Source organism: Panicum virgatum, chromosome 6K (assembly GCF_016808335.1).
Source record: "Panicum virgatum strain AP13 chromosome 6K, P.virgatum_v5, whole genome shotgun sequence".
In the NCBI taxonomy this organism is placed as follows: domain Eukaryota; kingdom Viridiplantae; phylum Streptophyta; class Magnoliopsida; order Poales; family Poaceae; genus Panicum; species Panicum virgatum.
Genome location: NC_053141.1, coordinates 7,532,227 through 7,601,948, shown reverse-complemented (window position 1 = coordinate 7,601,948; position 69,722 = coordinate 7,532,227). Strand labels below are relative to the sequence as shown.

General features: G+C 47.6%; 6 protein-coding genes and 1 long non-coding RNA gene across 7 annotated transcripts; 3 read left to right on the top strand and 4 right to left on the bottom strand.

Annotated features, from left to right (window-relative positions):
- Positions 1-18,193: 18,193 nt before the first annotated feature.
- Positions 18,194-20,411, bottom strand: LOC120711535 (CRS2-associated factor 1, mitochondrial-like). Its single transcript, XM_039997091.1, has 5 exons — positions 19,796-20,411; positions 19,553-19,680; positions 19,173-19,398; positions 18,968-19,095; positions 18,194-18,872 (listed from the first exon to the last, which is right to left on the bottom strand). Exons 1-5 carry the CDS (start codon positions 20,343-20,345, stop codon positions 18,603-18,605), a joined length of 1,302 nt encoding a protein of 433 aa, XP_039853025.1. The 5' UTR covers positions 20,346-20,411; the 3' UTR covers positions 18,194-18,602.
- A 3,645-nt stretch (positions 20,412-24,056) lies between these two features.
- Positions 24,057-26,146, bottom strand: LOC120713889. Its single transcript, XR_005691314.1, has 3 exons — positions 26,046-26,146; positions 25,384-25,592; positions 24,057-24,338 (listed from the first exon to the last, which is right to left on the bottom strand). It is a non-coding gene; the product is annotated as an uncharacterized LOC120713889 (long non-coding RNA).
- A 1,986-nt stretch (positions 26,147-28,132) lies between these two features.
- On the top strand, positions 28,133-28,519 carry LOC120713192 (forkhead box protein E3-like). The gene has a single exon (XM_039999197.1). It carries the CDS (start codon positions 28,133-28,135, stop codon positions 28,517-28,519), a length of 387 nt encoding a protein of 128 aa, XP_039855131.1.
- A 247-nt stretch (positions 28,520-28,766) lies between these two features.
- LOC120711534 lies at positions 28,767-34,152 on the top strand. The gene is made up of 7 exons (XM_039997090.1): positions 28,767-29,262; positions 29,585-29,637; positions 31,073-31,110; positions 31,753-32,071; positions 32,246-32,556; positions 32,806-33,633; positions 33,739-34,152. Exons 1-6 carry the CDS (start codon positions 28,935-28,937, stop codon positions 33,467-33,469), a joined length of 1,713 nt encoding a protein of 570 aa, XP_039853024.1. The 5' UTR covers positions 28,767-28,934; the 3' UTR covers positions 33,470-33,633; positions 33,739-34,152.
- A 9,263-nt stretch (positions 34,153-43,415) lies between these two features.
- Positions 43,416-49,771, bottom strand: LOC120711530 (LRR receptor kinase BAK1). The gene is made up of 11 exons (XM_039997087.1): positions 49,454-49,771; positions 47,927-48,059; positions 47,770-47,841; positions 47,182-47,325; positions 46,413-46,484; positions 46,246-46,317; positions 46,057-46,166; positions 45,555-45,689; positions 45,135-45,476; positions 44,624-45,018; positions 43,416-44,166 (listed from the first exon to the last, which is right to left on the bottom strand). Exons 1-11 carry the CDS (start codon positions 49,545-49,547, stop codon positions 43,852-43,854), a joined length of 1,884 nt encoding a protein of 627 aa, XP_039853021.1. The 5' UTR covers positions 49,548-49,771; the 3' UTR covers positions 43,416-43,851.
- An 8,995-nt stretch (positions 49,772-58,766) lies between these two features.
- On the top strand, positions 58,767-60,638 carry LOC120711531 (nuclear transcription factor Y subunit B-11-like). Its single transcript, XM_039997088.1, has one exon. The coding sequence runs from the start codon at positions 59,506-59,508 to the stop codon at positions 60,262-60,264; it is 759 nt and encodes a 252-aa protein (XP_039853022.1). The 5' UTR covers positions 58,767-59,505; the 3' UTR covers positions 60,265-60,638.
- A 188-nt stretch (positions 60,639-60,826) lies between these two features.
- Positions 60,827-66,038, bottom strand: LOC120711533 (RNA-binding protein 42-like). Its single transcript, XM_039997089.1, has 6 exons — positions 65,441-66,038; positions 65,249-65,346; positions 62,091-62,187; positions 61,905-61,990; positions 61,737-61,828; positions 60,827-61,153 (listed from the first exon to the last, which is right to left on the bottom strand). The coding sequence occupies exons 1-5, from the start codon at positions 65,817-65,819 to the stop codon at positions 61,775-61,777; spliced, it is 714 nt and encodes a 237-aa protein (XP_039853023.1). The 5' UTR covers positions 65,820-66,038; the 3' UTR covers positions 60,827-61,153; positions 61,737-61,774.
- Between the last annotated feature and the right edge of the window lie 3,684 nt (positions 66,039-69,722).

The following is a 69,722-nucleotide window of genomic DNA, read 5'->3' as shown; positions in this document are numbered from 1 at the left end:
GATTCAATTGTCTCGGCCGAAGCCCAGGATTGGAGGGTTCCTTTTATATCGTATTTGAGATATCCTGGTCGTGGTGCAGAGAGAAATATTCGGCGTTTGGCTTTCAAGTACGTTTTAATTGACGATGAACTTTATCGTCGAACTGCCGAAGATTTGCTTCTCAAGTGTTTAGACTCGGATCAGGCCCGGGTTGCTATGGGTGAGGTTCATGAAGGTATTTGTGGTACTCATCAATCAGCTCCCAAGATGAAGTGGTTACTTAGAAGGGCCGGTTTCTATTGGCCCACCATGCTATCCGATTGTTTCAAGTACTATAAAGGATGTGAAGAATGTCAGCGGTTTGGTGATTTGCAATTGGTACCTGCTGCGTTGATGCATCCTATTATTAAACCATGGCCGTTACGAGGTTGGGGGTTGGATTTCATTGGACAAATTAATCCTCCATCTTCAAAGGGGCATCGTTTTGTGATGGTTGCTACGGATTATTTCACTAAATGGACCGAAGCGGTTCCTTTGAAAAATATGACACATAAGGAGATAATTGAGTTTATTACTGAGCATATTATTCATAAATTCGACATTCCATAAACTTTGACAACGGATCAAGGTTCTTCATTTATATCAAAAGAGGTGCCTGCCTTTGCCCCGAATCTTACAAGATTAAGTTGCTCAATTCATCTCCATACTATGCTCAGGCCAATGGGCAGGCTGAGTCTAGTAATAAGATTTTGATCAAACTTGTCAAGAAGAAGATAGAAGAAAATCCTAAGAGGTGGCATGAAGTGTTATCCGAAACATTGTGGGCTCATCGTATATCTAGACATGGTGCTACTAAGGTTACTCCTTTTGAGCTTGTGTCTGGTCAAGAGGCCGTTTTACCCGTTGAGGTAAATCTGGATGCATATAGATTGGCAAAGCAAAATAACCTTTCCGCTGTTGATTACCATGATTTGATGATGGATAATATTGATGAGGTGACCGACAAGCGTTTGAAGGCTTTGAAGGAGATTGAGAAAGACAAGCTTCGGGTGGCCAGAGCTTAGAACAAAAAGGTAAAACTTAAATCTTTTCAAGTTGGGGATCTGGTTTGGAAGACAATTTTGCCTCTTGGGATGAAAAGCAACAAGTTTTGCAAATGATCACCAAGTTGGGAGGGTCCATACAAGATTATTAAAGTTATCTCCGGTAATTCGTATATGGTGGAGACGGTGCAAGGTGAGCATCTACCAAGGGCTATCAATGGGAGGTACTTGAAGAAGTTCTATCCTAGCGTATGGCAAAGTGCATGAGGACGAAAATGGCCGGTATTGGAAATCGCCCTTAGTTTTATTTTTAGACTTGTATGCTCTGTGTAAAACATGTACATCAGGATAGTTCTTGCTTTTTGGCTTGTGAAACTCACCAAAAAGCAGGGGGGCATATGTTGACAGCCAATTCTGGCAGTTCAGAGGCCGAACGGTCAGACCGGTCTGTCCAGTTGTAATCCGAGTAGGCTTCATTTTATTTTGGAAATTCTTGTATAAACCGACTTGGAGAGGGGTACGACTTCCCCGGCCTATAAATATAAAGGCTAAGGCCGATTGAGGTAATCCCAATCGATTCACACATTTATCCTTTACTTTTTACCTCTAAACCCTAACTTTTCCAACCCCATATGTTGTTCTTCGCTCGTCTCCACGGCGTTCGATGGCGTTCTGAGTGGCCTGCCGACCTCAGAGCAACCCTAGATCCACGAGCTCTGACGGGTCCCTCCCGAGGTCGAGATTTTAGGTCTTCGCGGCGTTCTCTGTAGAACCGGTCTGACCGGTCGTCATAACCGGTCTGACCGCCCTGTGCGCAGGGAGCCCGTTGATGAAGATCGTGTCGACGATCAACGCGCGTTCTAGCGCATTCGAGTGTGTTGCCGCAAATTAGTGTCAACAGATCCTTTATGTGCATAATCTATATACATATGTATAAATTTTTCCTTTACATTTTGCAATACCTAGTATTCTTTTTCTTTTTTCAGTCTTTTTCGTTTACCTTATGTTTCCGAGATGTTCTTTTGAAAAATATTTTGTTCCAAGTATTCTAAATAGTTATACCGAGAAGTTGCATTTGTTACACACATGCCGATGCCGAACTTAGGCATCAAAGCTGTGTAAGAAAATTTCCTGATAACATTTACATTGAAGTTATATTCAAATTATTCTTTAGTAAGAAGGCTGAAAGAGTTATGTTGTACGTGTCGAGAAAGTTATGTTAAAAAGTAATTCTATAAAAAATTGATTGGAAAAAGTTATGGATAAAAGTATCGTAGAAGATGTGCTGAGAAATTTTCATCTAAAAAGTTATGCTAAAAAAATGTCACCCGATGGTTATCTGAAATAAGTTATGCACGTACAATTTTTTTATAAAAAATTGATTGGAAAAGGTTATGTGTACAAGTTATGCACGGGCTCGTAACTTTTCAGGTGAGCGCGCCCTGATTAGCCAAGCCGGGGTGGTTAACGGAAGCTCTCCAAATATTTGTGGCGGTCAGGTTTGATATGCTCGAAATCACGATGGCGCAGGTGCACTTTCCTATTACCGAAAGAATCATTCTTACTTGTTTTCTTTCCCTTCACTAGCGAGAATGAAAAAAGGGAAAGCTAATACCGGAAAAGGGAGTACGCTTTGATTACCGGAAAGGGAAAGAAAGGGCTGTCGGAAAATTGCTCGCTACCATCAGTGCTGGCGCGCGCTCGCCAATTAGCTGGCCCCGTATATATAAGCCGGTCGCCCACAGGCTTTGGTTGCTCGTGCCATCTGAGCTTGTTTGAGAGTCAGACCTCGAGGCGTCACATTCTAACTAACCACATCATCAAACGATGGCTCGAGAACAAACCCCTCTGATTATTCAGGGAGCAGCAACGACAAAAGCGCGTCGGCACAGCCAATGTCTGGCAGAATGCGAGTTCTTCTAACTACGTTCAGCTACCTCGATGGACTGAGTTTTGTTACCTCAAGTTTTGTTTCCACCCGGTTTGATTTGTGATATTGTTGGTTCTGACAGGATAAGCATCGACACTGGTATCAATTCACAAGCTATATGCAGCATGCCGTACAAGAAGGCGATGGCCGATGGGGTGATCTGAAACCTGCCTTTGGTGCAGTAGCAAACAATATTAATATGACCGTGATATGATACTCCATCCGGATTCGTAAAGGAAGTCGTTTTAGAGTTGAGACATCAACACGGTCTTTAAAAATAACTTTGACCGCTATCTTTTTACTATAAAAAATTATAAATATAGTCAATATATATTTTTACGAAACTACATTTCAAGACGAATCTACTTACATCGCTTTCATATTTTCAAACTCAACATAAAAAAATTATTCATAATCAAAGTTTAAAATATTTGACTTAACACAAACTGAAAACTATCTAAACTGATTAATTGGGTTGGTGGCCTACCTGCTCGATCTACGGCGCTGGACGACATGGCATCATCGCTGTGAAAGGCTTCATGGACCCTTTGAAAGGATAGTCGTAGGTCTACTATTCAGCCTGTGAAGGGCAGCACGTCAAGGTGGGCATGCCCGTTTTCTGTTACACGCCGGTTGGCGTTACGTTCATCAACGATGCTAGGTTTGTAACGTCGATTTGTAGTTCCACGTGTCATAACAAGTGTTCCATTGATCAAACACGAGGAACCTTTTACCTCGACCTAGCTAGTTTAGAGACTGAAGACTACTGAAGATTTTGTTACATCGCTCTCGATCACTGCACGCTAGCTGCCGACTGCAGACTGTGAACGCATGTTGGTGTTCTTGTGGGCAAGCGGGTCCGACAGCTTGTGCCTGCACAGCGGGCACATCTCGCTCCTCGCCAGCGTCTTCTCCGCGCACGCGCCATGGAACACGTGCCCGCACCCCGGCCACGTCGCCAGGCCGCTCGCCAGCACCTCGAAGCAGACGCAGCACTCCTCCGCTTCCTCCTCCTCGTCCTCGCCGACCCTCCTGCTGCTCGCCGGCACCGGCACCGGCTCCGGCAGGTGCAGGTCCATGCCGACGTGGTAGTACGCGGGCCACGCGTCCAGCGCACGGGCCGCCAGCGAACCGCCTGTTCCAACCCTCGCCGGAGTTGGGCCGGTCGCCGGAGCCGAGGAAGACGAAGTCGCCGAACGGGCAAAACACGCAGAAGCACACACACGCGAGACTGGATTTTGGTGCGGCCTCAGAACCACCGCGTTTTCTGTTTTTCTTGCTATATATAGAATCAAAGCATGCAGGCCATGCCGGCCACGACGCGCGCGCCGCACGCCACGCTCCATCACGAGCTGCGCCATCCCCCAGCTCAGAACGTGCCGCGCGACTCGCTCAATCCAACGGACTCCGTGCGAACGTGCACACGTCAAGCCCCTTTACAGGACGCGCCCAATCGACTCGGGCTCAATCAAACCGAAAGAAACGGAAGGAAAAAACAAACTCTATCCTAACTAGAACGTGCCAGACTTATTCAACAATCTCCCCCTAAGGTCTGGCGCCGTTCACTTCAGCTTGATGACGCCGATCAACTCGCGAAGCTCCTGGAACTTGGACTTCCCGAGCGCCTTCGTCATGATGTCCGCGAGCTGCCCTTGGGTGCTCACAAACGCCAGGCGCACCGCCCCGCCATCCACGCATTCACGAATGTAGTGGAATTTTGTATCAATGTGCTTAGAACGATCGTGAAGTACCGGATTCTTGCTGAGGGCGATCGCGGACTGGTTGTCCATCTTGAGTTGAGGTGGAGGCACGCCGGCGCCCACCATGTCCTGCAGCAGCCGCCGGAGCCAGACACCCTGACAAGCTGCCGCTGCCCCGGCGATATACTCTGCTTCGCACGAAGACAGTGCCACCACGCGCTGCTTCTGCGATTGCCACGCTACCGGGTTGCCGTCGAGGAAGTAGAGGATGCCGCTTGTACTCTTCCGGTCGTCGACATCACCGGCCATGTCACTGTCGCTGTAGCCGACGAGGTTGAGCTCGGCGTTGCTGGTGTACGCCAAACCGTAGTCGATCGTGCCAGCCACGTACCGGAGCAAGTGCTTCATCGCCGCCATGTGCTCCTGCCTTGGGTCCTCCATGAACCTGCTCAGGTAGCCCACGGCGAACGCCATGTCCGGCCTTGTGTTCATCAGGTACCGCAGACTTCCGATCAAGCTGCGGTACTCAGTTGCATCGACCGCCGGTGAAGTGCTTTGCTTTGACAGCTTCAACCTGGGCTCCATCGGCGTCGCGCACGGGTTGCAGGCTCCCATGCCCGCTTTGTCCAGAATCTTCTTGGCGTAGGCAGCTTGCAGGAGCTCGATGCCGCGCCGCCCCTGCCTGACCTCGATCCCCAGGTAGTAGGAGAGCACCCCGAGGTCGCTCATACGGAACAACGACTTCATCTCCTCCTTGAACTCGCTGATCACCTCGGTGGAGCCGCCCGTGATGATGAGGTCGTCGACGTAGATCCCCACCACCAGCCGCTTCTCGCCGTCGCCGCGTGTGTACAGTCCGTGCTCGCACTCGCTCCGAGCAAAACCGAGCGCGAGCAGGCTGCCATCGAGCTTCGAATTCCATGCGCGTGGCGCTTGCTTGAGGCCGTAGAGGGCTTTGTGCAGCTTCAGCACCTTGCGCTCATGCCCGGCGGCGACGAAACCGGGCGGCTGCTGCACATAAACCTTCTCTGCCAGATCGCCGTTGAGGAACGCCGATTTCACATCCATGTGGTGTACTGACCATGACTTGTGAGCAGCCACGGCCAGAAGCACACGCACAGATTCCATCCTGGCCACCGGCGCGAACACTTCCTCGTAGTCGATCCCTTGGCGCTGGACGTAGCCCTTCGCGACGAGCCGGGCTTTGTGCTTGGTGATGTTCCCGTGCTCGTCCTTCTTGATCTTGAAGACCCATTTTAGGCCGATGGCGCGCTGTCCCGCCGGCAGGTCCACCAGAGACCAGGTCTGGTTGTGCTCAATGGACGCCATCTCCTCAATCATCGCGTCACGCCACTCCGCGATGTGCTTGGCTTCCTCAGCCGTTGCTGGCTCGTCGCCGATCGCCACCATGAGCTCCTCTGCCACCTCCCGCTCTGCAGGTCCTGGAGGCGAGAATGCCCCAAGAATGTTGTCCAGAGTGCGGAAGCGGAGAGGAGCGTCGTCGTCGTGGTCGCCGTCCAGATCGAGCTCCCCGGTTGGAGGAGAGGCGAACTCGATCGCTGGTGCAGGCGCAGGGACCGGTGTAGGCGGCGTCGTGGGCGCGGGCGGTGTCGCAGGGCTTGTGGTCGAGGTTGGGGACGTCGTGGCAGGGCCTCCCTGCCCCACCGGCACCATGGTGGTGTACTCCACCTGAAATGGCTCGACGTCGTCGTCGGGTCCATCTCCCTTCTCGGTGCCCCACTCCCAGCTCCGTTCCTCCTCGAACACGGCATCACGCGACACGTGAACGCGCCGCGACGCCGGGTTGTAGAAGCGGTACGCCTTGGTTCCTGCTTCGTATCCGACGAACACCATGGGCGTGCTTCTGTCGTCGAGCTTGGCAAGACGCTGGCTGCCATTCTTCACATGTGCAACACAGCCAAACGTGCGGAGGAAGTGGACTGGGGGCTTGACGCCGTGCCATACCTCAAACGGAGTCTTGCCGGCGATGCTCTGTGTTGGAGCTCTGTTCAGGAGGAACACGGCAGTGTTCACTGCCTCCCCCCAAAACCAGCCCGGCAACGACTTGGCCTTCATCATGCTTCTGGCCATCCCCATCACCGTTTGGTTTCTCCTCTCGACCACGCCGTTTTGTTGCGGCGTGTATGGCGCGGTGAGATGCCTCTGGATCCCCTGCTCGGCGCAGTGCTCCGCGAACGTGTGCGCCGTGAATTCGCCGCCGCGGTCAGTGCGCAGTGTGCGCATCCTCCGCCCAGCTTCCGCCTCCGCACACGCCGTGAAGCGCTTGATGGCTCCCGCCGCTTGATCCTTGCTGCTCAGGAGCATGAGCCACATGTAGCGGCTCAGGTCGTCGACGAGGAGGAGGAACAGCTTGTTCCCGCTTGGCGTCGCCGGCGTGACCGGCCCGCAGATGTCCCCGTGCACCAGCTCGAGCTTGTTCTCGGCGCGATACTTGGCCTCGGACGGGAACGGCAGACGCCGCTGCTTCCCGGCCAAGCAGCTGTCGCACACTTGGTCGACGTGGTTCATCAGGGGCAGTCCGCGCACCATGCCGTCGTGAGCGAGCTTCTCGAGCGCGCGGAAGTTGAGGTGGCCGAACCTCGCGTGCCAGAGCCAGGCCGCGTCGCCTCCCTGCGCCGCGAGGCAGACTGGTCTTGCGATGTCGAGCTTGAGGATGTAGAGGCGGTTTGCAGAGCGCACCACCTTGGCGAGCAGGCGACGTTGCGTGTTCCAGACCCTGAGGACTCCATCTTCACAGCTCCACTTGTACTTCTCCTCGTCCAGCTGCCCCAAGCTGACGATGTTGGCGGTGAGGCGCGGGATGTGGTACACTCCCTCTAGCGCCTGATGTTCCCCGCCCTTGCACTTGAACAGGACGGTGCCGTGCCCCTCGATGCCGACGACGGAGCCGTCGCCGAACTTGACCGTGCCGCGGATGCCGGTGTCGAGCTCGGAGAAGGCAGATCGCGCGCCCGTCATGTGGTTGGTGGCGCCCGTGTCGAGGATCCATCTGGTCGACTCTCCCTGGTGCTCATCGCCCAGCTGGACGAAGAGCCTGCTCTCATCGAGGTGGATCGGAGCAGGCGCCGCCGGCGGTGCTGTGGAGATCGGCGTGGAGGGGGAAGATGTGGCGTTGACTTCTGCTGTGGCCACCATCAACATGGACTCCTCTTCTTCGCCTTGAGCCAGATGGGCCTCATCACGTAGCCGGGATCGGCACTCCTTGGCCCAGTGGCCCTTCTTCCCGCAGTACCGGCACTTGTCGCCCTTCTTGGGCTGGCCGCCTAGGCCATCGCCCGGCCCGACAGCCTGACGAGTGCCGCCATTGCCGCGCCCGCGCCCGCGTGACGCGCTAGCCCTTCTGTTCCTGGCGCCGCCGCCGGAGCCGCCAGAGCCTCCGGAGCCGCTCGAGCTCCCCTTCTCCCCGATCTTCAGCTTCGCCGTCCACTCCTCCTGGGTCAGCAGGAGCCGGCCCTGACTGTCCACGACAGGGGCCGCCTTGCGACGACGCTGCTCGACGGCACGCAGCCTCCCGGTGACCTCCTCGACCGAGACGTCGTTCAGATCGAGGAGGGTCTCGATCGCGACGGCGATCTGCTCCAGATGCTCGGGCGCGGTGTCAAGCATCTTGCGTACGATGTCGATGTCGGAGATGTTGTCGCCGAGTACGCGAAGGTTGTTGGCGAGGCCGGTGATGCGCACGGAGAAATCCTCAGCGGACTCCCCCTCCTTCCAGCTCAGCGCAGCGAACTCGCGCCGGAGTTGCTGGGCCTTGCTCTCGCGCACACGCTCGACGCCGACCCGGATCGTCCTCACGGCCTCCCACGCGGCTCGCGCCGTGCGCTTGCCACGGAGCGTGGGGAGCATCTCCGTTGGGACGGAGCGGAGAATGGCCGCCAGGGCGAGACGGTCGTCGCGGTACTCCACCTCCTCACCGTCGTACGGCTCGATCGCGTACCAGATCCCGGCCGCCTCCATGTTCACCTGCATGAGCATCTCCCACTCCTCATAGTTGGTGCGGGTTAGCATCGAGTACTGGACGGTGGCGTTGGCCTCCTTGACCGTGCGCCTGACGACGATCTGCGGCCCGGTTCGGCCTCGACGCGGCGTGGGGGAGAGTGACAGGCGGCGGCGGCGTGGCGGCGTGTTCGAGCGCCCGCCGTGCGGCACAGACCCCCCCACCATCGCGCCTTCCTCTCAACCCGGCTCTGATGCCAATTGTTCCAACCCTCGCCGGAGTTGGGCCGGTCGCCGGAGCCGAGGAAGACGAAGTCGCCGAACGGGCAAAACACGCAGAAGCACACACACACGCGAGACTGGATTTTGGTGCGGCCTCAGAACCACCGCGTTTTCTGTTTTTCTTGCTATATATAGAATCAAAGCATGCAGGCCATGCCGGCCACGACGCGCGCGCCGCACGCCACGCTCCATCACGAGCTGCGCCATCCCCCAGCTCAGAACGTGCCGCGCGACTCGCTCAATCTAACGGACTCCGTGCGAACGTGCACACGTCAAGCCCCTTTACAGGACGCGCCCAATCGACTCGGGCTCAATCAAACCGAAAGAAACGGAAGGAAAAAACAAACTCTATCCTAACTAGAACGTGCCAGACTTATTCAACACCGCCCATGTGCGCCATGCGCTCCGGCGTGCAGTCCTCGCGCCGGAGGATGCCCGCGTCCACGATCACCTGGAGCCGCGCGGCCCGCGGCGGGATGGCGCTGATCGCCGCCGGCGTCGCCAGGCGCGTCCACAGGTCCTGGAGCTGCCGGCGGAAGAGGCCCGGGTAGATCAGCGGACCCAGAGACGACGCGGCCAATCCCAGCGAGCTCGCCAGGTCGCCGGCGGGCGGGACGGCGAACCGGAGGCGGTGGAGCTTCGTCCGCCTGCACGCCTGCACGCCGCGCAGCCCGCCGCGCGGCCTCGAGAAGCGGGTGTAGCGGTACAGCACGACGATCTCCTTGCCTCCATCGTCCCCGGCGGCCTCCGCCGCCGCGAGCCGCATGAACGCGGCGGTGTTCTCGACGGCGGCGAACCGCGCCGGCCCAAGAAGCTCCCCGTCCGGCACGGCGCTCCCCGGCGGCGCGGCGAAGAGCGGGACGCCGCTGTCCCTCCTGCTCCTCCCGCCCTCGTTGTCGCTGTCGTAGCGCTCCGCCATGTCCTCCTCGCTAAGAAGCTCGTACTCCATCCCCACACCCACCGCGTCGTCGTCGGCCGACGACTCTTGCTCGTCGTTCTCGCCAAGAACAATAACCGCCTCCGCTAGTGCCTCGCCATCATCAGACGCCGACGGGCCAAGGACGCGGACGTGCAGCAGGACAGCGGCCGCCACGGCGAGGTCGTGGCGCAGGATGAACTCGCCGCCGAGCACCACCGGCGGCACGGCCACTTCGGGCTCCATGGACGACAAGTTCCCGATCGCGCGCTTCTCCTGCCCGACCTCGGCCCAGACGTTGACGCGCTGGCCGCGGGCCTTCTCCGGATCGACCAGGGACAGCCCGGTGATGCAGAGGCGGCGGCCGTCCTCCGATGACATGTGCATCACTCCGCCCGTGCACGGCGGCGCCTCCATCGCCTCTGCCTCCATCGCCTCTGCTCGGTTGATTGCCTGATGGATGGGGGAAGTGAAGATCGACTTGCGGCCTCGGGGATATATATTCAGGGAGATCCGAGCATCCATGCTTCGCGCGTACGCAGTCTCGATCGATTCGGAATTCGAACGAGTTAGCTGTTAGCGTCGTCGTAGTCGGATTCGGATTCGGAATTCGACCGATTCAGGGCAGAGCAAGGCGCGCGCACACACAAAAAAAAACACTATGGGTCAACAGTAAACTGCATGGACACGATGATGGCATTTAGTTTAGTTTTTTGTTATTTAGATAGATCAAACACATACTATATTTGTCTCTACAAACTTTAAATCCTACATGGATCTTCGAGCCAGAGTTGTAGGAGTACCAAACAGGGTTTCACTTCCCGTCCGGTAACCGCCGGTTTTCGGGATTTTTTCCCGTTTCCGGTCCGGTCCGAGATGAAAAACCGGATCCGGTTTTTTATATTTTAGGCTTCTAAATCTAAAAATACAAAAGTAATTTTTTTGTGTTACTGTTCCGGTTTTGAACAGTACCACCGGTTTTTTAAACCCTAGTACCAAATAGCATGTAACTTAATTGGTCTGCTAGAAGCCAATGCGTAAATAAAACGATATAAAACGTTACTAGAATAAAAAAAACTACTACGATTTTTATGACTTAGGTTGTGTTCACTTCCAAAATTTCTCTTTCCAAACTTCACTATTCACCTATCACATCAAATCTTTTACCTGCATGGAGCATTAAATGTAGATAAATAAAAAAATTAATTGCATAGTTTTGATGTACACGACGAGACGAATTTTTTGAGTCTAGTTAGGTCATGGTAGGACAACAATTACCACAAACAAATTAAAAGTGCTACAGTGTACCACAGTGTCCGATGTGACTCTTTTTACCACTATTTTACGGATCTAAACACAGCCTTAGAGATATTCAAGCGGTAAAACAACTGCACTGTTTGTATGAGTTTCTAGACATGTGTGTCAGTGTAGCACGGTTGCAATTTGACTGTGGCACGTATTCTCGTATGTATGTATGTATGGCATCCATCATGTCAATATAACTTGATATATGTATTCCAGGAGACAGTCTTTCCATAAAATGCAAAATATAGGAACGCATAATACATGCTCTCTCCGTCCCTGTTCAATTTTAATAAATAATTTATAACGATCTATAAGATAAAATAAAAAATAATATTACTAGATTCATTATGAAAATAAATATTATGATATATAAGTATTTATATTTAAAATAATTCATTCATAAGAATATTTATGGTCAAATGAAAAAAATTTAACTTTAATCAAACCTATAAATGGTGCTTATATTTTGGTACAGAGGGAGTACATACACTAGTAAAATTGCAGTCCAAAGAAATAAAATATCATCAAATCTTAACAAAGCTTTTGTTACAACGCTCGATCTCATTCTCATCTACTGATAGTGCCGCCTGCTTGTGTCTCTCCAGCATCAGCAGCTCTGGATGGCCTCGCCGGCGAGCGCGTCCGACAGCTTGCGCCGGCAGAGCGGGCACGCCTCGCTCCTCGCTAGCGTCTTCTCCACGCACTCGCCGTGGAACTCGTGCCGGCACCCCGGCCACGCCGCCAGGCCGCTGTCCAGCGGGTCCAGGCACAGAGCGCACTCCTCCTCCGCATCCTCGGCGGCGGCGGCGGCCCTCCTCCGCTTCGCCGGCCGCGCGTCGTCGTCTCCGTCTCCGCCGCCGCCGTCCTCGCGCTGTACCGGCTCCGGCAGCTGTAGCTCCACGCCGACGTGGTAGTACTCGGGCCACGCCTCGCCCATGGTGGTCTCCAGAGCGCCGCGCATGTGCTCCATGCGCTCCGCCGTGTGGTCCTCGCGCCGGAGGATGCCGACGTCCACGACCACCTGGAGCCGCGCGGCGTGAGCCGGGATAGTGGTGGTCGCCGCCGCCGCCAGGCCCGACCAGAGGTCCCGGAGCTCGCGGCGGAAGAGTCCGGGGTAGATCAGCGGGGACAGCGAGGAGCCCGCCCACGCCAGCGAGAGTGCCATGTCGCCGGCGGGCGGGACGGCGAACCGGAGCCAGTGCAGCTTCGTCCTCCTGCACGCCTCGACGCCGCGCCGCCCGCTCCACGTCCTCGAGAAGCGGGTGTACCGGTACAGCACGACGATCTCCCTGCCTTCTTGGCTCCCGGCCGCAGCCTCCGCGGCGGCGGCGATCCGCATGAAGCCCGCGGTGTTCTTCACGGCGGCGAACCAAGGGGACCCGAGAAACTCCCCGCCCGGCGCGGCGATCCCGGCCGGCGCGGCGACAAGCGCGATGCTGTTCCACCTGATCTTGCTGCTCTCCCCGGCCGCCGCCTCGGCGTCGCGGGCCTTCCCCGGCAGCGGCTGATCTTCGTCTTCCTCCTCCTCCCCCTCGTCGTCCTCGCCGTTATCGCTGTCGTATCGCTCCGCGAGGTCCTCCTCAGTGAGGGGCTCGTACTCCTGCCCCACCTCCTCCTCCTCCTCCTCCTCCTCCTCGTCGAGCAACTCCTCCGCGTCGATGTCAACCAAGAACTGCCTCCTCGTCGCCGCTCCCTCTCCGTCGGGATCCGGCGGGTCAAGGTAGTACCCGTACAGCCGGACACTGGACCGCGCCGAGTCGTGGCGGAGGACGAACTCGCCGTCGTCGAGCTCCAGCGGCGGCACGGGCGCGGCGGGCTGCTCCGACCACACCATCCCGACCGCGCGCTCCTCGTGCCCCACCTCGGCCCAGACGGTCACCAGGGGCTGGGCGCGGGCGGCGTCGGCGTCGGCCAGGGACAGCGCGGTGACGCAGAACCGTTGGCCCTCCGACAAGGTCACGCGCCTCGCGCCGCCCCTCCGCGGCTGCGGCGGCTCCTCCGCCTCCATTGCCGCCGATCGACCGAGCCGCCGGTGGATCGAAGGGCTGGGGTGAAGAAATCGATCTGCTACGAGGTGGGGTGGGGGAGAAGAATTCGAACGCCAGGCGGATCGGTGCTGTCGTGACCTCGCACCTTGATATATATGGAGAACGCGGGCATCCGATTGCTTTCCAATGTAGTCGGATTCCCGCGCAAAAGGAGCCGACTCGGACTTTGAACCGAAAGCGGGTAGGAGGAGATTAATCGGGTCGGATTAGCTACCGCCTAAACTGACTAGCTCTCTTGGACTACGTTTCGAAGCTGTGAAAGCGTATTAGAGAGACATTACGCTTTTCTAACAGCTGAGGCGCACCCAAAGCTAGAAAGGTAATGTGTCAGCTAACATGGCATCCCTCATCTCCTTCCCTAATACATCTAGGATAAAATTCTTCTCCAGCAATTGCAAATATCTTAGGCTGTGTTTAGTTTGCGAAAAAGTTTGGGTTTTGTTACTGTAGCACATTTCGTTGTTATTTGACAATTAATATCCAATCATGGACTAATTAGGCTTAAAGGATTTATCTCGTATGAAGTCATATTGTGTAATTAATTATTTTTTCAACTGCATTTAATGCTTCATGCATGTGTCCAAAGATTTGATGTGATGGGTACTGTAGAAAATTTTTGGGGAACTAAACAGGGCCTTAATCGGAATTTGCCACTATCACTAACTGAGAAGGGCCCCACCGAACAGTGACTGAGGCAGGACCCACCATGGCCAATTTTAGATTGTAGATTATTGCAATGGCAAATTTCTAGTTATTCCTATAACCCAGTGTATTTTTACTGAACACATCGTGACATTCATAATATTCCGTTCTATTTTACTCAATACATTTTCATAATAAGGTCCCCAAAATGGTACTCTTCAATGAGTTCTCAAATTCAGATCATAGTGAACTGAACTGGTGCCTGATTAGCTGCATGTGACAAGAACACAAGTACACAGTACAACTGCCTGCCGCTTTTTAACAGACCAAGGACAAGGCATAACCGGTATGATGGTAGCCTGGTAGGTGTAACAGATGCTGCTATTTCCTCAAGGAGGTTATAAATTGGGTCGAGCTGCAGAGCAATCATAGCCAATGCAGGGTAGCGAATCAACAGCAAGTCTTTGCTCTTCCCCGATCTGCTACTATGATAATCTAGCAAATGTCAGGCACTGAATGTGAGAGTTGGAGGAAATCAAACCGATCGATCCATCCTGTAATGGGTCGATGATAAAACATGATCGCCGATCGGTTTGTTTTCCTCCAATATCTCACCTTCAGTTGGTAGCTTGGTGGTTACAGACAACATGAAGAGATACGCTACCAACATTCATATGTGCCATTTGAAGTGAGGATTATAGGGAACTGAACCAAACCATCCATTGAAAGAAAAGGAGCAAGGTTCAGTTTCCTCTAATATCTCATCTCGAATGGCCCATTTCTGGAGATGGTTTATGGCATAATGCAGTACCTGAGGAAATCGAACTCTGAATCACTCTATTTTCTTCCCATATCTTACCTAGGCTGAATTGCTTCATAATGAGTTGTTGACAAGCTGTTAATAGTACTTAGTACTAGCCAAACCCAAATAAGGGCTTCAGGGTAAACTGCTGTGTTAGGTGCCAGGCACCATCCATTACCAGGTTGCTGGGACTGGGATTGGCTGTAATGAATCATGTGGGACTCTCGTGCCCCCTTTAAACCATAAATAAAAAGAAAAAGAAGAAGGCTTCAAGCTTCAATGTCAATGGCATGAATTCACACTTCTCGTCCTCTGAATGCCGGCGGATAGTTTTGCTAGAACCGTATATTTCAGTACCATCATGGTGTGTCGTGCCTTGCTCAAACCTTCCCTCCCCTTCTGATAAAATAACTTTTTTGGCCTGACCTAACATTTCTGTAACACATAGTTTCACTGGAGTTTAAAGAAACAAGTTTTGACGATCAAGTTCCATTGCCAACTGTTTTGCTACTTGCAAAGTGATTGTCAGGTGCTGAAAGTGAAGGTGGGAGGAAAACAAAACTAACTGATCATCAGAGTCCGCAAATGTAATCACCGATTTGCCAATTTTGACTTGGTTTTCTCCAATATCTCACATTTAGTTGATAGACTGGTGGCATTAGACAACATGATGGTATGTGCCGTTTGATTTGAGGATTAGAGGGAACTGAACCATCTACACGAGAAAAGAAAAGAGTGTTCAGTTTCTTCTAATCTTTCACCTTGAATATTCCATTTCCAGATATAGTTTTCAGTATGTGGCTGAGATGCGGTCATTCTAAGTTAGAAACTTAGAATTGGAGGAAATCAAACTGGATCACAATGCCAGATTGTTAGATAGGTAAACTGACCTTGTGTTCAGCTTGTTTTTCTTCCAATATCTTCCATTTAAATGAATTGCCTGATACTGAGTTGTTGAGTTGCCGTTAGTGCTAACCAAGGCAAAGAGAAAACTATCGTTCGAGATAATTCTGCCCAAATCATTGTGAATGCTTAATCTCAATGTATGCAAAATAACTGACCGTAGTAGTCACGTTTTAATATGTTGGTTCCAACTTGTGTACACTGCCTGCAGTAGTTTATCCAATGGAAACCACTAATTGATATGGATAACCATTGTTGACCGCTCATGTGATCTAGGTGCCACCTTACTTGGTTAGATAGCTCCGGTAGAACTCAGGTCCTAGGTTCGACTCCCTGTGAGAGTGATTTTTTTTTCTCAAATATGCAGGAGAGCTGCGCATCTTTCTATTAAGAGAGGTGTGGGAGCAAATTTCAGACTGAGGTTAGAAAAAATCCCCCACGCTGGCCAAAAAGCCAGGGTTTAGGGGCTTTTCTCGGCCGGGAAACAGGAGTCACTTCCTCTGAATGAAATACGGCAAGGGCCGTCATACCCACTTCAGTCGAGTTTTTTTACTAAAGGCTCCAAAATTATTACTACTTTGTTATGGTACCAACTGCAATTGAGTGCTTGCAGGGCTTCAGCATTCAGGTTGATTGCAAGAATTCACACTCCCCTACCCCCAGTCCCCCACCCCCGTCCTCTAAGGGTTAAAAAAAAATGGGTTGTAAAAACCCCAACCCCCGTCCTCTGGTATACGATAAATGCAGATGCAGTAACCATTATTCTTCAATGTACAGATACAGCTGCTCAGGTCAATACATTTCCATAATACGGTCCCCAAAATGATATTCTTCTTTCTTCAATGAGTTCTCAAATTCAGATCATGGTAAACTGAACAGAACTGAAGCCTGAGCAGCTGCATGTAACAAGAACAAAAGTACAGATTACAACGCTTGCAGCTTTTTAAAAGACCAAGACAAGGCATAACAAGTATGATGGTAGGTGTAACAGAAATTCAGAAATAGATGCTGCTGCCTGGCTGAACTCTCAAGGGCGTCTTCTCCTCAAGGAGGCTATAAAATTGGGTGGAGCTGCAGAGCCACACTCACACACAGTGATACAACCACTGCAGGGTAGCCTCTCAACAGCTAGTCTTCGCTCTTGCCACTCCATACTGTTATGACCAGCTAATTTCAACACTGAAAGTGAGAGTTGGATGAAAACAAACCAATTGATCATCAGGTTCTTTGCTGGATCGATGAGCAGACATGACTGCTGATGATTGGCTTGTTTTCCTCCAATATCTCACCTTCAGGCTGATTTCCTGGTGAATACGCACCACGAAAACAGATAGACTAGGGAGTTGCCTATGTGCCATTTCAAGTGAGGATTAGAGGGAACTGAACCGTCCATTGCATTGCAAGAAACGAAGCAAGGGTTCAGTTTCCTCTAATTTCTCATCTCAAATGGTCCATTTCAGTATGTGGCAGAGATGCAGTCACACAATGTGGGAGTTGGAGGGAATTAATCTCAGAGCCACTCGGACAGATGGGACAGATAGGCATAACCTGTCTTTGCTGTCAGTTTGTTTTCGTCCAATATCCTACCTAGAGTCCTAGACTGAATTGCTTGACACTGAGTTGTTGATTAGCTGTTAGTACTAGGCAAGCCCAAAGTACCGGTCATGCTGAGAGACACACACGGCCACCCACCCAAAAACCAGCAAATTAAGTTTTGTGAACCATTTATTCAGTACCAGTCACGCGCTTATGCTCCTTGCTCAAAACTTGCCCGGCAATTACTGAGAAAAAGAATTGATTTGGCATGACCTACTGTGTTCGAGGCACTGAAGTCTGAAAGTGAGGTGGGAAGGGGAAAAAAACTGAATGTGTTCCATTTGAATTTTGAAATGCAGACTAGAAACGGTGGTGGCAAACCGTGATCTCATCAACCCATGTCTCGCTCTGGGCAAGATCCCAGTGCCTGATTCACCCACTCTCCAGGGTGCCGAGGTTTGCAGATTAAACGCGACGATGATGCAGTTTAAGCTCTGCTGTCAGACTTGGCTGGCCGCTCGGCCAAACTGTTGCCAATGACAAAACAGTATGAACTCTATGAAGCGCGCGAGCATAGCGGAATACCCAACACCACGTCCTCACCATCCCCGGAAGAACGAGGCCGCGTGAGCAAAGCGCGCGGGTGCCTGGCCCGACAGGGGGTAGGAAGAAAGCGAGCGGTGGGGCAGGAGGTAGCAGGAAAGGAGAGATGCAGCGGGGAAGGGTCTCAACGCGAGGGCTGGAAGAAATTGAACTCAGGCACACAGCCAGATGGGCAGATAGACAAACTGTCCTGTTGTCTAGCTAGCTTGCTTTCCTCCAATACCATTTGGATAAACTGCCCCGTCTATGCTCAAAACCATTTCAGTCCACCGTGTGTTCAGAACATGGCTTCCACTGGGATCCTACAAGAAAGAAACAGAATATGTGTGAACTCCCAGATGAACTATAACCTCCACTTGATTATAACCACAACAATGAATCCAATAAGTCAAACAGTGTGATATGGAGGCAAAGCTTCTCCCAGTTTGCTAACTATGACCTGACAAGATTACTACAAAAAAAATATTATGTCCCCGCAATATCATAACAGAAAAGGTCCAAGCAATCCCCAGTTGGCAGTTGAACAAAAATATGATCAAAGAGAATATTCAGGGCTGGAACTAGAAGTGACTGGATAGCATGGTTAAATCACTGTTGTTAAGCTTTACATGATTCGCTGTTGTTAAGCTTTACATGATGTGCTTTTGTAACATCAAATGAGGTTTCTAAAATATGTCTTGAGCCTAAAGTTACAATTATGTCAGGTCAGGCTTCCGCTCCATCTATCCAACACGACTTTTGTCAATCTATGGACAGGAAAAGAAATACATTGCCCAAAATAGTGGCAGATGAATACAAAAGGCTTAGAAATCGCCATGGATGTGGGCGAAAGAATACAACCATCATGGATGGAGAATACACGAACTTTTATATTTAGATGACATGCAACTCTCCATTGGAAATGTCTAGTCACAGTTTGCAACTGTATGAAATATGTATTCTGATCTCTGGATATGTCAAATCACCCTAGAAGGGTCTGGGTTAGAAATGACCGGTTTGTCATCTGGGATTTCATCAGAGCTACTGACCCCAGAAGACTCATCAGAAGACCAATCACTTGGTGTTTGTTCCTGGTCACGAGTCTCATTCTTCACTGATGCATCATCTGAGTCAATAACTGAAGGACATGACTTCTGTGTTTGATCTTGTAGGCTTCCATCTTCCTTTCCCCTCCAAACAATTATTTGCTCCTTGTCAAAAGAGACAAGAATGCAGGGAACAAGATCCTGCATCAAAACAAGGGGGTGGCAAGTATACTATATTATATATCATCTTCAAGCACATAGAGAATTTTAATTAAAAAAACATGTAATAAACTCACCCTAAGCTTGACTCCAATCTTCTTATAATCACTTTTTGGCAATCCTTTACAATCTATTCGGACCAGTTCATCGGTCAAAAAGGCATCCCGGACCATTGGCACAAGAGTAGCATAATATCCATTCTTGGCTGTGAAACAAGAGCTGTTTAGTCATCCAATTATTTACGATCTGTACATCTAAGCGGAGAAGGGGAGCAAAAATTACCAAGCTTCGTCAAAACAGGAACATGTAGGCCTTTCTTCCTCATTTGCTTTGTTTCCTCAACTGTTAGCCCGTCTATTGTTGTTTTGATTAGCCTTGGGTAGATAGGTTCAGCAGGTTTCCATAGCATCAATGGAATAACGGGTCTTTTCTTTGGATTATAGTGCCTACCCCTGTACAGTATCAACTGTCCACCATGCCTGTGGATGATCAGACCACCTGTTTTATCCTGGACAAGAAGTAGCCATAGTCATGGTTCTGCTAGAAAATTCAAATGCTGTGACAAGTGACATCGAACAAGAAACTCCTAAAATGTTGTTAAATACACTGTCATTGCAACTGAAAATTAGAGTGCTATGTTTTTTCGGGAGACTAGAGGCTACCTCAAGCTGATGGGATACATTTTGCATATCAACCGTTGGCACACCAAGGCATTTCACCCTGACCGCCTCGCAGCTCTTCCAGTTGTTGTGAATGTCATTTAGCATGTTGTGAGTAAGCCCATCTCTCCCTACAACAAACCAACCAAATGAACCGACGGCATTCATCAGGACAGTTTGAAACGTACCCCCAAATTGGCGAATTCGCTGCCGCTGATGCTCAGCGCAACAATCACCAAATCCTACCAAGGTTGATCTGGCGCTTGGTGCGGTTCTTCTGGCACTTGTCGACCAAGAACGCGCGCTCCGCGGGGGTGAGCGGCTCTCCCAGCACGCGCTCCCGCTCCCGCCGGCGCGCCTCCTCCAGGCCCCTCTCGGCCTCGGGGAGGGGGTCGTCGGCCGCGACGTCGCGGAGCGTGGCGTCGACGGCGGGCGCGCACAGGCCCGTCCAGGGCCGGTCGAGCCGCCCGGGCCCGAAGGGGGAGTACTTGGGCTCGCGGAGCCCGATGGGCTTGGAGGCCGGGGAGCTCTCGGTGTAGCTGAAGCGGAAGTCGAAGGGGAGGTCCGAGCGCGCGGGCGGGCGGCCGCCGCGGTCCAGCGAGGACGGCGGGCGGTAGGGGGGCTTCTTGGCGCGGCGCTTCTTCGCGGCGGCGGAGTTGGCGGCGGCGCGGGGCGGCTCGCGCGGGGACGGGGTCAGGGAGGCCGGGGGAACGAAGCCGTAGCGGTCGAGGAGGCGGGAGAGGCTCCGGCGGGGCGGGAGGCGGGGAGGTGCGCGCGCGCGGCGGAGGAGGAGCATGAAGCGACGGCGGCGGGAGGGTCGGCTCACGGCCAGCGACCGGCGGCGGTGGGGGTTGCGGCGGACGGGAGATCTGGTCTGTACAATGGAAGACTGCCTAGAGAACGAACGGTCCGATTCGAACGTTCATGCTTGGATCCACTGGGATCTGAAGGCTGCCAGTGAGGGTCGCAATGGTCTTGCAAGATTTCTGGAGGGTTACAGTGCACGAGTTTTATGAAATTTCGTTGAGATAAGAGGAAGAATCAAAGCTGATGTTTAATTAAGAGGAGAAAGTATTGTTTGCCCATGTGTTCATACTTCATAGCCTAATTTCAGAGCATCAAAGAGGTATACAAGAAATCTCAGATGTACAGTTCCATCCGGGCCTCTACAGTTCTACAGTTTACCGAGCGACACTACTGGTGAAGTGCTTGCAATTTGATCACGAAGAACCTGCTTTTCCATCTCGCAATTAGGCACTAGCTACGGACATTATTACTACAACAATCAGTGCTAACATGTCAGGTTAACCTCGCCAGCCAGAATAAGTCCAAGTACAAACATAGGCACGGTTATACAATCCGATCCATGGTTCTTGTGCTCCGCAAGCTCCATCTCATGCTCCATTTAGATCCTGTACTCCTGTGCTACAAAGAAAAAGAAAAATCTTGATTTCATTTCAAATGTGTCTTTGCTTGCTTCAATATGAGAAGGCACAACGCTGAGGAAATTCGTACCCATAATAAGTACGTGGATGAGCGGCTCCTCAAGATTGAGGCTAGACAAAAAGGAAATTATAGCAAAAAGCGAGATTCCACACTCCGCCTCTTAGAGCTTCTATGGACTTTCCTCCTCCGCTGACTTTCTACAACCCTTGGGAAGAAGTGGGAGGCCCTTCCATGATGTTTGGAGCTTCTCAAATTGATGACATAGAAGAAGACTTGGGAGGACATGAGGACTTTGATGAGGAAGAAGATGATGATGTTCCTGCAGCAAACACTCCAACTGATGAAGACACAGCTATTGATGATGTTGCGGACGACCATGGGTAGTGGCTACGAAAGGCCTCTCCTTTTTGGCACTTGATGCCAAATGGGGAGTGAGCTCACCATGGTTATGGACATGACATGCCTTATCTATCTTGTCTCGTCGTGTAGTTTGTGAACTTTTATCTTGTGCTTGTGGACATGTAAGACTTGAGTTTATGTTTGTGATGTGTGTGGTGTGCCAAGTGAGACGCTTTTAATTTTGTAATACTAATTGTGCTAGTTTGATCTAGAACCTAATGCTTGTGTATTGGTGTGATGTTTATTTTCACTTTGTTGTGTGATATATCTTATATATGCATCACGTCATATTCCTAACATTTGCACCCCACAAATGGTTTGATACAGGGGAAGCTCCTTCAATTTGTGCAAATGTCATTTGATGCCATTTTTTTAATTTATCTTAATCAATGCACAAATTGAGGGGGAGCTCAATCATATCACTGGATTCAAAATGATTCTTTCAAAATCTTGTGAGCCTTGTATTGTCATCACAAAAAGAGGGCGATTGAAAGTACATTTGGCCCCTAAGTGGATTTGATTGTTGATGGCATGCATAATTAAGGAGTTAATGCGTTTATTGAGCAATGAGCAGGTTCAAAAATCATCGAAATGAAAAAGGGCAATAAAAGATGCCATAATTGCTAAAGGGACAGTGTTTGAGCTTAATTGAAGATTTTTATGTGATTTCTATTTTGAATTTGAGTACAGAAAACACCATACTATTAAGAGGGATGCGAAAACATTATTTGGAGAAGCCAAAGTGCCAACTTGAGATGCCAACGTCCTTTGAGAGACACAAATCACTCACTTGCACTTTGGTTCATGCTCTTTCTGTAGGGGTCAGAAGTTCTGACCAGGAGTCGGAAGTTCCGACCCCCATCGGAAGTCCCTCGGTCCTTCCGATGAGGGGTCCTCGGCCAGCTGATTTAATAGGGGTCGGAAGTTTCAACCCTGTGTCAGAAGGTCCAACAAGTACTTCTCTGTACAGAAACGGCTACCCCCTCACCCCTCTCTTCAGTTGTTGCTGACTCCTTTCCCAAGAACACATCTTTTAGTTTACAAAACCTCACCCTAATCCCTTTTTGAGCTAAACCTTGAGTGAATTTGAGCTAGGGCTTAAGTGAGAGCTAGATTGGGGTGCGAGACTTGAGCTTTGACTTGTGAGTGCAGTGAACTTCATCTCAAGAGTACTAGAAGCATCGCCTTTGGTCGATTCGCATTTGTTGCTCTTGAAGTTTGCTTCTAGGCGGTTAGGGGTCGCCCGGTGAGGGTTCTCTCGTGTGTGCGCGCTCCAGAAAATTTGTATTACCACGTCCTTTGTGAACTTTCATAGTAAGTGACTCAATCTCTTAGTGGTTGACTTAGGGAGGAAAGGGTTAGTGGACAACTCTACTCTTTGTGAGCTCCTCAACGGAGACATAGCTTCCTTAGTGAGTAAACCTCGGGAACAAATCTCGTGTCACTTGTTCTTATTGTATTTATCTTGTTTTTCTTGATCTAAAGCTTGTTTTGTCCCTATCTACGTTTGTGTGTTGTTCCTTTGTGCAAGATCACATGCAACGTACTCTAGAACATATTGGAGAACTTTTGATTCCAATAGTTTCTATAGATTCAACTCAAATCTTGTACTTCATCTGAATTCTTACTTTCGTCGGAATTTCCTACTCAGTGTCGGAAGTTCCGGTCCATAGTAACTTCCTACACAGGGTCGGAAGTTCCGACATACTGATCCGCTGTGAAGAATTTTTCAGATTTACAGGTTTGCCTATTGACCCCCTCTAGGCATCACCAAGATTCTTTCAGGAGGTTGTCTCCTTATACAGGTGATCAAAGAGGAGAAAGAAATGAACTATTAACTACTCATCAATTCTCTATTTTAATCACCAATTATAACCATTACTCTCCTCCATTACCCGCATGATAATAATCACCTCATAACTTCCCAACATTAACTGGTGGGCTTTTTAATTCTTAATTTATAATTTAAATAAATGCGGGTCTAGCCTAAATATTCAAACAATTTGTAACTATGATTATAAATTATAGTAAATTGCACTCCAGGTCCTCAAATTTGTCTATCAGTTTCACCCAAATCACTAAACTCTCAAATCGTATATTTAGATCCCAAACGGTGTGTCATGCAAGCGTTTGATGCTGAGGGAGAGGGGAGGAGTGGACTGAAAGAAGATGATAGAAATTGGACGAGTTATTTGTATATTTGCACCACGGTGGCATGCCACATCAGCATCAAACGCTTGCATGACACATCTGGAATCTGCTATGTACTTCTTTACACAGTTTGGGGATCCAAATAAAGTTTAGAGACCTAGGTGGAACAACAGGACAAGTTTGCGGACATAAGATGGGGGCTATAGTTTTTTTATGTGGTATCTAGTATATGACAGTGTGGTATATCATCACAGATACTATTACGGACCCAGCTAACGTACCGCCGACCGTAAATTAAGCCAGCCGTACGGCCGCCCTTAATTAGAAAAGCTAACCCACTAGTGATGTACTTGTACTTTCCTATTTTGGCAAATTTGCATTTTCACTTTTTTTTTCTTCCCTGGGCGGCCACATTCCTTTCTCCAATGCCATTAGTGCAGACATAAAATATCATTCAATTTATTGCCCAACAAATTTTTCCCCCAAGCAGTTCCATCCATCAGGTATGTGGTTTAGGCAAATATCAAGCATCTTAGAACAAAAAAAATACCAGGCAACAGAAAAATTGTCAGGCGATTCATAAGGTTCAGCATCAATCCTTCATGGAAATAAAAGAGCGTATAAACATCATGCAACATCAGACCTACAAAGTTACCTATTAATTTGCCTACAATTTTCATTGCCTCACTATGTGAATAAAAATTATAAAATGTACTCAATATGTGCTCCCAACTGCTAAAAATGTACTCAAAATGCCTTTCCGATTTGCATTCATGTTCAATACTCTGGTGACCTGCAAATATAGTGGAACAAAACATAAAAATCAGAGAGGACATGCAACTATGTACGTAATGGAGGTCAAAAATACATTCCCCAATTAGTAGACTGAAGAATTATTGCTTGTATTAGCATTGCTGGTAGTTGTATGTTAACTATGTACTGAAGGCAACTAGAAAAAATAAATGGTAAGATACTCAAACAAAATTGCTTAATGAAGTGTACTGTTATGCCTAGATAGAACAATATCATTGCTTATTGGGAACTAATATTGTCTAACTCCTTCTATATTAGTACCTAATTAGAGCCAAGTTATTGTCTAATGAAAAATGGAAAGAAAAGGTATTCATCACTGTTCAATTACTCTAAACAAAGTCAAGCTGCAGCTGCCAACATCCACAGAAAATACCAGCAAAGCTACTGGACAGGTCTAATTACATGAATTGACCTAAAAATTCAATTTACTGGCCAAGAAAGCAAGCCATGACTCAACAATGAAACATCAGTTGCAATACTACAGTATGAAAAAAGACCTTCCATGTACCTGACATCTGAAACAGTACACTACTAGATTGTAACACGTATTATTGCCTATTTGAAATAATATTATTGCCCAATTCCTATATATATTATTGCCTAATCAAGAATCAATGATGCTTGTATCATAAAAATGTAGGATTTGCCACAACAAGAGGAAAGAAAAAGTCTATAATTGAAGGGTGAAAACATGATGTATTATTCTGGTTAAATATATGTGCTTGTAGATCCGAATCATATAATGGAGCAGATCCAGTTTATCATATCCAGTTCTGCAAATGATTGGGAGTACTTTTGCCTGGCTATAAGCAACATCATTAACTAACAAAAAATAATGTTATTGCCTAATGAAAATCATGTTATTGCCAAATGAAAATAATATTATTACCTGGAGAAAAATATGTTGCCACATTCATTAAGCTTAAAGAACAAGCATCATCTAACATGCAGGTCAACAGGTGGTGATCATAACATTCATAAAGTAGTGAAGCACAAACACTAATTTAGGAAGATCAATCATGTACCTTGAGTTTTCTTTATGCTCTTTCAATAAGTCTATTCATAGCATGTCGCTCCAAACTCCTATCAGATAATCTTAAAATTAGCCAACTGCATGCGCTAATCTTTAAGTTATGATCATGAAATATGATTCACCTGGTACCTTTCCTAAAGATCTTTTATATCTTGGAATGGATTTATATAGCTCGAGTAATCTGCATATCTTTTGATTCACCTGCAAATGCAGTGATTAGTAGAAACAACAAAGAAAAAAATACACATTGTCAAAATACGTGAAAAAGAGCTACAAGGCACCAGAATGCTTAGCTAGTATAATTAATTTGCCTGTTGATCGAGCATAAGTTGAATATATGAAATTTTTAAAAAATGATCAGTAGGAACATGGGGAAAATACTAGAATCAGAATGTAGAAATGCTAAACTAATACAAACGCTTGATGATTTAATAAAACTTGCCTACAAATAAATTCGAGAAGGGTTTGATGCTGATTAACAATCCTGTTGGCTGAGACACATTCCTATTTTTCATGTAAATGATACAAAACTCCCTACAAACAGAGCTGTGAATATTTCAATAGTGCTAAATCAGAATAACGAAAAATGCTAAACTGTGATAGATAAATTACTTATCGATTTAGTATATGTTGGCTACAGGTGAAACAACATACTTAAGCAGAAAGGTTAAACCGGAAGTGGTGTGGACAACTGGACTTCACTTTCCAGTTTCCAGACTTGTCTCTTCCCATAGCATCTTTAACCTAGGAGCAGAAAAACTATAATTTCTTATCTGTAGCTATAAAATTGCTTGGTGGAACTAGAAAAAAAATAGAACACTTGTGCATACATACCTAGGTAAAAATACCAACAGCTGTTATACCAATCCACCAAAAATTTTGAACACAACAGCTAATGCTAAGAACAAAAAATGGCATTATTGCTCAACTGTGGGGCAGCTCTCCCTCCCGTTCAGCTCCGTCATGAAATATAATGGAGTTTCCATCCAATCCATTCATTCATTCTGGTTAGCTGTATAAACATACATACCTTACCTATGTTCTTTCCCTATAACCGTCAGTCGACATAGATGCCAATTACTATCTTGTTGATTTTTTTTCACTAACAGTTGCTACCGTAGCTTGCACATGAACATTACATGGACATACAACTGGTTGCAAAGCATATTTGAATTAATCAATCGATGGATGATAACAGCTCTAGGCAGCTAGAAATGCTACTTTTAGTATGAATGGATGATGCACAACGATGGAATATCTCTTGTATATATAAATGTTATCTCAGATTCGCGTGCATCTGTTCCTCCACCACAAATTGGATCTCAGCTCATCTCTGCTGAAAAGTTCACGGGAAAAATTTCCCAAAAGCCAGTTTACTTAGCAACAAAAAAGGAAGAGCATCGATGAAAATTTATAGAAATAATGGGAAATACGACATCTATGCGCATCCCATCGCCTCTCCACCTCCGATCTATGCTTGTGTTATCGCCATAAATTAACAGAATTAATTTATGGGCCGAAAGTAAGGTGGGCTTAAAGCAGAAGATTAAGAAAACTTGTAAATCGGCTCCTGCGTGAGCATCTGGGCCACATGGGCCATGTACCTTAGATTTAGTTTAAGATTAGAGATAGAGTCCGATCGGGACAAGATTAGTTTAGATTATTTCCCAAGTCTCCGGACTATAAATATGTACCCTATGTTATTCATGAAAGGGAGAGCGTCATCACGTCTCGCAAACAACAACTCTCGGCGCATCGCCACCCCTAATCCTAGGGTTTCATCCAAGTAAGCGCCATGCTGCCCTGATCGCTTCTTGCGATCAGGGCAGCGTTGTTCTTGCTTTTACCTTGGTATTACTCGTACTGAAGCGTTTTTTATGGCGAGTAGTACTAGTTATCTTGATGTTCGTAGCATGGCTTTTAGTAGATCTATTGTGCTTCGTTGTTCATCATCTACGAATATCATGTTGTCTCTGTGCAGTCACGTTTCGATCTTATGCTAGTTCTTGTCGCATAGAATTAGTTGCACAGAGGCAACACCCTGCTTCTTTTATGTCTAGTAGATCTGATCTATTATGGTTTGCTCTTATCTTAAGAGTTGGCGTAATATCTGCTAGGTTAGGCCTTGCAAACGGATTGGATGATCCGGTGGCGTAGTAGATGCTTTATCTTAGCTTTGATAGGGATTGTTCCGGGAATCGGCTCTTGCTAGTTCTTAGGCCTCTGTTTTAGGTTATGATTTAGTTGTCTGTTACGTTCATTAGGCCTAGTCACGTGTAGGATGTTCCGATCTAGCAGTGAAGCTTTTACAGTTATTTGCTTTATTCATCGATATCCGGATATATACAGATCCAATCTGACACCGGGACTCGATCGGCTCTTTAAAGCCGATGCAAGAGTCGTCCCGGGGAGCCGACCACGGCTCGGACTTACGTTTACACGTGTCTTTGTATGCAGGAAACTGTTTGAAGCACGTTCGCACCCTCCTGATCGGGTATAGGTCAGGTGGCACGCCCGGTTTTCTACAAAACCTCCGGGCGCGTGACGGAATTGCTGGCCGTCGACAAGGGAGCAGTGCCTGCCAGCGCCCCGGCGACCTCCCGGCTCTTCGTGTTGCCTGTCGCTGCTCGCCGGTGGGTTTCGACCGACAACAGCTTCCAACAACACAAAATCGCTAGATCTGAGGGAACGCAAGTGAGAGAGGAGAGAGAGAGACTAACCCTAGTGAGAGAAAGGCGAGGATGCCAAATGAACACACCTCAAAAGTCTGGAGGAACGTATGCTCCGCCCTGCTCGATGCGCCGCTTGCCACGCCCGTGCCGCCCGCGCCGCCGGACCCCTCCGTGCCGATGCAGCCTTGCCGCGCCGTGCGGGACCCCTCCGCGCCCGCGCAGCCCTGCTGCGCCGCGCCGGACCCCTCCGCGCCACCCTGCCCCGCGCAGCCCCACTTGCGTCTCTCCACGCCGAACCCCTCCACGCTGCGCCGCCCGCCATGGTGCCCAGGAGGTGGGGAAGGGGAGGTCGGCAGGAGCGAGGAGGCCGGGAGCCTAGGACCCAGCCAGTCGAGGGGATGCAGGGGAGGGAGTGGGAGACGGTGGCTGGGAAGTTTATCGGTGACAAATAACTAATGGGTTTCGGCGCCGAGTGAAAAATGTCGCTGCTCAATTAAGGACGATGGATGAGTATGCCTGCTGTGCGGAAGAACGAAATTACGGCCTGCTGAGAGGAAGTCATTATGTCTCTTGTTTGGCACTGCCCTTAGATCCAAATGGGTCGAAGTGTAATTTACGGAAAACTGAACTTCCCGAACCGATGTAAAAAAAAAAAAAATTGGCTGTCCCCGCTCCTGCGCGTCTTATCCCCGCCACGCTCCTGCGCCCCACACGCACACCACGCTCCTCCTCCTCCTTTCCACCGCGCAGGGAGCCAAATCTGTCGCCTCCTCGCCGCCTTCCCTTCCTTTCCGCTCCGGCCGCCGCAATCCACTCAGGCTCTCAGCTGGGCTCGCCGTTGGGTTCCCCCCTACTCCGCCAACTCCTTCCGATGGCGCCGCAGCTGCAGTGCTGCCATTGGATGTCCTCCTGGCCACGGGTCCAGCAGATGCCCCCGTGGCCGCGTTCCTCCGACTCGTTGCGGCGGCGGCGGCTCCTGCTCCTCGCGCCGACGCGACGGCCCTGCGACGTCGCGGTCTGCGTGGTCGCGGACGCGGGCCCGGCGCTGGCGCTGGACGGCAGCGCGGGCTCGGTGGGGGTCGAGTTCCTGACGGAGGAGCAGGAGGACGTGGACGAGAGGGAGAGGCTCAGGCGGATGCGAATATCGCAGGCGAACAAGGGTAACACGCCGTGGAACAAGGGCAGGAAGCATAGCCCAGGTATGCTTGTTGTGCTCTCTAGCTTTCCTGTACGCGATAAGTTGTTCTGAAAATGTTGTCTCAATATTGCTGGCTGCAACAATGTGTCAGTAATACATCTCTCTCGATGGGCATAGTGGATGGATTTGCCAATGTGTCACAGGTTAGATCGAAGAAATGCAGTGTAAAATTCATAACTGAGGAGTGAGGCCATTGTAGCATGAGTTAGAGTAGGAACCAAATAAAATAAAATGCATATGCTGCTAAGTGATAACTTACAAGTAATGACTTATTACACTTTTTGTAAAGGGTTGTGCCTTATTTGATTGAGTTCCATGTGCAGAGACGCTTCAGCGGATTCGCGAGAGAACCAGGATTGCGATGCAGGACCCCAAGGTGAAGTCATGCGTGAATTATTATTATTATTTATGTATTCTGCTGCATATACCATTTTGTCCTGCTGATTACTTATTGTTAGCTGTGCATTGGAGCACACTGCTTCATAACCTTAAGATTTTTTAGATAAACAATCGGACTGATCTACCCTCCTTAAAAGGTGCTGCCAAGCCTGCCAGTCCTCTTATATTAGGAAATGATGTCTCTACCTGGCACTGTATAATGTCAGCCTTGGCCTTGTAACCGCTGCTAGGTGGGTGACTGAACAAATACATCGAACCTTTCAGAAATTAAAAAGTAATGTTTACATGCACCCAAGGTTAAGATATGTTTGATTTGTTGAATTTGTGTTCGCCAAAATTGAACTTTTTGAATGGGAAGAGTTTACAGGCACAGCTGTTGCATATGGGTGGCCAAGGTGTGCCTGTAATCCAGGTTTGGCTTGGTGCTTACCCACCAATACCACCGGTTACACATCCCTTTCGGACCACCTTTTATCGCATCACCTTCTTTATTTACATGAGCACCCGAACAACAGTGGATTGCTGCTGCCCTCAATTGGACACCCTAGCAGCCGTGCTCCTTCAATCTAGGCGCTTGAGGTCACCGGGGCCCTTGGCTCCGGCAAAAACGGATGGATCCAGCCATCCGGAAGCCATCCTCCTCCGGCTCAAGTTTGTGGCTTTGCCGCCCAAGCATGGGCAGCCACAGGTGCTATTGCCAAGCACGGAGCTCAAGGCAGAATGACCAGTCCGCAGCCACAGTCCAGCAGCGTTGGGCGGACAGGGGCTCCACGGTGCCCATTTCCCACTGTCTTGCCTGAATCTGGTGTCCCAGGTGCTGGTCAACACCCACATCTGGGGAAATGAGGGAGGAGACGATGGAATCAGATTTGTATTAAAAACAGATATTTGTCTAATTTCTTCTCTGTTTTTTCTGGAAGTACCAATGGTCATTAAGTTTTATGCTAGTTTTTATGTGTAAAATACAACTCAAGCATCATCCATTTTAATTTGTTTGAGCAAGAAAGCCCTTACTGATTTGAATCTATATTTCACTAAAGTTATGCTAGTTTTCATGTGTAAAGTACTTGAGATAATTTCTAAACTATTTGCACTAAATTAGTTAAACACATTGCTCAAATAGCATCCAAATAATATACTTATAAGACACAAGGGTACAATTGACCATCCACATAAAAATCTCCAATTTCCTGAGTTGGAGCCAAAATGTAAGTCAAACACCTCCTTTTCGTACTCAACTCCATGTTGGAGCTACTCCATCATGGAGTTTTTGAAATAGACCTGAATTTGGTTGAGTTAATTGGTCCTGAACAGGCCCATAACTCCATGTTATTTCTCTAGTTTATTCTTTTTTGGTAACATGAGTTTATGACATGCATTACATCCATGGATATGTTAATCATATTCTGCAGGTTAAGAAAAAGCTGATGAATCTGGGGCATGCACAGAGGTACATTGCAATTTAGTAATCTGTTTATTTAGTATAATAAAATGAAATGAAATGAAAAACTACTGTCTATGTGTTTAATTTCAATATCATGACAAAATACTTTCGTCCCTAATTATAATCTCCTGGCCTATCTAATATGGTTTTTAGTTTACAAAGTATTTGATTTCCTTATGAATCTTGGGAACATGTCAACCATGTTGATCCTTTTATAGGAAGTTAGGAAAAGTACAAATATTGCAATGCAAGGTTGAACAACAAAGTCATGTGGTCGAAATGGTTACCCTCTCACCAATTCTATATTTCTCAAGAAATTTGTTTGTTCGTTTGATGAGTTAGTGAGTGCAGAGTTCAATGATCAATACATGATTATCAAGCTAAACTGTCCTCATTTTCCATCTCCGGTTTGACTTTGATTGTAGTGCTTTGCAATTTAATTTTGTTCAACGTCTATGTTCAGATGTAGATGAGTGAACTCTATTGGCAGTTACCAGCTTATATTCATGATCTCTTAAGTATTGTTAGAGCTTTACAGCTGTAATAAAATGTTTTAGAATACTTGGTTTGACAATTTTCCTAAAACTAGTTCTCATCAAACATACTGGTGGATGCATCCCTAGTTATTGGTGCTTGTACTTGATACAGTGAGGAGACACGAGTGAAGATATCAGAGGGGGTGAGGCGAGGCTGGAGTTTGCGTCTGCAGAGATTAATGGTGCAGGATGGCTGCTTTGTGGAGTGGAGGGACATGGTAGCTGATGCAGCTAGAAAAGGCTTTGCTGGTGAGGTTAGCCTCCAATGGAATTCATATAAAATCTTGACTGATCAAATGCAGCAAGAGTGGTTGGGGTATCTCCAAAAAAGGAGATCAATGCCAAGGCCAAGAGGTAACAGACGAGCACCAAAAACTCCTGAGCAGAGGAGAAAAATTGCAGAAGCTATTGCTGCAAAGTGGTTGGATCAAGTAAGAGCCCAAAAATACTTTTTCATGTATTTTCTTTCAGAAATGACTTTGATGCTATATGGAAATTTTTATTTCTCATTCCACATGCATCAGCAATAGAAGTTTGATTACTATTTTTATTGGCATGAACATTCTGATGTCATCACTTGACTTTTCAGTGCATTCTTCCTCTAGGAATATCGTGAACGTGTTTGTAGTGGAATTGCTAGCTACCATGGATCATGTACTGGCACTAAAACACCAAGAAAGCCAAGGCCTGCTGAAGGACCATGTGTAAAGAGAGAGTCTACGAAAAAGAAATCTATGCAAGATAGAGCTGTGGGCTTAGAGGATGCTCATGGAAAAGGGGCAACTGTTAAGAGAAAGAAAAGTGCAACTCCCTACAAAGATCCGATGGCAGGTGAAAAATTGGAGATGTTATCAAAGATTCGAGCTCAAAGGGTAGCACTAGCAATAGAAAAGGAAGAAGCTATTAAAAGGGCTAGGTATGCCTCTTTATGTCAAAATGAAAAATGGGTAGACTATGCAAGTCTTGCTCTTATTAGTTTTGGCAGGAAAAATAACTTGTATCCTTAATTCATCTTTATGCACCTGGTCATGTTCCTTCAATTGTTATTAAAAACCTAATGAATGTTTTCTCACGGAAAATATTGTCATATGCCATTTCATTCTTGTCTGTTTAATTTTCTCTCTTTTCCTGATAAATAACTGCTGCTTAAATTCTTTACTGCAAGATCACTGATTGCAGAAGCAGAAAAGGCTGCGGATGCCCTGGAAACTGCTGCAGCAATGAGCCCTTTTGCTCAAGCATCACTTATAGAAGCTAGAAAGCTTGTTACAGAGGCAAGAGTATCACTTGAATGTGTTGATCATGAAGGGTCTCCAGAAAATGCTTCTGATGATATTTCAGAGGACTCAGGTTTATTGGACCCTGACCACGGACTGGAGACACAGAATGAAAACAATGTGTTGTACCAAGACAATAAACCTGTAAATGGGATAAAATTTCCGCCAAGCAATGGTAAAGGCATTGGTTTCCATTTTGATGTATCTGCATTCACCGGAATAAAACAACTATATCAGAGAATAGAGAATTCCATGGAAAGAGCTTTTCTTCTTCCTGCAGCTTCATCAAAGCAAGCTGTGAATGGAGATTTCAGAATAATAGATTTTCAAGTTAGGCAATCAATGGTCAATGATATGGCAAACAATGATTGCATAGCAGCTGAATCAACTGATCTTCCGGGGACATCAGGAGAAGATGCTCCCAGGTCTGTAGAAAATTCTGAAACAAGAGAAGATTGTTCTCCGGGTATACTGGAAGAAGACACACCTTCATCTGATGAAAAGGCTACGATGAGATGGGTATGCGGAAGGCTGGTTAAAGTAGAAAAATGAATTTGAGGTTTTGCGCGAGGAGGAATTTGCGCCAGTGAAGAATGCTAATGGTGCAACCTATGACACTCCTGATAGTGCCAGATTAATGCTGCTTTGGCTTCATAGCTGATGGGTGGTTGCTGCTGGTGTCTTCTTGACATATTCTGTGCCCTTGTATATGACAGGTAATTTGCTTCCCTTATATATGTGTTTCAAAATCTGCTAACTATGTAAGAACCTTTTAGATTGGAACTTGTTGATTGTCATTAAAACATTGCCTGTAATTTCAGGCATTGAAGTTTCTCCACTTTGTTCTTATGCTGGAGAGAATCTAGAAGCCATATCCGAGGAAGGACATTCCATGCACCAAGTGAGATTTCATTCTAGGCATAGTAGTTGTTGGAAGCAACAATCAGAATACAGGAAGAAGATATCTGCCCAATTTTGATCTCAACATGACAACTATTGCAAATAGGATGTTTATATTAGTCAACTCTTGACTATTGTATGTTATGCAAGCACCAACTATTGTAATGCAGCGCTCGAAGTTGCCTTCTTTCTCCCCTAGCATTAATGTGTATTGCATTCTCATGTGCTGCTCAAATGTAGAGTATGGGATTCTTTTGTGTAATATCTGTCGAAAGCAGCATATTTGTCAAATACATATTATCTTTGCGCAATTCTAATTCTTGATTCTATGCTATTTAATGTAAGAAAAATCAAACAATGGAATGTCCTATTTTTTCCTGTTTCAAATCTGTGACCCCTTGTCCTTTACCTAGAATTGCTTCAAGCAGATATTAGTGAGTTGCGGTATGGTTTCAGCCATTGATCTCCATCTATGAAAGATGTGCTCAAGTAGGGTAAAACTTGCACATCACTAAGCTTCTGAGCATATGGCACTCTATCCGCCAGGTTTGCACCATCACCTGTACAAGTTACCTGTTTTTGAGCTTCTTTACCTTTCCATATATGGCAACTGCCCAAAGGAGTGTAGACTCGTATTGCCGAGTAATAACAATGTAAATTTGTAGGGTGGTAGTGATTAATTTGGAGATGATGTATCGCTCTGTAACAAGCATCACTGTTCATACTTGGTTGTGTATATGGAATCGGGAACTGTGCACTTTCGGTTGTGGTTTTGGTATGATTGCAAGGTCGGAAGACCAAACGTGGATGGCGAAGATGATGTTTAATTGCTTCATCTTTTTTATACGAGCGATTGCCGCAGATTTTGGTATTCCAGTAATCCCAAACTGATTGGGAAGGTAAAAGAAGAAGAATTTCATCTTAGTGGTTAATCGTCCAACATATGAAAATTCAATTTATCTACTTAATGTATGCTACTGCCATCTGACTTTATTAACATATTTGCTCCTCTAATTTCTTTCACCGCAAAACACATTTCAATTACCAGACTCAAGTACTTTTTAAACAATCATAAAATCGTTCATCCCAAAGCCGCATAAATGGTGTCAGCAAAGTGCAAGCGAAAAAAGAAGGCTCTTTTTCCTACCTCCCGGCGCTTGGGTGCTTTTGGCATGGGCTTCTCCTTTGGGCTCTTGGCTTGCTTGAGAAAATTGCATTTTTGGGACTCTAAACATTGCACTTACGCTATTATAGGACTTCAAATATTGATTTTGCTAAAATGACCTTTGAAACATCGACTCTTTGCTATACATGACATTTTGTCCCTTTAATCAATTTGGTAAACTGAAATACATGTATTTCCACACTTTATGACCTATTTGCCCTTGTGCATAAACCTACAGGCTACAATCGATCGACGTGATCGATTCACCGTGCCCAGGACGTGATCGATCCACCGTGCCTTGGACCAGCACACGGCCGCAGCCATGGGGCCATCGTGGTGCCGGGGTCTTCGCCTGCTCTTCGTGCGCTGCCGCGCTGCACCTGCCACCGCCGCCGGCCCGCCGCCATCCGCGGCCGACGCGCTGTTCGCCTGCAAGGCACTCTTCCGGCGGTCCATTGCCAGAGACTGGCACGGCAAGGCTAGCTTGGATCCGTGCGGCCAACTCATTAGCCGGCTTGGAAAGTCCACCATCCACGCACGTGGGAGGAGAGCCATCCTATGAGAAAATTGGAAAAACAGGACTCCAATCGTTACGCTTCGTATATTTGCTATTACAAACGCTGACATAGTAAAATTGGGACTCCAAACATGTGTCTTTTAATTATCATGTCATTTAGTGTATTTCCCATCTTTTCTTTTCTTTTCTTTTCAGGTATTTGACAGGATGAAATGTCCCTCCGTGATTTTGCTGCAGGCTGGCTGGCTGCCGGCTACGCCGCTGCCCAGGGCGCTGGGCACGCCTGCCCACCAGGCTGGCTGGCCGCCGCTGAACAGGGCGATGAGCGCCATAGCTGTCCGGCCTGGCGTCGATCAATTCTACTTTTGCGAGTTGGAATTGGATGCTTGAACCTGAGTACTTTAGACATCAGGGGCAATGAAATTCCTTTCTTGTAAATTGGGGTTGCCAATTCGTACTTTTCTAGCCATGAAGCATTCATAGCCTAGCTAGATGCAGCACTACATCACAACACAAAAAGCATTTACAGAGATGCCGCGGTGAACAGGGGTGGGGCGGCAGCTAGAGGTCCAACAATGTGTCCACAAGCTCATGCAAATATAGAAGGGTAAGAAGGTCATTTCACCCTCCCAAATACCTGAAAATAAAATGAAAAGAGGGAGAATACCCCAAATGGTAGTATAATCAAGAGACACATATTTGGAGTCCCAATTTTACAATATCAACGTTTGGAATGACAAATATGTCTCCGTAGATGAAATATCAGAGGAAAATGTCGGAGGAAGATGAATCGATCACGTCGATTGATTGTAGCCTGTAGGGTTTAGGCACAAGGGCACAAGGGCAAAAGGATCATAGAGGGTGGAAATATATGTATTTTAGTTTACCAAATTGATTAAAGGGACCAAATGTCATGTGTAGCAAAGAGCCAATATTTCAAAGGTCGTTTTAGCGAAGTCGATGTTTGAAGTCCTATAATAGCGAAGTACAACGTTTGGAGTCCCAAAAACACAATTTTCTCGGACTTGCTCAATTTCATACCAAGGCTCTCAGCCCACAAGAGTATGTGTGCATAAAGACGGTAAGCCGGTAACACAAAACATTTAGCAGAAGTGTTCTCTTTTTTTCCCCTGTTGGTAACACAAAACTTCTAGTTTAATTTGATTTACACATTATGCCTTTTTACATGAAAAAGACTATATAACCCCCGACATACCAATAGTGGATCACATCACCCTCTGAACTACAAAACCGGATTTCTAACTCCCTCACTTTTGCAAAACCGGACATTTAACCCCCAAATATAATTTTGCAGCATGGTTTTGCTACAATGGCGTGGTTTCGTTTTTTATTTATTTCTTTTGAATTTTTATAAAAATTATAGTAAATCACAGTAAAATTATAAAATAGAAAATCAAATTTGGTTGGACTCTCCTCTATTTTTCTCTTATTTCTTCTCCAAATCATGCGCCTCCCACGCGACCCAAAAGTCTGCCGGCGTCCGCGCGCCGCCGTTGCTCCGCATGTTGGTAGCCGCGCTCCGCCGTAGCCATGCGCGTGCGACTCACCCACGCCGACTGCCGCAACCCCACGCGCCGTTGACACTCGTCACCGCTGCCCGCCGCTCGCGGTCCTCGGCTGCCCTGCGCACCGAATGTGCGAGGCGGCTCACCCGCGCCGACCGCCGCTACCCCGCACGCCGTCGACACTCGCCGCAGCTGCCTCGCGCGACCGTGGATGCCCGCTGCAACTTCCCTCGCGGCCACGGCTGCTCCGCGCGCCGACCATCATCTGGCTGTAGTAATCGGATGAGTGGCCGCACTGCTCCTGGCGACAGCGGCCCGCACCTCGCCGATGTACCTCAGTCAGACAGCGCTGCCATGCCCATCGTTTGCTCCGCAGACGCAGATTGATGCCGAGATCCACCATGCCGCAGATCCGGTCGGGGCCACCGCCGCCCACACCGCGCCTCCCTTCGGCTACCAAAGCTCCACGCGCCACCGGGACACACAGTAGCAGGCTATCGATTGTCCTTAAGTGCAAAATATGACCATTAACTATACTCAATAAAAAAAATTATACACCTTACTCTCATATTTGTATCACTAACCTAACTACACAATTATTTTGCCTATCTAGCCATTTTAGGGTTGCAAGTCTTAAATTCGAGAAAAACATGAGCAAGACACCACAAGAATGCACAGATGATTATATTTAGCGTCTCATTTATAAAAGAAGGTCCACCTGGCAGAGCAAACAGGTGCGCCAAGCAATGTACCTATAAGAATCAACACCAGGGCCCCACATGTTAGCCTATCAGGGGAGTGAGGGGAGTTAGAGCTGGGGAAGCTTCACCCATAGTGTGCCCTCGCATAGGTTGGTCGCACTCTGCCCCTTAGTCAAAGGTTGGGCGAGGCAGAGCCCTCTCGCGGAGGTCGGGCGAAGTAATCCGACGCGTTCATCCTTCGGCCTAGCCGAGTTGCTTAGCCGTTAATCTCATGGCCTTGGGTATCCCTAATATTGATAACGGACACTAGATCGACAGGCTTAACAGAGCAACCAATAGGCAACACAACACCCAAGTGCAGGCGCAATATACAACACCCCAAACAGAGTGTAGGGTATTACGCTCTGACGGCCCGAACCTGTCTAAATTTGTATCTTGTATCCTCGTGTTTACCTTCAAGTTCCAGATCCGGAGATTCCTCACCAAATAATCTCCTACCAAAGGGTATCCCTAGGTAGGCTTACCAGTAAACACCGACACCACATATTTGGCAACATCAACTTTCATCCCCATCCCTGCAGGTGGGCCCACGAGCACTGTTTATCTTCCTCCTTGAGCTCGCAATGGTTAGAGGAGAGGTGAGGGGGAAAGGGGTGGAGCTGTCTCCGGCGAGGAGTGGGAGGTGGGCGGAGCAGGGGTGGTGGTCGAGGCGGTGGAGCTTAGAATTCCAAGGTTTACGGGGGTGGGGGCGGCTCCATGGACATCGGACCTAGAGGAGGGTGTCGGCAGCAACAGTGGTGTGGCTGTCAGCGCGGGAGCACTGTCGGCCGGGCGGGGCGGGACAACCGGTGGTTGGCGGTGGGGGCGACTGTAACACCTCCGGTGTTTAGCACTATTTAAAAATGCAATTAACGTCAAATGACACATTAAACCCAGGTTTTGTGTTTACTCGAAAGTCAGAATTCCGTTTAAATACACAAAAAAGTCAACTCTCACACCTTTGCTCAAATGAACTTTTGCCCAAAACGAAAGTTGTAGAGTTTGACAAGACTAACAACTTTCGTGTTCAAAGTTTTTCAAGTTCTAACATGAAATTTGGAGTTAGCCCCAAAAAACAAGTGGGTGCATTAAACTTGAATTCAAATTTTAAACTTTCAAATCATCGCTCAAACGAATTTTTGCATGAAAGGAAAGTTGTAGAAAATTTAATTTTGAACAACTTTCGTGTTCAAAATTTTTCGAGTTTCAACTTAAAATTTCAAGTTTGAACTGAGTCAAACCGTTGACCTTTCTTTTCTCTCTCTCCACTCCCTTTCTCTCTCCTTTCTCTCTCTCCCTCGCTGACCCTCCCCTCTCTGCGCGCGCAGGCACCTGAGCGCGCCCGCGCGTGCACTTGCTGCGCCGCTGCCGTGCTTGCTTCCCTGCTGCCGCCCCGCTGCTGCCTCGCTGCGCCGCGCCATCACCATCCCGCTCGAGTGCGCACGCGCCCGGACCCCGCTCGCTGCCGCCTGCCCGCACCCTCGCCACCAGCGCCCTGCGCGCCGCGGCGCCAGCGCTGCCCCGCCGCCTGGCCACGCCACGCGCGCCCTTCCCCGCCGTTGACCCCGCGCCCGCATTCAAGTGCTCGCCCGCCCTCGCTGTGCCCCTGCTCGAGTGCTGGCACTCCGCGACGACGGCCTCGTGACGAGCCGACGGCCGCCAGTGCCGCCCGTCCTTAACGGGTCCTGCCGAGCTCCCTCTCCCCGTTTCACTTCGCCACCTCACGTTCCAGCTCCTCCCCTTTCCATTCCATCCCAAGCCAAGCCCCCACTCCCCTCCCCGCGCCCTGGAACGCCGCCACCCACGCCATTGCCGTCGCCGAGCTCCACCCCATCGCGGAGCCCCCTGCCCCGCCCTTCCTCGCCTCCAATGGACCCCCTAGATAGCTTCTACTCGCCTCAGTGAAGCTCCCAGACCCGCTCGCCTCCGCCCCGGACCGCCGGAGCGCCGCCGCCGTCGCGGGCAAAGCCGCCGCCGTCCGCCGCCCGCCGCGGAACCCCCTCTTCTGCCCTTCCTCGACCCAAATTGACTCGCCCACGAGCTCCCTCACCTCCCACCGGTGCTCAACGACCCAACCTCCACCGCCCAGAGCCGCCGCAGCTCGCCGCCGCCGCCGGCCGTGCTGCTACGCCGCCGACCCTGCTCCGACCATCCCCGTCGACCACAACACCCACCCACAGGTAGAGCTCGGTGAGCTCTCACCCCTGGACGCCATCCCCGCCGCCGGCGAGCCTCCTTCTCGCCGGCAAAAACCCCACCGCCGCCTCCTCTGTCCCAACTCCGGCCAGGGGCTTATGTGCGAGCCCCCAAATTGTTCCAGGGGCCTAGATGCAAGTTTACGTTTCCTTTTTCTTTTTGTTTTGAAAAACAGCAAACTTGTAAATTCGTTTAAAAACCATAGCAAAATCAGAAAAATGTAAACTCAACTGTTCTGGAATCATTGCAAAGAGATCTACAACTTTTGATACATGCACTTTTTCAGTTGCTCAATAGTTTTTACTTCATTTAAAATACAAAGAAAATGTACCTTTTATTATATCTCAAGTTACAAGCATGAGATGTTAGCCATTTTTGGTCAGTGGGTTACATGTTAGATGTTTAACCTTGTGTAAAAGTTTCGTGGACAGTTGATATGCCTAGCTATCAGTTTATTTAAATTTTGATGTATGCCTAGGATAGATAGTTTTATTTATCTAAGTTGTTATGATATGTTTCATGGGTTAAAACTTTTACAGTACTGGTATTTTCATTCCCAGAGCCTACAGAAAAAGTTTGAGAATTTTTAGTTAAATCCAACTGGACCAAATGATTTATGGAGATGGTAGATACATTAAATCATGAAAAATAGTTCTTGCACATGAAAAATTCTAATAATTTTTCTAAGGGTTAGTTTACAACCATGCTGGTAAAAGATGAAGCTCTGGAACCTTCTATTTTTGTCTGTAGGTTTTAAACTAGGTTGTTGTAGCTTTATTTTGTCCTATTTATCATGCCCTGTGTATTGATATTTTAAATCTGAAAAATTTTCAGTAGACTCACCATCAGTTCAGGAGTGCTCAGTAAAAATTTTAGTATCTTTACTTGTAGGGTTTGTTCTGTATAAATGAATCTTAATCCTAGCAGTGGCTGTTTAATGCATTTTTAATAATTAGCATGCTCAGTGAAAATAGCTGAAAATTTTATGGCAAGTTTGTAATTAAGTAATTGACTCTCCATAAAAATTTCATATTCAGAAGCTATACCCATCAGCTGATTTAAATATTCAATGCTTGCACTTGAAAATAACTTTTCTAAAAATAACAAAACCCCCACTTACTTAGTAAGAAATAGTTAATCTAGATAATACTCTATAAATGATTGACCAAGGAGATGTTAAGAAAATATTTTACAACTCTATAATGAATTAAATTAAGTTTGTTACCATCACCACAACTCACGCATATGCATTCGTGTAGACTTGACTACTCTCGCCGACGGTACGTACGAGCTGGTGCCGGAGTCCGAGAGTGAGCAGCGTGAAGCTCAAGTTAACCTAAATGAAATCACGGAAGACCTGAACCAGAGTTCAGAAGAGCCCAAGGCTAGTTACGCTCAGGAAGGCAAGCCCCGGAGCATGTCCTACCTATTTTAAATTTATGCAACTAATTATATTCCTATTTATTTGTGTATTTAAGTTACAGGAATTGTTTGGAACCTTAGTTGCATGATCCTAGGTACCTATGCTTGAAACTAGTATGTGTAGGTCGCTAGATGGCTATGCTAATGATTCGGTAGAAGTCGAGTGATTTCCTATCACTCGCGAGCTCATAGGAGTTGAATGCTTACTACACACTGCAATATAAGGTTTACGGGCGGGGTTGTTGTACTGGTGGTACCCCGTCTGTTTAGTGAAAATGGATAAGGCCGCGGTGTGTGGTAGTGGTGGTTAAGCGTTTGAACGTACTAACCACATGCCGAGAATATGGTAATCGGTAAGCTTAAGTACCTGATGGAACCGGCCGTGGAGCATACTCCCCACTGTCTGGTCTTTGGTCACACACGGGTGCAGGGCACCCTAGGGCGGTGGGCCTGTTTCATGCCCGGGGAAAAAGGGGAAAAGTCGCGTGGGTGGTTGCATTCCCCATGCGTATGTTTAGGTCTGCCTGGCCAGGTTAACAAATTCGATTCGAATCGTCGGTCTCTCACGGATATTGAGACTGCTTAACCCTTTTGCCACATAGAGTAAGAAGTGGAACAATGATGATGAGAAATATGGTTGAATGATGCAAAATAATTGTTTTTTCACCATGTATGCTTTAGGATAGATGCTAATGTAGAATGGTTAATCAAACTAGAACCTGAAAGCTAAAATCGGAAAATAAAGACTTACTCTTTATTGCTTTTCGGCAAAGACAAACCCCTCAAGCCAAAAGCCTTGCATGTCTAGTTAGAGAGCTGTTTATATCCTAGTCGGGTAAGTCTTGCTGAGTATTAGTATACTCAGCCTTGCTTGTGGCTCAACTTTGTTTCAGGTGATTCGTTTGAAGATCAGATAGCTAGTTTGACTTGGCCGTGTGTTTTACCTCCTGGTTGGTCGGTAGAGTGGGATACGACTCCGGCCAACGATGACAATGCCGAGTGATGTCATGTACGAGCTTCATTATGACATCATGTATCGTCGTTTAGAACCCGTTTTATTTCCGCTGCAGTGAACTCTGAACTACTTTTGATTCGAACTTCAAATATCTTTCGGAGATTTCGAACTCGGTTTGTAATAATTAAGTTAAGACTCTATAATATAATGTATCTGTGAAATATTGTACTCTCTGGACTCACCTTCGTGTGGGTTGTATGTAAGCTTTGGGTTCGATCGACGCTCAGGTGGATTCTTCGGGACTTTACCCGACAGCACTGCCGAATTACTCCGTTTGAAGTGCGTGTTAGCCGGGATTATCTTTAAGATGATGGTTAGCGCACTTGAGCCGGATTAATTAGGGCGGTACTGCCACAGCGAGCAGGCGGCGGTGGGGGCTAGGTGGCGCGGCGGCGGCGGCAGAGGGCAGGGGCTAAGGGCGGCGCCGGAGACGGGGATGGCGGGGGCGCTTGGCTTCGGGAGGAGGAGCATATGTTACAAATAGACGCCCCTGGGAGGAGCATGAGGCAGCGGCGATCGGCGGCGGTGGGGTTTTGGGGACGGGAGATCTCATCTGTACAATTGAAGACTGCCTAGATGACGAACGGTCCAATTCGATCGTTCATGCTTTGGATACAGAGCTCTGAAGGTTGCCAGTGAGGGTTGCAATGATCTTGCAACATTCCTGTGTGTTACAGTGCACGATATGAAATTTCGTTGAGATAAGAGGAAGAAATCAATGCACGTGTTTAATTAAGAGAAGAGAAAGTGTTGTTTGCCCATGTGTTCACACTTCACAGCCTATTGTCAGAGCACCAAAAAGGTGTACAGTTCTATCCGGGGCCTCTGCAGTCCACCAGTTTACCGAGCGACAGTACCAGGGAAGTGCTTTCAATTTGATCACGAAGATGAGATCATCAATATAGAACCTGCTTTTCCATCTCTCAATTAACTCCGGACATTACAACAGCAATGATTGCTAACATTTCAGGTTAACCTCGCCAGCCAGAACAAGTCCAAGTACAAACATAGGCACGGTTATATCATCCGATCCTTTTAAAGGAGGGGAGATACAAAATGATTGCAGTTCCAAACTTACATCTGATTTGATACAGAATAGTTAGACGTCAACTGTCAATACTCAGTACAATTAATTTATCACGGACCCAGAAGACTGCCGAAGCACCTCAGCTCACCCTACCTTGTTTACAAATACAGGAGCTCTGGTGCGTTCAGCAACTGCACATGACACTAGCTCCTGGAGTTCTGCTGCCCACAGCTTATAAGATAGTAAGATGTCTATGGCGACGCATCAGCAATACAGGTCAAGGGCACCTCGTGGCTGACCATATCTTCACCCACTGGTTGCGGTTGGTATGAAACAAATGGGGATTCGGCTAGGATGATTGATACACATCACTATTACCCTTACAAAATACGAGAATTAGCGGCAGGTCATGAGTGTGCGCTATCATCACCGTGGCCCTGACAGCTCGACTGCGTGGAGGTTGTCGGTCGAGTCGAGGATCCACTCCGATGTTCGATGAGGGCCTAGTTCGACCTCCTGCTGTACTACTTCTACCTTCTGCCACTCCTCCCATCTCTCGGCGAGGCCGTCGCCTTCGAGCATCCTCACCACCTCCGACATCTTGGGACGCTCCATAGGGGAGCTCTGCGTGCAGAGGAGTGCGACCTGGATCAGAGATTCCACCTCAACATCAATGTAGTTGTGCTGTAGATCTTCATCAACCAGACTCTCCAGTCTCTTCTCCTTGAGCAACCCCTTGACCTGCACAAAGCACATTAACTCTCTATTAGCTTGCCAGTCAAAACTGGTGTTTTATCACAACAATAAACAAAAACAACTCCTGTACTAGCTACAGCAGTATGTTAACAAGTACTCCCTCTACTAGAAATTATGTATATCTAGGTGCATAGAAAAAACTACGTATCAGAAAAGCCAAACACCCTATAATTTGGAACGGGGGGAGTAGAACAATATTCCAGATACATGCTACTCTACCATATGACAAGTTTAGTTTTGCTGTAAACCATGCACCAATTCAAAAACAATATCTAATTTTTACTCTAATGAAGCTCCATCTATTATTGATGCGGTGATTAACAATTTCTATTATAATAGTGCAGAAAAAGTGAGCATCTAAACCCAGCACAGCAGCAAGCTGCAAAATGGCATCGATATCTACATTGCAATTTAAACTGGAGACATGGCATTAGTAACTTACCCAATCAAGCAGCATGACATCGTCATCATTGGCAAGGCGAGCAAGATCAAAGGCACGTTGTCCTGTAATAAGCTCCAAAAGCATAATTCCATAACCAAATACATCAGTTTTCTCAGAGGATTTTCCTGTTGAAAGATATTCGGGCGCGATATGGCCGATTGTTCCACGAACTGCTGTAGTTACATGGGTATCCTTGTAATCCATTAGTTTGGCCAAACCAAAATCTCCAACTACAGCTTCAAAGTCTTCATCTAACAAAATATTCGCAGCTTTGACATCACGATGGATAATCTTCGGATCACAATGATCATGTAAATAGGACAGGCCCCTGGCAGAACCCAATGCAATCCTCCTTCGTGTTTGCCAATCTAGTGGAGGTTCTGATTCCGGCCGTTCTACAGAAATAAACCAAAGAACAAATGCCTTACAGTTTGTATTTCTGTTAACAAAGTATAAGTAGCTAAGATACACAAATAAAAGACTGACGACTGGGGCAAACAGCAGAAAGTACCTCTTAAACGAGACGCAACACTTCCATTGGCCATGTATGGATACACAAGCAACCTTTCCGTTGGTGTCATACAGAATCCACGAAGACGCAAAAGGTTTCTATGTACAGCCATACTAATCATCTCAACTTCTGTTTGAAATTGTAGTTCCCCACCAGGTGTTCTCTCCTCCTTTAGTCTCTTGACAGCTACTAATGAACCATCTGCCAGCCTTCCTTTGTAGACTTTGCCAAATCCACCTCTTCCAAGAATGTTCTTATTGCTGAAGCTATCCGTTGCAACCTGTAGTTCTCGTAGTGAAAATCTTTTAAGCTGGCCAAGATGCACCTCTGGATCTTCCTCAGCTGCCACATTCAAAATCTCAATTAAATTGATTCAATGTTGTTCCCCAAGTAATTCTCCTGCTGCCGTCGAATGCTTACCCGGTACATCAAAGAAATGTTCTTGTGGTTTCCTGCGCCACCAATATGCAAAACCAATTGCAGGAATAGCAAATAGCAAGGCCGCACCAGCAGCCACTCCACCAGCAATGGCTCCAGTACTGGAGGAACTACCTCCTGCACAAAATAAGTAGTCAGCGGCAAAACTAATATTCCACAACCTAGATTACGGCCATGCCAATGCATGATCGGTACAAAGAAGGAAAGGGGCTAGGTATCGATTTGCGCAGCACCAGACCATTCTCATAGTTACAATTGTAAAGGCGTTGCTTCCAACCACATTTTTTTTACTTAAGTTTTCAAGGAAAAGTACAGTTCTTCCTTTTTTTTATGACTTCACTAAAAAATGCATCAGTATAGATACAGCTCACCAGCCCACAGCACTCTATACTTGTTTATGGTGTTGATAGTATGTCATTGACATGAAAGAGCAAAGTATGAACTCAAAGATATTACTTTACAGGACTAAATCTCAAAAAATCACCTGGTTGCACAGGAGTTGGAGGGTTGTATGGAGGAGGTGGAGAAAAGGGAGGAGCACCAGGACAAGGTTTTGTGGTGCCAGGACCACATAAGTTAGGGTTGTTCGCAAAACTGAAAAAAAGTCCAAGTGTGAATAGGAGAAGCATCAAGACTTTAAAAAGATGAAATTGTCAACTAATTCTAGCTCTACCTGATAGGTGTGAATAAAGAAAATGAACCAGTTGATGGAACTTCTCCAGACAAATTATTATTTGACAGGTCCCTGTAATTCAAGAGAAACAATTAATTTCCGTTGTACATTTATTTATTAATTAAAACCATAGAAAGGAAGTGTGTGAGTGAGAAACAAATGCTTACAGAACTTGGAGGGCAGTGATAGCAGTTAATGATTTTGGTATTGGACCCGAAAGGCTGTTGTTATTAAGACGCCTATTCCACACAAAAAAGTAAAAGATGTGCAAAATCAGTGACATCCACAGATAATATCGTGCAAGTAATGAAATAAATATGATGAATAGTGTCATACAAACAATAAAATAAATATGATGAAGACAACTTAGAAATTGTAATAATTTGAAAAGGTGAAAAACACAACATGATAAATGCCTTAAAACATCATAACTGAATGTCATGTAGTAAAACATACATCACCTAACAAGCGGCAGCATGCCAGCGTATAGGCGTATAGCTGTATTGCATAAGCAAATTCACAGAAGAGATATAAAACTAACCTTTTATTCCAAGTACACAGATCTTATGCTTCGTTTAAGATGCTAGCTAGTAAACATGTTTAAGCAGGCAAGGGGGAAAAAAGGGGTTGCTGAACAAAACTAATCTAACTATAAATAAGACTAGCATCACTCAATGCTGCCATGAACAAGAACTTCATCCTAGAAATCAGACCCAATGAAACTAGGCAGCTGTGTTCTTAACCTGTATTTAATAAAAAGTGCCTACATTCATCTCAAAAGAATGATTTATTTAACAATGTATTCATCTCTACTACTTTAAAAAACTTTAGTTAACGATATACTGAGAGTTAACATGTGCATAGCCACAACACTCCTACTCTAAACAGATTTTACTCTATAGTGAGTACAAGTGATAGTCAATGGGGATATCTTACAAGAACCGCAGCTTCAGTAGGTTCCCCAATGAAACAGGTATTGGACCAGTGAAGTTGTTCAAGTATAAATCCAAACTGACCAAGTTTGTGAGATTCCCAAGTTCACTAGGTATAGTGCCACTGATGTTATTACTGTAGAGCTCCCTGCATAAAAAAGAATTAAAAAACATGAAGCCAATGATTAATTTTCAAAACATAACAAAGGCAAGAGTAACCAAGTTTTATATGGCATGCCACGGTAAATAATTGTTGTGGTTATTGAATGTTACTGTCATCGGAGTCAGTACTAGCAACAGCATTGACATTTCAAGTATAATGATTGCCATCTAAGGACGGAATATGCCAGTAATTTATTTTGCAGGAAGATGCATTGTGTTATCCCATATATTACACGTGATTGGAGCACCAGTCTTTAGACATTCTAGGACTAGCAGTCTAACCCTACTATCATCTATGTAACAAGTATTCTTTATATGACATTCAATCATTCATACCACCTTAAGTTAAATATCAAAAGAAAATATAACCTTCCACCACATCCAAAATCAGTATAGCATTACAAAAACTTAGCAAAGGAAGAGAACTTACAGGTACTGCAAATTTTTAAGCTGGCCAAGTTGCGGGACCAAAGTTCCTGATAGCGCAGCATTTCCAAGATCACTGCAAATGAAGAAAAAAATGTAAGTATGAAATATAGAACAGATGCAATGACTGATCAAACATAGTGGAGGAAAGGTGAACCTACACTCTGATAACACTGTTGTCATTATTGCAGGTAACATGGAACCAAGTGCACGGGTTGACCAGAGTCGGATCCCAACTTTGTAGAACATTATTAGGATCATTTAAGTTAGTCCTTAAGCTATGCAGAGCATCACCTGTCAATAGCAGAATGAAAAAGGAACAGCTGTCAGATAAAGTTTAATCTGACTACTAAACCTAGGAGACTAAGTTCTCTTGCTAGCAATGCCATGCAAGGGAGCAAAAGAAAATAACTACAATCAGTAAAAGTTGAAGTTGTAGCAGCTAATATTCCCTTTAGGATTCAGACTATAAATGATTTTCATTTGAAGGCGAAGAAATAATCCCACATCAGTGAGCACAAAATCAGAGCAGCAACATCAACTTGTGGCTGATAGCATCAAGTAATAAGCCAATGATTGAAGTTCCAGCTTATCATAGCTTGCATAGTTCTAGAACAACTGAACTATGCAAGCCATAATTCAGAAAGACAGCCGCAGGATCTGCATGAATATAACACTTGCCTCCGCACAAACAAAGTATAACTGAAAGCTACACATGAGCAACGTCCGATGCCCACCAGGCACAAACTCAAACATCATTCGAATCAGCACCATCCGCTTGAGGGTAATGGGCACCGAACAAGCAAACAACGCAAGCAAATCATGTCAAGCCCTAACCAATCCCACCCAATTAGAAACCAAGCCTAAACCGGCCAGCCTCACCCGCCATGAAAGCAAATCATAGGAGGAAGAGACCAGACCATCCCTCCCAGTAGCACAGCCAAACACAAAGGCCCACCTGAGAATCGCCCGGCCACCAACTAGAAACACAGGCGTATCCCAAACAACATGACCACGTCATTTAGACATCCTAATCAATCAGACCTACCGACCCCCGGGAACGTAACCACGCTAGCCTGCCCAGACAAATCAGCGCATAGCAAAACACGCAGCAGAATCTAGCGAAGCAAATTTAATACAGCCGAAACCCCGCAACCGTTGCCGTGTCGACAGACACTCACACTGCTCGATTGGGGAAACCAGAGAAAAGTCACGCGGCGACCGGAACAAGTGAAATCCGAATCCGAAGGGTGAACGGAAATGCGATGGAACGCTGGAGCAGCAGCACCGACACCTCACTCGAAATTCCGGTCTCGGAGAGTCAAACTTGCCAGAAATTTGCAGGAAAAGCGGGGCGGGTTTGTCCGGCCAGTTGGCAGGCACCCCGAATTCGAAGAAGTCGATTCAAATTTGCTCGCCGAACCCGCAAACCGCTCGCGCTGTTGTCCGGGACGACCGGAAATGGGCAGCCAACCAAACCCCACACGGCGACTTGGCGCTCGCGGCACGCAGGCGCGCGTAAGCGCAACCCAACCCCCATTTGGGACAGGCCTCCAGCGGAAGGAAGGGAAGCAAGCGGGGGCGGCTGGAGCTGGCGAGCTCCCCGTAACCACCCCCGCCGACGGAGCAACACGGAGGCGAGCGAAGGCAAGGCCAGGCAAACCGGGATTGAGCGAGGGCGCACGCACCTTCCGTGTTGGCGAGCACGCGCGCGGCCGGGTGGAGCAGCAGCCGCAGCAGCAGGAGCGCCCACACCGCCCGCCGCGCCCCCGCCGCCGCCATTGCCCGCGCGACCCTAGATCCCTCCCCGGGCCGCCATTCCCGCCGGATCGGTCGGATCAGCGGCAGCCCCCAGAGGGGACCGCGGAGCCGCGCCCGCGCCGCCGGCTGCGGCCTCCCGGGCGATCCCGCCGCTCCCCGTCCGCCCCCGCCTTGCCTCCTCTCTGTCGACCTCTCCGAATCAATCCTCTCTCTCTCTCTCTCTCTCTGGGGACTGGACTCTGGAGGCGCCTTTTTGCTGTTGCGGTTGCGTTTGCTCGGCTGCGTTGCGATACGAGAGGAGACACGGGTGGTGGTGGGCCGCGGGGCGGAATCCAACGGGATATTGCTTCTTTAATTATGAGCGCGGGCGGGGGGGGGGGGGGGGGGTTAAGGTTAAGCTCCTCGCTTGCTTTTTTGCTTTGTTTAAGCGGGCGTGGGTTTAGGAGTCAGAGCAGCTCTGAGATTAGCGGAGGACGGGGATGGAGGAGAGGGGGTTTGCGCGGCGATGCCGGAACGGAGTCAACGGAACGGCGCCCGTGCAGCAGGTGGGGGCGGGGGAGGAGGGGATCCCGTGCGGACGGGCCAACACCTTGCAACGGAGCGGAGGCCACTACCTCCTCGCTAGTCGCTATGTGAGGATACAGTAAAGTCTATTTTTTCTCCTTCAAATATTATAAAAGTCTTATTTTATTTCTCAACTATCAAAACCATTTGTTTTACCGGTTTAAGGTTGAAAATCAAACGGTTGGGATAGTTTAATGAGGAAAATTTGATTTTCTCCATGTAAAGAATTTTTTTTGGCTATGTAAAAAATGCCATGCCTCGTCAGATGATATGGATGATCCTGGTGACTGGTGAAGCATAAACCTCGATCTACATGATACTCCCTCCGTCCTTCAACATAGCATGTCTTTTTTACTCCTCTCACCTACCGCAATTGATTTCTTTTCAAAACTGGCACTAAAACTAAGGAGATTAGTATGCCTTTCGATCCAAAAGATCCTATGATACCTTACACTTGGGTACAAATTTTAAATCCTCAATATCTTATGTTCCTGAACGGAGGGAGTAGTTTAGTACGTATCCCACATTTTTTATGGCGGTAAAAGTAGTGTATCACTAAGTGCCGTGATGAAATAGTGTAAGACCCGTTTGGAATCTTGGAATTGAATTTCATTATAATAATCATAATTTAGATAACCTATTTAGCTAATATGATTATATATAAAATATATTTTTATATTATTTTGCCATATGAGGTACGGAATAGAAACTTATGTGCTATATTTTTAGTATGGAGAAATAAGCCAAAGAGCATGCGATGGTGGTGTATTGAATCAATTTCCATCTTATGAATTTAGGATAGACTTATATCTAAACTTTAAAAAATGACGGAATGTCAAATTCTAAGCCAAATAGCCTTGTTTTCGAAGATTTAAGTGCCGTGACTGTTTTGAAAGATTTAAGTTCCGTGATCGATATGGGCATATATAATTGGGAGCACTGACTTAGTGCTCCGATTACGCAGCATCGCAAACAAAACAAAAAAGGTGCTCCAACTTGGGTAGAAGCATTCGGCAAATAGCTCTGGTATTTCTACGTTTGATTGTAAGATTAATTGAAAAGCATGGCCCGCTAGCTTCACCACAGCCCAAAATATACGGTGTCTTTGTTGGAGTAATGGGCTTGGCCCATTACTTCTAAAGCATTAAAAGAATTTAAAGCCCACTATTAATGCTAGGGAATCAATGCTTAATTCCGTACCGGGAATTGAGGAGGATCTCAACCGACTTAAAAGGTGGACTTCGTGTACACCACTTGTGAAGCCGGTAAGAGGAGGACGGTGAACCACACGCGCGTGCGCTCGCTCGCCTCGCCGGGCCGGGCCGTGGCCGAGACGAGGCGCGGCCGGACGGGCGGTGCGCCTGCGCGGCCGGACGTGACGTGACGTGCAGGTGCGGTGCGACGTGATGTGCTCAGAAGGATGTTTTGCAGTAAAGAGTATTAAAACAGAGGGTTAATGTCGTCACTAATGACCGGACATTGAAGGCTCTTTACGACGTCCAGGTTCGTTGAACCTGAGGCACATTAACTGCCGCTCATCAAAGCCATTCATGATGTCCAGGTTCGTTGAACCTGAGGCATATCGTGCCTATATAAACCAGCACCCTCTCCTCTCATCCTCACTTATCTCAAGCACTCATTCAGGTACTCCTCTTCAGGAGACCTCTCCCTTCTCCCTCAGCTGCTTTCTGCCTTCCCCACCGCTAGCACTGCGCGCACAGGTCTAGCGAGAGCAGGGCCTCCGGAACCTCTGCTCGCTGAAGGTCCTGCACGGGAGCCTCCGGAACCTCTGCTCGCTGAAGGTCCTGCACGGGACGCGGGCAATTAGGTTTTTGGGGAGCGTCTTGACGCGACTGCTCGCTCCCTGAACGACTCCTTCGTCTACTTCCCGGCGTAACCGCTCATGCGAACGACTACTTCGTCTACTTCCCGGCGTAACCGTTCGTGGGACTGCACTGCGAACATCTTCCTGCATCGACATAGTTCGGCTACTTCGAGCAAGACCAGTCGAATAGCATGTCTATTCCAGCTGGTAACGGCGCAACCGGTGCCTCCGGCACTGGTCCCGCCTTGGGGTACTTACTAAACCTACTCTGGTTTAATTCTTTGTTCATGCTTATTAGTGAGAATAACATGAACACATGCACATATCTTGTACACACATTATCACTCATCTATATCATGAAATTGATATTAATATTTAGAATTAAAATATATCGAAAATTGCCTAGATATCTAACAGTCTTCACGTGAGATGCCACAGACGAATGCGCAAATTAAATTCGAACTGTATAAACTGACAAAATCTGACTGAACTCTGCCAGGAGGGCTTTGAAGTTTGAATACAGCCAGCTTTGAACTCGAACCCGGGCGGTAAAATCTCCGAACGCCAGGGGCGCGTGTTGCCGTAACCGCACCGCACCGCACCGCACCCACCCGGAGCCCATCGCGGACGGCGTGAGAACGCAACACGTGCGCCGCTCCCCGGCCGCTGTTTCCTGTTCGGCCCGCGCGCACGGGCGGTCCCCCCCCCCTCCTCACTCCTCAGGCGAGGCCGGGGCCCGGGGTCCCCCCAGCTCACTGCCAGTTCCCCCGGTCTCGCGGTCTCGCCTCCACGTGGGATCCAGTCAACGGGATCGCTGTCTTTCCGTTCCGCAGGCCAATCTCATCTCATCTCATCACACCACCCCGTCCCGTCCCGTTCCGGCGCCGACGCCCCCCCACCGGCTGTTCTACTCGCGCTGAGGGTCCTCCGTACACAAGTATACTTCCTCCGTCCATAAAAAATATTATAAAAATATATAAGTAATCTAATGCTATTTATTTTGTATCATGAATGTTATTACCTTTTATTTAACTTTAGATAAAATTTAAATGGTTTGACATGCAACATCAAGTGCGGAACATAATGAAACAATAATTCCAAATATTGATGTTTGTCTCTTGCAACATTTGTCGAGCGCTCGACGAAGAACATATATTGGACGCGCACGTGAGCGTACCTTTTTTTAAAAAAAAATACTGAGCGTACCTTATTTGCAAACAAGATCCTTAGTACCGATCAAAATAGGAAAAAAAAAAGTCTCCTTGGAAAGGAGCACAATAGCACGTGTGTACATGTACTCACTACGGGAAACTTTCACTTTGTCGTGTGCCTAGCTCTTTACCGTGAGCAACATCACAGACACACGGCAAACCCAATATATACCGAGTGCTGGCCACAAAAACTCACAACAAAAATTAAGCACATGGTAAATTAAATTTTTGCCAAGTGCGACAAAAAAACACATGGCAAATTGAGTTTTTGCCAAGTGCCTAGCTGTTGACATACGGCAAAGATAAATTTTGCCGTGAGCCTAGCTGTTGGCACACGGCAAAGATAAATTTTGCCGTGAGCCTAGCTGTTGGCACACGGCAAAGATCAAGTACGGGACCGCCGACGGCGGCGCAGCCCTGTGCAGGCGGGAGGGGCGACGACAGCGCATCACGGCCCAAGCGCGAGCGGCACATCGTGATTTTCGGGTGAATATTTGTTCGTCAGGATTTCAGTGTGGATTCATTAAATTGTTTGAGGGCTTTTGTTGCTAGGATTTTTGTGTGTATCTTTGATTCAATCCCCCCTCGAATCTCTCCTGAATCTGCTTGAATTTTGAGTTTTCCCCAAATCGCGTTCATGGAAGAGACGCTCGAATTTTCATTTGATTCATAGTGGTTTCTTGATTGTTTTGCGATCTTTTTCATGGATCTATTAGACCTTGTGACCTTGCATCTATGGCTCAATGAAGCGCCCCGACCCGAAGATCAAGGCTAAACCATGTATTAATAACCGAATAAGGTCTCCGGCATAATACATGTTACATCAAGTGGAGTCCAGAGTCATATAGAGTTTTATTTAACACGTACATGAGGAGTAAAGTGACAACACAAAGCTACACAGAACAACCATAGGATAACAACTAGCATAGCGACATGCAGGACTAGCTCTTCATCCATTACGGCTCCACTCGATCAGCTTGGGTGCGGACACGATCTACTCGTAGTCTTCTGGCACAAAGTCAGGATCCTCTGGAGAAAAATCAACAGGGGTGAGTACAAAAGTACTCAGCAAGCTCCACCTCGCCCTACGGGAGGGGAAATGACATGCACGACGCACATTGAGCACAATGCATTAGCAATGCAACTAATGGTATGCAACACCTTCCCAACACAACCCACAATAGGTAGCTCACTAGTTGTCAGGACCACACCGTAGCCTGTCCATACCGTGGACACGGACCATTCGAATGGATTATACACTCTGCAAAGGTCGTACACTGTACCCACACGCTCGGCTGCCCGAATGGACAACCGACATAGCCGACACCCAGCCGTGGTCACACCCCAGCCCGGCCGCACAAACCCTCGGGCCCTGACCCCAATGGTCTATACCCGTAAACCATCCCTGCGACCGTCAGGCTAACCAGTGGGATTAGGCTAAATCCGGCCCATACCGGAACCTGTGGTCGTACTAAAGTAAGCTAGGTGAGATGTCAAAACAACTCGGTTCTTATGGTTCACCAATGCAGCAACCATCCCTCAACATGTCAACTCGAGCCTACCACCACGGTAGCACTCACCTGCCAGTCTACCACCACGGTAGCGCCGGCTCCAGCATACCCAGCTGCCCTGGTCTTAGCCAGATCCCTTCGTATCCTAGTCTCAGCTCTAGATATGCATGACTACTCAGATGCATGCATGAGCACACTCAATCACTCAAGTACTGGTATATGTAATCGATCCTAGACCCAGGCTACAGCTAAACGTCCTCACATGGATGCAACCGCTCACGTAGGGGTCGATGAAACTTGCCTTCGCTTGCGTACGCGTCGGCGGCGGCGGCTTCCTGCTCGTGGTACGGGTCTTCTGGCTCCTTGGCAGGCTCCTCCTCGGTCACTCCGTGATCTACAGGCGAAAACGGCACAACCGGCAAACAAACACAAGCAAGCAATAAAATAAGCTCAAATGGAGATGAAAATAGGAGGAATAGATAATATATGATTTGAGGAGAGTTTAGGAAAAAGAGCTACGTAAAAAGGAGTTGATATGAAGGAGATATTGAGTTTTTAGTTGGTAGAATGATTTGGATTAAGTGCTCACGGCCTGGTGGGTGTTTTGGGCTTTTGTTGTGGAGTTAATGGTCGGGGGAGCTGCCTGCCATCTCACCTTGGCGCGGAACAGCTCGAGGAAGAGGACCAATTGTTGGAGCTTCGTCTCGTGAGTGAGCTGGGCTCGGGAGGAGTGGTTCAGCTAGCGGAGTGAAGAGGCTCGGTGTGCTTGGGCTGGTGACGGGGCTCGTCACGGCCTCGCTCCTTTTATAGGCGAGGAGAGCAGCAGCGGCGTCACGCAGGGACGGGCGACGGCGTGGGCTGCGGCAGCTCGTCGTCAATGCGAACAGTGGCAGCACTGAAGGCGCGAGCGCCGAGGCGGCAAAGCCGGCGAGGACGCTGCAACGGCGTGGGCGAGGTGGGGACGCGGGAGTGGGCGGCACGGCGTGATGCCGGCGGTAGTGCGCGGTCCCGTCGTGGGGCCGGCGTGTCGCGCGTGCGCGAGCGAGAGCGAGCGGGTGAGACGGTTCGGCGGAAAAAATCTCGGCCGGCACTGTGCGTGGCGACCCTGATTTTTAGCGAGGTGGGTGCTGCCATGACGGGTCTTTTCAAGGTCAATGGTGTGGGTACTCTGTGGCTTCCAGGGAATGATGAAGTTATGGCAAAGGAGGTAGGCGCTGTCATAATTGTCTGGGAATTATGGCATGGTACAGTGACTTGAGAGGCTTTTATGGAAACGAGATGATTTTTGTCGTGGGTGCAAGCATGCGTATACTGGTTATTGGGGGGAACGAATGTACTAACACAAGGCAAGCGTATAAGATAGTTTGCCTAGTAATTATGTAATACCTCGTATAACGTTAGTATTATTTTACGTTACTAGTTTAATTGGAACATAAGTTTTATTTTAGTGATTGTTGGAAATTGAGGTGGCCCTACTAAGTTGAGGATCTACACCAACTCAATTCAGAGTCGGTCAGTTTCTAGTTACTTAGTGTACCTGATCCTTTTGACGGCAGAGCCGCCTTTTACTTCCGGGAGGCAGAGCCTACCAACAGATGAAACTGGCTTCCGGGTGGCAGAGCCAACCTTCGATGAAGCCCAGACCCTTTTGTGATCCCGGGTGGCAGAGCCAACCTTCGATGGATCACAACTTATACACTAAGTACTAAGGTTAACCGGAAGATTAACACTTATAAAGACACTTACCTTGTTGGAGCAACAAAGGAACACACACCTAGCACACTCTACCTATGCTCACTTCTACTATGCCCTTGGATGTGTGTGTGATGGAGTGGAGTAGTATGGCATGGCAAGGGGGTGGCATCCTCCTTATATAGGCACCCACACCCTCTTGGATGAGTGACACTTATCACACTCTGGGAAGTTCCCTACAAATATCTAAGTTCCCTACAAATATCTAATTCTAGAAAATTCTAAATTTTACCATGACAAGAAAATATCCAAGCTTCTTGTCTTCTTATGATTCTTGTGGAACATTCTAGAACTTTGTCATGGTGAACAAAATTATGCCATGGTTTATCCTTTTTTTATAGAACCTTCTAGAAGTTTGCATTATAAATTTTAACATTCTCCTTTAATCGTGATGAAAACTGGGATGTTAAACTCAAATCTCATTTGAATCGGTGGAGTATTGAGGGAGTATTTTTCGTTCGAATGTTTGGTGTTTGCTTGTCTTCGTTCGTTTAATTTTTTTGTTCGTGTGCTTCAAGGGTACACCACGGTGGCGACGGCGGCCTGACGCGAGGCAGAGCAAGCAACGTGAGCAGGGCGCGGCGTTTCGAGCGGCGACTGCTGCTCCGTCGTCAGCGGCCTCGTCTGCTCCGTCTTCAGCGGCGACTGCTGCTCCGTCTTCAGCGGCCTCGTCTACGGCCTCGACTACTGCTGCCATGCCACACAACACACATCACCCTGACACCCACGAATCATCAATCCATGCCTCCATGCAAGTGATGATTGCTCTCGCAGGTCCAATCAGGTTCGTCGTGAAGGCATGGACAATACGGCAGGGCTGGATTTCTTTTTTTTATTTGCTATTATTTTTTTGCCGGGTGTCAGAAAATGCACACGGCAACCTCTTTGCCGTGTGCCCGACAAAAGACACACGGCAAACGACCTCTTTGCCGACAGTTGTATACCGTGTGTGTTTTGCCGTATGTTACACACGGCAAACCTTTTGCTGTGAGTTTTTCGGCCTTTGTCGTGTGCTTTTGGCACACGGCAAACTAGACGACTCTGGTAGTGACCGAAGGATACCACGAGAAGATTCGAGGAGATACACACTTCTGCGTTGCGTAGCGGGTGAGGAACAAGATTCTCATATATCGCCATGGCATCTCCTCATCTTTTGGTACCATCCAGACTTTTTTTTTCTTTCTACGAGTGCAAAAGGAATTTCCTTTTCCCTAGGGTTTTTTCTTTCCTAGAAAAAGAATAAAAACGCCTCGCTAGCTTTCGCCAAATATTCTCCAGAGGCCTGCTACGCTCGTTGAGATGTCGCTGGCGGAGTTTCATGTAGAACTAGGGAATGATGAAAGGAGGGTGTGGATAAAAGGACACAAAGAGAGGCTGGTCCAACGTTGATGATGATGCCTTTTTTTTAGACCAGTTGGACCATCAACAAAAGTAGGTATGTCATTTGTATCCTGATGTCAACAATGAGGACGAGGTTAGTGACATACCGGTTTGGCCATGACTCATGACAGTAACAAAAAAGGCTACCTGAAGAAAATGATGGAAGAACGAGGTTACTTACGCTAGCTAATTCCATTGGTCACATGTATAAACACTTAAAAACGTGCTTGTGCGGCTGCACTGGGAGCTGACAAATGGCAGAATCTCAGTTCACAGGATGACCTCCGGCTGCTAGAACTAAACTAGTCGCCCGTTTACCGTTCAACTCCAGGTCCCAACCAATAGCGTCATCCTCCATATTGCAAAGCCTGCTTAAGCGACTAAACTAATAACCCCCCGATTACGTTGTTAATAATCCCGCTCCGGCACCCAGGCTGCCCCTCACATATTCTTCTATTATTGCCCGATGTGATGGTGCGAATAATCCGCAGCGCCTTTGAACCCGGGAAAGAGAAGAAAAAAGAGGGGGATAAGAGGGGCATCCTCCCTTTGGCCTTTTGTCCCGGCTTTTTTTTGAAATCACGAGATGCCATATTAGACCAAGTAAGAGAGTTATAGTTCGCGCCAAAGATATTTTGTGACCCTAGTTTAGTTTTTATGCTTTTGTACATGCCATCTTTGGCTATGAACTTAAACACATTGTCGAAGACGACAATGGGGCAATGACCATGAGCCCCCCTTTTTTTTTACCAAAAAAGGGTGTTGTGCATCTGTTCCATTGCTGGGATGCCCTTGCCACTGGTCTAGGAACCTCAAAATCTTTGTGAGATGCCGTTGCTTGAAGTGACACGGGAAGTGGCGAGGCTGTGGAGTATGCCATGCTATCGGCTATCCATGGAATATTTTGGTGTTTCCTCTGTCTTCATCTTCATATTGGAACTTTGGCCTACAAGTTCTGGAACTTCAGATATATTCGGGCCGATCAGCATAGGATGCATGCTCCACACAAGCCTCCATTTTCAGATCAGATTGAAGAAGAATGGATGCATCCGTTCACACACTTTGTTTCGCGGTACCATATCTGATCTGTGTATTCGACATTGCAACTAGGCTTCCCTAATGGCTATGGATGATTCCTTCAAGTGTGGCTTGAAGATATGAAACAACATGTTGTGCTTCCTTAACTAATCTACTAGAGAGTGTCATCCCTTGCCAAATTTTGAATCCTTAACATGATGATGGCACATAAGCTTAAGTCCTCGCTTCAAAAGCAGGAATTTCTTTCTAAGTTAATCTTTTATATAATAGAGGCTTAAAATTTGAATGTTTTTAATTAGTTTAACTGGGATCTGAACTTCTTGCTAAATACCTTTATGTTGAATTGTTTCATGTGAAATTCTTGTAAATATTATGAACAATTGTACATGTTCCAAACAAGCCGCTCTTCGCCACTGCAAACCGCCATATATATTAGTTTTTGACTTGACCATAATTAAGCTCCTAGCTGGGGAAGAATTCTGCAATGATCATACAATTAATAATCTTGTGTGTGCTTTGTGTCGGCATCAATACCGTCCTCCCACTCGCATCTCTCCTACTCCTACCTAGCTTGCTCCCTCCATTCCAACTTTAAAAGGAGATCATCTCTTTCCACCACTCCATGCATCCATCACACCCAGCTCCCACTCTCTCCTCCATCCTACAGCTATAGCTAGTAGCTACTCTACTCCAAGGGCATGAAGAGCAGGAAGGGCTACGGCGGGCAGCAGGGCCACCTGCTGAGCCCGGTGGGCAGCCCGCCGTCGGACAACGAGTCCGGCGCGGCGGCGGCGGCCGGGTGCGGGAGCAGCGCGGGGTACGCCGGCGGCGGGGACTCGCCGGCCAAGGAGCTGGACCGGTTCCTGCCGATCGCGAACGTGTCGCGCATCATGAAGCGGTCGCTGCCGGCGAACGCCAAGATCTCCAAGGAGGCCAAGGAGACGGTGCAGGAGTGCGTGTCGGAGTTCATCAGCTTCGTCACCGGGGAGGCCTCCGACAAGTGCCAGCGCGAGAAGCGCAAGACCATCAACGGCGACGACCTGCTCTGGGCCATGACCACGCTCGGCTTCGAGGCCTACGTCGGCCCGCTCAAGTCCTACCTCAACCGCTACCGCGAGGCCGAGGGCGAGAAGGCCGCCGTGGGCGGCGCGCGGCACGGCGACGGCGCCGCCGACGAGGGCCCGCTCGGCGCGGGCGCCGTCGCGGCGGCGGCGCCCGCTGACCGCGCGGGCCACCACGACGCCGGCGGCTCGATGGACGTCGGGCTCTTGATGGGGGTCGGCGCCGGCGGGTTCGGCGCCGGCGGCGGGACGTCGTCGTACTACTCGGCGGCCGCGGGGAGGGCGTACGGCGGGGACGGGTCCAAGGTGCTGGAGTTCGACGGCGAGGAGGAGAACGGCCGCGGCATGCAGAGGGGGTTCGGCGCCGGCCACCTCCACGGCGCCGTGCAATTGTGAAGGGCGCGCCGTAGCTGTAGTTGTAGGAGGCGACGAACGGCATATGCTTCGTAATCGTAATTAATTAACTAAATTTGCTTCGCGTACTAATGAACTGTTGCCGCTCTGCAGCTGTTAAGCAGCAGTTTTTTTTATGCTTTTCATCGAATGTTTAATGACAGGATTTGAATTTGAAAGATTTCTCTTGATTCGGAAGGAATTTAGATAGCTGGTCGAAATTTGCACGGAAAGTGATATGGCAACAGCTCTGTATTTCCCGATACAAAATCAACAGAGGTAGCCGGGTGCAGGGATGGAATTGCAACCGGGGAGTGGCGCCAACCGCGTGCCAAAAATGTTTTTTTAGAATCGCCACAGATGCTGTTAAGAGGAGGGGGAAAAAAGAGTAAACTGTGCAATGGGCTTTAAATAAAGAAGCCAGTGGGTGGGCTGCTGGGCTTGAGAACGGCAAAGCCTTCTCTCTGGTCTCCTCTGAGTAGGTTCTATCTCAAAGTTAATCGTATTATCGAGAGACCTAGATTATGAAAGCTCTTGTTTCTCTAGCAAACTCTGTAATTTATCGGAGTCCTTGTAAAAGCCAAAGAAGAACAAGAATACAAATCAATAGTTGGCTTGGCTGAAACCTAAAGCAAAAGGTTCATTTGGCTACACCAAAACGCCCTCATTAGTCATTCGTCATAATACTGTTCCAGAATGCATCAACGTGCAAGTACAACTGTTGAGAAAGGGAAACAGAAAGATGGAGCACAGCTTGTATCAAGTAGCTATTGATGCTCCGTTTTATGGTCACAAGTATTCGCACAGCCTAAAAGTAACATCAGGTAGCCTTTCGTCTCGACTAGTAGTGCAGAAAGAGAAGAACTTCCTGAAGTATCCCAAGGGAGCAGCACTGCATGATACAAACCATACACGCCATCCATTAGTCTTCCAAAAATTACACAAGTCAATCTAATTTAGAAGTCGCGAGCTAATGTGGAATGGAAATCTGTTTTTAGTTGATGCAATTCACAGAGGAAGAGAGAGCAGGGCAAAGAAAAAAAGACTGAGAACCAAGAAAAACAGAATATTAAGAACCAAGAATAATAAAGTAATTGCCTCAAGGGCTTTGGTATCACACTACTTTTTGTTCAAATTCATATTTCAAATCATGTAGACACAACCCAGTTCATTCTCAATGATGGTGATATGAAAGTAGTGTGACCCTACCATTTGTTTTCCTCTATAAAAGTAAGGTTTATACAACCAACTACTATACATTCCTCGGTTTCCCTCCATACCATTATTATCCAAACCCAAGATTTTCTACATGAAAAAGTTACATATTCATAGTGATGCGATATAGTATTCAGCTCGAGTAAGTACTTGTGCAACGATAGAACAATATATTGGTAAAGAAAGAACATTAATAACCATAGTGGGGTCACAGCGTTTTCTGACAGCTCATCTATCATGTAAACTGAGAAGGAACTTACCATCTGCAGGGATCATTATCAGAATGACCTATATAGCTTTACTTGTGCAGAATACTCTTCTTGGGCATTTTAGGCTTCCTCTGGACATGATTCTGAAAGATGGAGAAAGTATGGACAAAATTAGAGGGCACACCAGAGAGCGAAATCAGAAAGGAAACAGACAAGCACCTTTTGCCTTTCCAGAGCCTCAACATCTGTCCTCTCCTTCCAGTTACTCTTGCGCAATTTAATTGGGCGGTTACCTACATACTTTCCTGAAAGAAGTTTTGTTCACAAGTGAAATGGAACAGTAAATCAAAACATGCAGACAAGTTGCAGCAACCGAATCTGCAGAACATAGATTGAGATACAAACCATTCATTTCTTTTATTGCTGCAGCCAGATCAGTAGGGTTTGAAAAGCTCACAAATCCATAACCTTTAGTTTTGCCAGTCCTCTTATCTCTAACAACCTGAAATAAAGAATACAAAGACAAATTAAGGCCATATAGAATCAAGCATATGGATTTGTTTGTGAGCTAATGTTATGGCAAGCGGAGCCGGTCCAGGGCCCACGCGGTACTGTACCGCGTGAACCGCGAATAGGATTAGTTGGGTTTGTTAGGAAAGAGATAAGTTAGAGGGATTTGGTTAGGATATTGCTTAGGGGTCAAGTCAGTCGTCTCTATAAAAGAGACACCCTTGTATCAGTTGAGGTCAAGCAAGAATATAAACCCTAAATAGTTCAGAGCCTCCGAGGGAGGGCGAACTGGTTTATCTTGCCCTCGTTTTATCTACTACAACATCTGGTATCAGCCTTCTGATCCTACCGCCTACAACCACCTCCGCGGCGGCGGCCGCCACCACCGCCATCTTCCGTTCTGACGCCACCAAGGCCCGCCCAATCCCACCCATCAATCCGGTTCGATCTGGCATGGCCCTCGCTGCGCTTCATCGTATGGACACCACCCTTGATTCAATCTCCGAGAGGTTGGATCGCATGGTGCAGCTGATAAAGGAGATGTCCGTGGGGATAGATGCATCCATGGCTTCGCCGCCAACTCCTGCATCATCGATGCCGTCTGCTGACCTGCAGGCTCCATCTACTCCATCCCCGCAGGCGACGCCAGTGGTTCTGCCGGCACCTTCTCCTACACTGCAGTCACCAGCGACACCAGTGGCGCCGCCGGCGTCTTCTCCTGGGCTGCAGCCGCCGGCGCCTTTTCCGCCTGCAGCCGTCTTGCCTCCTGCGCTGCCGTCACCGGCGCCAATTGGAACGCCGATTGCTGCACTGCCTTCCATGGCCGGCTGCTCTCTCACGCATACCTCCTCGAGAGGCGAGGAGCGAATCCCGGATCTGATGCCGACGAGGAACCCGACGCCGGTGCAAATCTGGATCGTGAGGACCATCTTCGACTCCGGCGGGAATGCGGGATTCGTCCACCTCACGACTCCGGCCTACCCGTCTACAGGGGCCCCTCGGCTCGGATAGGCACCGGGGGCACTGCCGATCGCGCAGCGCTCGCGCTCGCACACCATGCATGTGCGACGGCGCCAACGTTTGACACTCTGCCCCGCCGCCGTTCCTGCCCCGACGCCCTGCCCCCGGAGGACTTCGCCGCGGAACCACTCCTACAGGCGCTCACTGCATCGTCCTCGTCCTCCTCAAACAGCTCTTCCCGGTCCAGCACGCCAGCCATGAGGCAGGGCGCGCCGCTGGCAATGTCTGCATCCACCGCGCCATGGACCTGCTCGGTCTACTCGACGGTCTACTCGCCGCTGGCTCAGTGGTGGCTCAACCAAGCACTTTCTCTGCATTGGCGTTCCAGCTCGAGCCTGGCCTTCTCACAGACGTCATCGCCAAGAACATCACCGTGGACACTTTCCATCCACATCTGCAGCCATGTTCACCCACCACAGCTCGAGGACGAGCTGTCTTGGAAGGGTGGAGTAGTGTTATGGCAAGCGGAGCCGGTCCAGGGCCCACGCGGTACTGTACCGCGTGAACATCGAATAGGATTAGTTGGGTTTGTTAGGAAAGAGATAAGTTAGAGGGATTTGGTTAGGATATTGCTTAGGGGTCAAGTCAATCGTCTCTATAAAAGAGACACCCTTGTATCAGTTGAGGTCAAGCAAGAATATAAACCCTAAATAGTTCAGAGCCTCCGAGGGAGGGCGAACTGGTTTATCTTGCCCTCGTTTTATCTACTACAACAGCTAATCTCTTGCTCCTCTTTTGGGACAACCTATGTGAGCTAGTTTAGCTTTCTTCGGTTGAAAGAATTTAAGCACATGGAAGGAAGCAGAGAATGAATTCAACAAAGAGTAGGTTCTTTATTGTTAGCTAGAAAATTATTCATGGATGTGTAAGGTTACTTGAAGTCTGTTCCTTCACTTTTTAGTTTTTGCTACTTCATATGAATTTAATGCTGTTTACAGAACTAACCAATATGAAGTAGCACATTACTACGAAAAAGATCTATATGAAATACCTTGAAACTGCTTGTTTTCTCCCATGCATGCAACATTTTATAACACATAGTTATTGTGACAATATCACTATGTGAATTGCCATTGATGTTCTGTAGTCTGCTAACTTTTGCAGTAAACGGTGTTATTCTGATCATGTTAGATTCCCCATTTGTTTGGGTAGTCCCTTGGTAACAGTCGATAATCAACATGAACATGGAACAATGGAAACTCTCGTTTTCATGCTTGCCAATCCTTGTCACTTCTTCTATGCTTTATTACACCTGACAATTAACGGATTTCAGAAGATCTAAATGTCTTACAGATTTTTGCAGTCCATGCTACAAATCCTTTTGCATGACATGATTTACCTAGCTTTGGCAGATCTAAACAACTTATGCATTTACTTCCCCCAGTGATAGTAGAGGGCAATTTGGACTTGGGAAGATGCATTTATGTAAAAAACTCAGTTAAACTATTACATTACTCTTTTAGACTTAGCTACAAATCCTGAAGTAAATGACAGCAAATGTTTTAAACAGCCAATTACATAAAACTGACGAATATACATATTTTTTAACCAGGAGTATTTTGCAGAGTATGGTTTCATTAACAACTAGTAACTGCATATTTAAATATTATGGTGTGTAAAACATAGTTCATGCCCAAAGATTATTAGTTACTATATTACATCGCAGCTCATGCATGATATTGAATATACCCAGATAACCATTTTGGAGTACAAGTTCCCATAGAATCTCCCCTAAGCCATTTATTTGGCAATAAACTCCATCTGTCTTTTAAGCACCTCGTGCAGGCTGTAAAGTTATCTACCTACGCTAATCATTTAGGACAGAATTACATTGAAAAATATTGATCAGGCTGATAATTCACTATGAATTTCACCGCGCCTTGTGCCACAACTAAAAACCTGAGCATTTTTATTACCTTGACATCTGTATAAAACTCTAGAAAAAATTTGACAATGTACTACACAGCACATATTGAAGAGAACTGGTTTCACCACGAATAAGTTTTTCCAACAGAGGGGAGCAGAGTAGTTACCCTTGCCATGTTGAAGGAGGGAAACCGTGAGAACGCTTTGGAGAGGACATCATCATTAACTTCGTTGCCTAGATCTCCACAGAACAGCCTATAATCATCTGCAAATTGTTGAGAGTTGAAACCCAAGTAAACAAGAGAAGGATGAGGGATTAAACGAAGGGGAACCGATCGGAGAGAGGTTATGGTCAGTACTTTCGGGCCAGTCGGTAAGGGTCGGGTCCTCCCAGGACTGTCCGGCGGCGCGGCGGGGGATGGGCTTCTTGCTGCTGGAGGGGTCGGAGGGCCTGGCGCCGGCGCTGGTGGCGGGGTCGAGGACGTCGCTGGTGGCGAGGGCAGCCTTGACGCTCTGCAGCGCCTCGGGGGTGATGGTCTGCGCGTCCCGCTGGAAGAGCTGGTGCGCCTGGTGCAGCTGCTGCTGGTACTGCTGGTAGCTGTTCGGCGCCATCGGCGGCGGCATCTGCGGCTGCGGCTGGTGCTGCTGCAGATGGAAAGGGAGCGGGAAGTAGCTGGCCCCCGCCGGAGCCGAAGACGACGACCCGGGAGGCGGCGGCGGAGGAGGATTGGAAGGCATGGAGGCGAATCTTTGGAGTTGGGAGTGGCTCAGCCGCGACCCAAGAGTTAGGGTTTCTTCTCCTCGTCAGGCGCCGCCGCCCGCGCCCTCACCGCCTTCGCGTGTGCGCCTGCCGCCTGGCTGCCCCGCCTCCCGCTCGATCCTGCTGCGAAGGAAGTTGCTCCACTACGGATTTGGGTGCCGAATGCCGATGGAACATTGGGGATGGATTGAATTTCTTCGGTGAAGAAAGCGTAATCTAAGACCAATAGCATTTTACGTTTTCACACGGACTAGCGATGGCATTCATTTTCTCCTATGGTCTCTTTCCTACGTGTCACAGAGTCGTGTTTGGTTCGTTCAAAGATTCTAGAACATGATTCTAAAAAAATTCGCATGTATAGAGTACTAAATGAAGCCTATTTGCAAAACCTTTTTAGAGATGAGTGTAACTTTTCGCGATGAATCTAATGATGGTAATTAATCAATGATTGACTACGGTGATGCTACAGTAACCATCCTCTAATCATGCAGTCAAAGGCATCGTTAGATTCTTCATGGTTCCTAACGCAGAGATTATGGAGTTGGTTTTATAAACTGTCTTCATTTAATACCTCTAATTAGCGGTCAAAGTGTGTTCTAACTTATTCTAGGGAAGAATCAAATAGGGCCAAAAAAAAATCTTCATGCAAGGAGTATAATTACAGCCCTCTCGTCCATTGATAGTTGGAGCTGCTTTTCAAAGCTGACGGAATCTTTGCTCTTATCATCTCTCTCCTCCGTGTAACGAAAAATCTTCACTGAAGGAATGCGGACTGCAGCGAACGGCGGCGCTCGGAGCGGCAGATCTTAGGGGGCGACGCGGGCGCTCGGAGCGGCGACCGGCGGATGAGCGCACGCGGCGGCGGAACACGAGTGCACACGGTGAAGGCGCTTGGAGGGGCAGCCGGCGCTCGGAGTGGCGAAGTCTCGGAGGGGCGGCGCTCCGAGGGATGGCAGGCTTGCGGCGCCCCTGGATCGGATCGGGGGTGCAGTGCGAAGGGGGAGGGCGGCGGCCACAGATGAATCCAGGATGGGGGGAGAAAGAAGAAAAAAGTGGGCCCCACCTCAATCTAACCCAATATCTTTAGGGGATAATTTTTTGAGGTGGGTTAGATGCATCTAACCTAATCTAACCCATTCTGTTTGGATATTTTTAGATTAGATGAGTCTCAAAAAGCCAACTTTATCTCTAACCTATGATCCAAACAGGACCTATAATTACAGCCCTCCTATCCATCGATAGCTGGAGCTGTCCTTAAAAGCTGACGAAATCTTTGCTCTAGTCGCGAGCAGGGGCATCCCGCACGGGCTATGCGACCGCATATGCCCCCAAAATAGAGGAAGGATTTCGTTCCGCGCAGCGCAGTTCCGCTGGGAACATGTACGTCGGCGATTGCGCTGAGACTCGAGAGTAGGCGGGCACCGGCGAAATGTATCTGCGTACTCCCTCCGTCTCAAAATATTCTAGCTGGATTGACGATTGCATGTGGGCACATATAAGTTATCAGGGGCTCGGAGCCCACTCTCTAAATATTTCTGAAAGGTCATCGGATGGTGGGTGTGATTTCCGTGAAGTCCAGAGTTTTTTTGCAAAATGACCAACCCTGTTCACATACGATCCAACGACCATTGTTTTTTCTGGCTGAAGTGGATGTGGTGCCTGGTCTAGAGTGCGATCAGGTTTCAGACATTAAAAATCAGATATTTTTATTTTAAACTGAAATCTAAATTGACTAATATTTTTACCAGCCCAAAAGTTCATATTTAATAATTCTTTGTGTATTTAGTGCATACTAGACCCGTCTCAGCTTGTCAAATTAGGCCAATGCGATACTCGTTCCGTTCTCACGTGACGCACGCGCAACTTCTCTACCCCACAACGCGACCGCACACTGTCACCGGCACTATGTCATTCCGCCCAGCACTGCATCCCCACCTCGCCACGCCGCTCTAGTCGTGCTCGCCGACTTTTCCACGTCGCCTACGTACTCAGTGACATTCACGATGCTCGTAAGTGACTGCATGTCCATAGCACCACTAGTAAAGGCAAGTAGGCGAGTGTTGGCACAGCTCTGCCCACGCCAACTATAAAAGGCACCCCAAGTTGCTCTCCAAGGCCATCCTTAGCTCGCCGGCCACCTTCTCTATTCCTGCACAGAAAACTCCGACGACCGGCCACCACAGCTCGATTAGCTCGACAGTGAGCACCTCCATACACTCCTTTACTAGTCCTAACTCGCGTCACTCTGTTATCTCTCGAGCAGAGCTCCCACTAGCTCTCGAGGCCACAACTATTGTTGATCGTAGCCAACTACCTTCACCCCCCTCTTCCACGACTACCTTCACTATGCTGACAAAACTTCCTGCCATTGCCCATAGCACCGTCAAAGATGACTCGTCATCCTTCCCCTATCCTTTAAGACCTTATTTGTTTTTTAGGACTGTTTTTAAGTCCATGTCACATCAAAAGAAATCTTACTATTCTGGAGTATCAAATATAATATATTTATAAACTTTTTTTGACAGCTGAGTGCTAATTCGCGAGACGAATCTAATGAGCCTAATTAATCCATAATTTTTTATAATGATGCTACAGTAATCATCCGCTAATTATAGATTAATATACCTCATTAGATTCGTCTCGCAGTTTAGCCTCAAAGTTCTGCAGTTAGTTTTATAATTAATTTTTATTTAATAATTTTAAATATTAAGATTCTCTTTGTTGTGGCATGGACTAAATTTTAACCCCTGAAATCAAACAACCCCAAACTCTCTCCTCTCTGTCAACTCACACAAGGCAAAACACCACCAACCAATCAAGTGTAATCAAAGCACGTGATCCACGTCCCAGAAAAATCACACGTCCATTCACTTTTGCAACTCAACTAGACAGCTGACTAATTAATGTAAGTGTAATATCTCATCCATCCTAACTCATTTTCCTTAATTTTGTCTGAGTTCCTAAAAATTATATTATACCAATTCCTTCTATTATCATTTTTGATTGAGCTCATTCTATTTAATTTTGTGATTGTTGTGTTTATATGTCATTTGTGCCGCTGTCGTCATAGCCGACAGAATGACCGATGAGGAGCATGTTGACGAACTTGGAGGGCAGTACTGCAAGCCCGAGAAGGAAGACCCCTACCCCAAGCATGAGTTATGGAAGGCTTTTTTGAAGATGACAAGTCCAACCTATTCCCTTTTAATCATATTTATCCTAATTTTCAAACATAATCCGTAGAAGCCTAGTAGTGTTACAGTCCGGTTATCGTGGGATTGAATTATTTTTGCAACTTGATTTAGTTATAAATCTAGTTGGATAGCGACCCCTTGTGTACCATTATCCTGCTAATAATACCTAACCTAAGATTTTATGATACCCTCTATTTATGCTATCACCTTGATATTAGCTAAATGCTTAGGATATTGTTGCCGCAAAATTCAGAGCGATGAATCTTATGAAGCACGACACGCTAAGGCCTGGGAGCTGAGCTTTGCTTATATCTAATGCAGGTATTCGAGGTTCGCGGCATGCCGGTCAACTTGATTTGTAATTGATAAGAGAATAAAACTTAATCAGTAAATAGTGAGGAACCTACCGGGCAGAGTTCCAAATGGTTCAGTAAAAGGAGTATCGGTTGATGCGTCCGATATGCGAGTGGGGCCATCATTTATAGAGCCCATTCATAAATGACAGCTGGAGCTGAAAATAGGCCTAGTTGCAAATAAACACATCTAGATCATTCAACTCAACTTATCATTAATATTAGTCGGATCGGACCTAACTGAGACAATATTAATAGTCGGGGCGATAAATTAAGCAAAACTTGCCCATGAATCTAGTCACAGTTGGACTTGTTTTTAGTTCTAGTCAGTGAT

Excerpts from the sequence above, each read along its gene's own strand:
- LOC120711535 (XM_039997091.1), bottom strand. The coding sequence starts at position 20,345 with ATGCTCCTCCTCCGCCGCGCGCGCGCACCTCCCCGCCTCCCGCCCCGC. Across the intron at positions 19,681-19,795 it reads CAAGCGCCAGATCAACCTTG|GGAGAGATGGGCTTACTCAC; the intron begins GTAGGATTTGGT and ends GGTTTGTTGTAG. Across the intron at positions 19,399-19,552 it reads ATGTATCCCATCAGCTTGAG|GATAAAACAGGTGGTCTGAT; the intron begins GTAGCCTCTAGT and ends CTTCTTGTCCAG.
- LOC120711534 (XM_039997090.1), top strand. The coding sequence starts at position 28,935 with ATGGCGCCGCAGCTGCAGTGCTGCCATTGGATGTCCTCCTGGCCACGG. Across the intron at positions 31,111-31,752 it reads AATCTGGGGCATGCACAGAG|TGAGGAGACACGAGTGAAGA; the intron begins GTACATTGCAAT and ends TACTTGATACAG. Across the intron at positions 32,072-32,245 it reads CTGCAAAGTGGTTGGATCAA|GAATATCGTGAACGTGTTTG; the intron begins GTAAGAGCCCAA and ends TTCTTCCTCTAG.
- LOC120711530 (XM_039997087.1), bottom strand. The coding sequence starts at position 49,547 with ATGGCGGCGGCGGGGGCGCGGCGGGCGGTGTGGGCGCTCCTGCTGCTG. Across the intron at positions 45,690-46,056 it reads TCCAACTCCTGTGCAACCAG|GAGGTAGTTCCTCCAGTACT; the intron begins GTGATTTTTTGA and ends TATTTTGTGCAG. Across the intron at positions 44,167-44,623 it reads ATGTCATGCTGCTTGATTGG|GTCAAGGGGTTGCTCAAGGA; the intron begins GTAAGTTACTAA and ends TGCTTTGTGCAG.
- LOC120711531 (XM_039997088.1), top strand. The coding sequence starts at position 59,506 with ATGAAGAGCAGGAAGGGCTACGGCGGGCAGCAGGGCCACCTGCTGAGC.
- LOC120711533 (XM_039997089.1), bottom strand. The coding sequence starts at position 65,819 with ATGCCTTCCAATCCTCCTCCGCCGCCGCCTCCCGGGTCGTCGTCTTCG. Across the intron at positions 65,347-65,440 it reads CCTTACCGACTGGCCCGAAA|ATGATTATAGGCTGTTCTGT; the intron begins GTACTGACCATA and ends AACAATTTGCAG. Across the intron at positions 62,188-65,248 it reads CCTCCTTCAACATGGCAAGG|GTTGTTAGAGATAAGAGGAC; the intron begins GTAACTACTCTG and ends TCTTTATTTCAG.
- LOC120713192 (XM_039999197.1), top strand. The coding sequence starts at position 28,133 with ATGCCAAATGAACACACCTCAAAAGTCTGGAGGAACGTATGCTCCGCC.